The following is a 72,089-nucleotide window of genomic DNA, read 5'->3' as shown; positions in this document are numbered from 1 at the left end:
CGGCCGGTTTGGTGGCGCAGTGGTAAAGGGACGGTCCTCCTACTGATGCATTTTACCTCCATTCACCGAGCCACATCATTTACCCTAAATATTCATATACGTTTAAAATCTTAATCAATGATGTGTGTGCCGTTTTCATCGATGATATGTAGGCACTTTTCTGGGAAATCCATAATTCGAAATGTTTTTCACAAGCATGTTTTTGAGTCAGTTTTAGCCTCTTTTTAAGAGAGTTTTATAGAAACCGGAATAAGTACTGGTCGGACGGGCAATGTCCGTACATGTAGTGAATTCATCAAAACATCCTTTACTAATAAAACCAAAAGAATTGAACCAAGCGATTTTCGCAAATGATTTCAAAAATGGTTCGGCTAAGTTCGAGCTGCACATGATGAATATTTCCTTTCCAATCACATCAAACATTTAATATTACCTTGTTAGGCGTCAATTCATGTTGAATTCGAGTTTTGAGCTTTTGATATCTATTTTTATGTGAATGGTTTAAAAATATTCTAGGATCGATGTTTATTCCTGCGGCGATAACAAGAGATGTTGGTCTACTTGATATTATATAGGAAAATATTATCAAGGAAAAGGTTTGAAGAAAAATTATTATAAAAAATGAGGTGTACTTGAGGCATATTTTTGCTTGGTGCAGTATTCCAATAGGTACCAATTATAATTCAATATCCAGTTAAAATTCAAACCCACGATTCAAAACTACATAATGATTTTGCAGTATTATTTTACGCGTAGCATTGATGACAGCACTTATTGCAAATATATATAAAATAATTATCATATTATAAAAAATTAACGAAATTAATTTGATACTTTCCCACAAAAACCTATGAACCTGTAATCTTATCTTCAATCATACCTTTACTCATACACTTCGATGCACTTCACTCTGATGTTTTTAAACATGTAGAATGAAATGGCTACATTTCCAAAAATTGCTAGAGATTTTGTTTACGAAGAAGCAGCTTGCTGTGGATTTAGATCTCAGAACAATGTTCACATATTCAATTGAATTGATTAGGTTTTCCTATATGGATCTTCGTTGTTTTTATTTTTGTACTGTAAATAAATAACAAAAAAAAACATGTTATATATGTGTTTATATTTATACAAACGAAGCATTATCGTAGATTATTTTTGGTGCTCTTTTGGCTGTTACTTTCGTTGGTCCTCAACTAGAAGCAAAACCCAAAGCTGAAGCCTAGCCAAGTTTAGTAGCAGTAGCTTAATCCGCTCTACTAATAGTTGCCCCTGCAGCAATACTCAAGCTTACTGTGTCCTATTATTGCTAGTAGTAACTATCTATAAGCTCTAGTAGTTTATTCTGCTAGTTATACTGACACAAATTAACAAAGGCCTGTAAATTATCGAAGAATATGGGTAAAATTTATATACTGATAATCAAAAATTATAGCCATGGATAAGGTCGGTAAAGGTCTCGCTACCATTTTGATTTGACACTAAGGTGCGATAAAAGTCCCACTACCATTTTGATTCCGCGCCATCTTGTTTATGTGACATTTAGCTCAGTTTCGCTTTAACCATTGTGTTGTGTTTGATGTCCGAATTGTATTATGGATAAATATAAGCCACAAGAACGAGTAGAAATGACTGACAATATTTATTGAAAATAATCGTTCCATTATTGACACTAAGCGGAAATTGAGTCTATGGCAGCGGGACTTTTGCCCCATGATGTCTAACTAACACCACTACTTCTACTGTGTGATTCTGCCACACGCTTTTTTATTAATGTTTCTTCAGTTTTTCCAAAAACAGTACCCAATCACGATATATAATTTAAATTAATTCAAACCATGAGACCTAATGTCAAAGTAGAATGATAATAATTAATTAAATAAACCTTTAAGGATCAAGAAAATCAATATCGACTATCGATAGAGGAAGTCTTTGTAAAGGGGGCTCTAAATAAAAAAGCTATATGCTTTCCTAGTATTCCAGTTATTAGCTTCTTTGAATGCTAATTTTCTGGGGGAAAATGTCACAACTATAACTGCAATAAAAGAATACAAATAATGCAGAGAGGCCTACAGAGGGCATTAAATATATAAATAGATTCATTATACATTTGAACCCAGAAATATATTTAATGGTACAAAATGTTTAAAGCCAAAACGTATAATTTTATTTTAATAAAATTATAATTGTTCCGACGATGCATTAACATCATTTGAGTTTAATTGCATTACATGTATTATTACCGTACAAAACAATTATATTCATGAACGATTTCAACAATTAATTCGATTTGTTTTTCTCCATGGTATTCGCCATTTCCACTACTCCAGTAATTACGTTAAGTATGTATGATTTTATATCAAAACAGTAAACTAGTGTTAATTCTCCTGTCAATAAATGATATTTATTTCGATAATTAGATCGAGAACCTATTAAATATCATCAAACTGTGAAAAATCAGCTTTCTACTCATTTCGCAATATATGTTTCGATAGTTCTCTAATTTGTTCCCATTTAAATATATAGGAGACGAACACAATAATATAAACATCTGACATATACACAATATTTATTTATTAATAATGTGTTGAGCAACCATTTTCTTTAACATAGCTGGAATATTTCCCGAAATAGATTTGTAAAGTCTCTGAATAGGTTTCAATAGAATGTTATCCCATTCCTGTATCAGAAGATCTACCAATTGCCTCAAGGATGTTGGAGAAATCTACTTTAAAACTGTTCGAAAGCTCTTCATAATTCTTTAAATAGGTTGAGGTCTAGCGATTGTCCTGGTTAGGAAAGGTGTTTGATGATATTCTGACACTCCTTAAACCATGACTGAACCGTGTCGAGGTATTCATTGATAGGTACGATTTAATTGAAATCATTTATTGATCAAAAATAATCATAATGGGTTTCAAATAGTTTTGTATCTACATATTTTATCATTGATATTTTATGGAAGAAACAATTGAACAATTACGAAGATAGCAAAATTTTTCTGGCTCCATTAGCACTTGTGGATAAAGAACGAACTGTCAATTGAATATGAAACTACATTGAAAAACTTAAATAGGAAGTCCAATGTTATCCACCGTATTCACTAAATATTTACTGCTATTAGTATTTGACAAATAATATTAAGTACTTATTCTGTGTACTATTATCTTACTAATAATTACATCAAATCCATCATTATTTAAAACTGGAGAACCTCAATATTCAACATTAATGTATTAATCTTTGGATGCCTCGGTTGATTGTCTTTGAGTGCAGTCCTTGATAACGTTATCGACAGTTACCTACAGGTTCTTATGTCGATTGTCATTATGGCTGTTCCATGGATCATCAACAATACCTCGCAGTACCTTGTTTTGAAAACTTTGTATATTATTTTTATTGCTTTGGTTGGTATAACCTCAGATTTGAACACCATGAAACCATACAGAGTAAAAGTTTTTTATATAGTGACAGAGCTGACTAATAACCATATTTTTAGATTGAATTCTTAACCTGCGTTTAACATCAAGGGTCATGTCAAGATATTTGGTTAGATCTCTATAAAGGACTACTTGTTGATTTCTATATACTTGAATTTTGTTGGTCAAATCAATATGCAATAGTCGTTTGTAATTTTTCCGTTTATTCAAATACAGTACAGCAGATAAACGACTGGGTCCAATATACTGCTTGTGCCAAACCTGATAATATTTTTCTCAAGTGAGAATAGGCATCTTCTTGTTTGATTTTGAAGTATCGGTTACAATATTTGATTTTAAAATTTTTCGTCTAATCAGGGAGAAGCATTTTAATCTTATGCTATAAACCTTCATACCAAACATTATCGAAAGCTTGAGCAACATCTAAAAATCGTGAAATGTTATTTCTTGAAATCAAATTGGTGATTCGGAATAAGATGATTTTCCTCAATTTTTGCTTTAATCCTTTTCTATTGAAGTTTTTCCAATAATTTGGGCATTGTCAGAAATAGTGATATGATATATAATAGTGGTATAACGCTGTTTCTTAAGGCGGCTTTACTGGTTTAGGAATGATAATTACTACACCCACATTTCTGGTAGATATTGTGGTCCGAATAAAGTACGACGAATTTATAATTTGGAATACATTACTTCGATATGTGTGCACAGTCGATAGTATTTCGGAGCTTGATCTATGTAATAATATAGATATTTAAATAATTAGTACTATAAGGTTGATGTCCTCAATTAGCGCTTTTCTTGGAAGTTCCTTTAATATTTTCTTGGTAATAACACAACCATTTTTATACTAATATTTATTCTTTCAGCTTCAGTTAAAGTGACAAGTGGAATTTTTATCCCTTCTTGTCCAATGACGCAGGGTAATGATTTAACGTCATCCACTCTATGGGGATGAAACATCCTCTAGAGTTGGTCTGCAAATCTTGTAACCTTCTCCTGATTATCTCTGATCTAGCTCCTATTCGCAATTTTTATAGGAGCCGTTTCTATGTTATGTCCATTCAGATTTCTGGTAGTTACCCAGAGCGAATACTCCACAAAAGAAGAGAAGTCCACGCAAAAATTCTTTCATGATCATATTTTTGAAATGTTTAATTTCATATCTCAGTTAGGATGTAAGATTGTTCAACTTAGTGTAGCGACCTTGAGGCATGTCGAATTTTATATCGTGAAATAACGGTGTACAAAATACACAGAAATTTAATTTCAAAAGTTGAACACGCGCGGGGTCAATACGATAACGAATATCTGACGATCCCAACACGTTTATCTGGGTAGTTATTGAAGGGTACTTTCACTCATTCAGCGACTGACCGTCGTTCAATTCAGTCGTGCCACCATCGACTGTCCAAGCCTCGTATCCAGGTAACACCGCTGCCACCCGCTTTATCTTTCGTTATTTCTATATTTTTATAACTTCAAGAAAATTACTTATGATATCATATTTTTTCATATCATCTTATCTCCATTCACCGAGCCATATATACATTTCTAAAGTGGTGACACCGACGTGATCTATCGCTAAATTAGGTTTGGACTCGTGAATGGAGGGTACGTGCAACATGGTGTATTTTAAGTGATCGTTATGTTGTTCGAATACAATTTATTTTCCGAATTTCTATACATTGTTTTTCAAGTATTTTTGTTCCAATATATTAACCTTACATAAAATGGTTCGTCATTAAATTTAGTTTTAGTGCTGGAACTTTCATAAATTTCATTTTTAAATTTATTGTCCAAGTTTTATTTCTTTGACAATCTTTTGAACTCTTAGATCTATTTACATCATTATCTAATCATCAGAATTACGACTAGATATTTCTTTCGGCGCTATGTTTAAATCAGAATGTCTTCTTTCGTTCGTAGTCTCAGTCGTATACATTTTATTTTGAAAAGATTTGGGCAGCTTCGGTTGGATATTGTCGTTATTTGTTTTTCTTCGATTAACATAACATATCTGGTTACGGATCAGTTACAGAGCAGTCCCAGGAGCTAGGTACTGATAGCAGTCACTGTAGACTCTTCATATCTTCGCTGCGGTACCAGAATTGCCAATGTCTCTTCGTCAATGAAAATAAGCTACCACGTCGTCTCACCATCGAATCCCTCACAGCGTCGATAACGGGAGCCCTGTTCGAAAAATAGTTTGTTTTCAACGTCGTCCATAGACCACATTCAAGTGCCAAAACAACGATGAAGTAATTGTATCTGTAGGACCAAAAGATATCGATAGCCATACCAGCTTTTCAAATGTTCGCACGTCAGCATATTCCATTGGTTCAACCTTATAGTCAGTTTTGTTTTATCATATTCATATGTTTCAAAGTTCTTTGTTTGCAGCAAACTTTTTTGGCATATCTGTATTTTGTATTTAATATTTTTTCACACCTTTTTTGTATTTTTTTGTTTGTTTATAAATGTATGTAAAATTCTGGCAGGGGAGTATTTTAGCGACCTTGGCATGTCGAATTTCACATCGTGGAATAACGGTCTACAAAATACCCAGAAATATAATCCCAGATGATGAACACGGGCGGGGTCCAGCAGGGCTAACTAGTACACGATAACGAATATCTGGCAACCCCGAGACGTATATCTGGGGGATTATTGAAGGGTACTTTTCATCATTCAGTTTCTGACTGTCGTTCAGTTCAGACGTGCCACCATCGACTACCGCTTCTTTATATCTATTTGTATTTTCTACATTTTATTTTGGCAAAAAATAACGTCGAACGATCAGTGGTAGGTTCAATTCAAATACATCCGCATTATTAAAAAAAAAAGAAAAATTATAAATCAGATATATATAATTTTCGTTGATTGTGTATTGAAAAATTGACTTAAATTTCCTGAATAATACAATAATATCTTCCTTTAGAGGCGCTCCAGCTACTATTACTGCTTCGCCGAGGCTGGAAAGAGCAAAGGGCGATATAAAAAAATAATTACGCCCGAAGACCCGTAAACCCCGAGCTCTTCGTAACTCGAAAGGAACGAAATATCATGTTTCAGATTTTCGCCAAATTGCAGGATCCATTAAAGCGACGTTCCCCGTTGTTCCTTGAAATTGAGCGAACCCTCTTAGTTCATTATGGGCAGCGGATCGAACGGTAGCAAACCATCAGGTAATTTCAGAAATAGGCCTTTGATTATGACGAAAAAAAATATGTTATTGAAAAGGATGAGCCGTAATCAGGCAAGCATAAATGCATGTAAACAGCGGCTACTCTTTAATAAGGGTAATTTCCAATTTAATGGAATGTCGTTAGGAAATTCATATAACTGGTATATTAATGAAATAATTTTTCAGTCAGCAGCAGCAAGCATATCATCACATAATATTTACTGAATATAACCTTAATTGATTAATTAAATTCGAAATCTTGTTCCATTCCTTTCAAATGTTTTTCAAATCTTTCGAATGCATTATTTAGATATAGGAGTAATTATCTCTTGAAGCTTTCTCTACATAATAATATGAATATTGAAATAATTAGAAAAAAAAATCTAAAAAAAACCCTGAAATGTCTTTTTCCTTAACCAGTGGCAATTTTCCTTAATTCACGTAGTTGCTGTTGTACTGAGTTCACCATAGTACTAAGGATTTGGGCTAGGACAATTCCTTTATTAAATATTAATAAACTTCTAACCTACTAACTTAAGACTTAATAAAAATTAATGTTATTTATCTCTATGAATTATTAATATTTTCAATCAGTCCAATCATTGGCGGCGTATTTATGATAAGACTGAAGCTATGAGTGGCATGAGTGAGACGTTAAGATATAGGGCTTTGGTTTATGTTAAAAACTTTTTAACCCGTTGTGCGCTCGCCATTCTTTCCGCGCGTCTTTCGGTGAAATGAAATAGTTCTTAAGGTAAAATAATTAAAGTTTTTGTTATTTTAAACCTTTCACATTTTATGACTAACCCAGTCATAGGATTTTCGAGATATCTTAAGGCTTTAACTGGGGATATCATAAGGCTGTGGGTAAAGTAATTATCAAGAAAAGAAGACAGATTGGCGTTGATTTGGCAACCGTTTCGCAGTTATTTAAATCATTTCTTGGTGTAGTTAAGTAGAGTTCTGGTAAAAGCTTCGCATATAAAGTTGTAAAGTCACGAAATGTCGATAGAAGGTGCTAGATATAATATAAAATAAAGAATATAGAATAAAGACACTTAGATATAAACTATTTGATGTAGAAAATGCCCGTAATTTGAAAAATACCTATTTCGTGGATTCCCGCCACCAGCATGGAAGTTCAGGGTGTACGGTCAAAGAAGAACTGAAAATGTTCTTAATTAACATAGTCTATACGATATTAGACAGAAGCTTGTATATGTTTTATAAATAAGTTCTTATGTTTTATCAGTTTAAAGAGTAATATATTTGACAAAAAAGGTATGATATTAAATTTATTGGTTTTAGAAGTTGCTTATGTAATATTTTCCAATGATTTTTAATATATTATAAGGAAAGTGTTTAATAACAGACACTATATCCAGAACTATTACGACAAAAACGGCCTTAATGTTTACTTGGGATGATATCATACTTTCTGATATAGATGTTGGAGTTTCGAAAATTCCTCAAGACAGAATTCGCATAACTGAACTTATAAATAAGGTTTGAGGTTAAAAAAAGGAAAGATAAATACGGTCAAAACATACGAGTCGCTCGCAAATATAAATCTAAATGGCTTCTCGTTAGAGTAAATGCAGGTATTTCAAGTTCAACTTGTGAAGAAAGTAGTATCTATGGTTGAAGTTATAAGTAAAGTTATATGATCTTTCTAGTCTTTGATATGCGTCTGAATAAAGTGACACATTTCAAAGACAAATTATAATACATAGATGTACTAATGCTTTGAAGAATTTTGCAGACATTTGACAACATGGCCCATCAGTAATAAACTAAATGGACTTTTACAGGCGAACAATCTATATATTTTTAACTAGGATAAAAAAGAAGAAAAATCCGCTTCGAGTTTAAAATGATTTTTATATTTTTACAAAATGCAATTGGCAATATCTTCGACGTCATTTAGAATGTGTGTTAACTGTTTTATTTGACGGGATATATCTATCAAACTCTCCAAGAGTACTGTTAAAAAAATAGATGTAGGTTTCAGATGACCTGTTTGTCAAATGAGACATAAACGGATTGAATGACTTCTCCTCAAATTCTATGGAGAAGTATATGGACTTTGAGGCATGTCGAATTTCACATTTTACAATAGAGGGCTCAAAATACCTATTAGAATATTATTCCAGATGTTGAACAGATGCGGGGTGCAAGCTTCGAACCAAATGGAACCAAATACCTGGTATATCATTTGAGGATACTTCGCCCATTTAGTTACTGACCATCATTTCATACACTGCCGGGATGTGCCTTCATCGACTGCCCAAGCATCTTTTAGGTAATAATGTCCCTGTCCTTATTTCCGTTTATCTCTTTCTATTTTAATAACAAATGGCAGTAATTAACAATCACGTAATGTAATGATCATATAATCATCACTGTTTATTTCACTGTGCCTCCAATTAACCGTGCAATAACAGATAATTGAAAAGTCCCTGACCTGACACATAGATGGCGCTACTACAATTAAATCCATATGTTTTTTAGTTAACCCAGACCCTCGAAACATGCGTGTATAAATTTTAAGAGTTGCCGCATCATTAGTGTGTGAATTATAGCATTTTGAGTGAAGCAACTATTGTTATTGTGAAAAAATGGATAAAAAGGAATTTCGCGTGTTGATAAAATATTTGAAGCAAAAACTTGGCTTGATGCCGAGTTTCTGGACACTGCCCCAGGAAAATCAATCATCAAGTATTGGTATGTCAAGTTTAGACATGGTGAAATAAGCACCGAAGACGGTGAACACAATGGACGACCAAAAGAAGTTGTTACCGACGAAAATATTAAGAAACTCCACAAAAATCTAAAGACCTGTGTATGAGAAAGCTCTGTACAAAGTGAGTGCCGTGCGAGCTCACTTTTGACCAAAAACAACGACGAGTTGATGATCGGAGCATTTGAAGATGATCAAGCGTAATAAACCCGAGTATTTGAGTCGATATGTGACATTGGATGAAATATGGCTCCATCATATTACTTCGAAGTCCAATCGACAGTCATCCGAGTGGGCTGCACACGATGAAATCGCTCCAAAACGTGGAAAAACGCAACAGTCGGCTGGCAAGGTTATGGCGTCTGTATTTTGGGATGCGCGTGGAATAATTTTCATTAACTACCTTAAAAATAGAAGGATCATCAACAGCGACTACTATATAGCGTTATTGGACCGTTTGAAGGACGAAATCGCCTAAAAACTACCGCATTTGAAGAAAAAGAAAGAGCTGCTTCACCAAGACAATACACCGTGTAACAAGTCAGTGAAAACGATGACAAAAATCTATGAATTGGGCTTCGAATTGCTTTCTCATCCACCGTATTCTCCAGATATGGCCCCCAGCGACAATTTCTTGTTCTCAGATCGCGAAAGAATACTTGCTGGGAAGAAATTTTCGTCGAATGATGATCGCCGAAACTGAGGCCTATTTTGAAGCAAAGGACAAATCGTACTACAAAAATGGTATCGAAAAGTTGGAGGGTCGCTATAATCAGTGTATCACCCTTGAAGGCAATTATGTTGAATTAAAAAACTAATTTTGCTAAAAAAAAGTGTTTTACTATGGCAGGCCCGAGACTTTTCAATTGACCTGTTATTCTCCAAATATGGATACTTTTTGTCGGTGACTCGTAGAGTGGAAAATGTCTCGTATTAAAGCATAAGATATTCGGACTTATCGCTGAAGAAGGAGCTCGTCAAAACGGCTTAATCCCGGAACGATTCCGAGCTGACTAATTGTGGCAAGTTTTATTTGTTTTTGCCCGACGGAATAAGTTTTAATCTAAATTAGAATTCGGTAATGTCGTTCGCTTGCCACCTTTTATGTAAATTCGGGTTTTTATCTTGACAGAACAGCCCCGGGGCCACGCGAATAATAGCTTATAAACTTCCAAAGTGTAGGTAGCTGTCAAACAACACATAGGAAATAACTTTGGCCCTTAAAAAGTCCCGACGCGGCGTAATATGTCTGCTGTTTTTAGGTTCCCGGGGGACTTTCTACCGGGGCTATTTAGAATCATTGCAAACGTAATTCTTATATTTTACTCAACTACAATTTAAGAATAGTTACAGCTTCATTTTCATGAATGGAACAAGTCGAATCTTACAGGCCTATTTCGATACTACCTGCAATATCAAAGCTATTTGAGAAACTGATATTTAAATGTGTTAAACATTTGGTAACAACACCAGATTTCCAGTTTGGTTTTCGAAATCACCATTCAACAATCGATCAAGTGCACAGAGTAACTGCGGCTATTGAAAGAGCGTTTGAGGAAAAGAAATACTGCCCTGCAATATTCCTGGATGTCTCACAAGCTTTTGATCGGGTTTGGCATTTGGGATTAATCTGTAAGATGAGCAAGTTGTTACCGCGTAACTATTGTCAATTGCTGGAGTCATATTTATTCGGAAAAAAACTTAGAGTATCGCACGAAATTGCTTTAGGGTACAGGTGCGGTTAGATAAAGACAATATCTTCGATGATTTATTTCCGTACAAATGGAATATAATTATATGCAGAAGAAATATTAATTTTTGACGAGCAGATATTAAACAATAAACCAGATATTAAACACTAAACCAAATATTATACACTAAACAAGATCACACTATATAAATATAAAAATAAAGAAATGCACGTGGCAGGGTTACCTTCAGATGTTACGAACAGTGGCACGTCTGATCACTCTCAGAGTCGGGAACGGAAAGAACATCGAAGCGTCGCGTCATCCCCTAGCTTCACCACCCGAGGTTGCCACGTCGTACCACCTGTCAGTACCACTTGTTGCCACCTCACCGTGGGTGCTAACTTCAGGTATGTGCAACGCCTCGAGTAGATCTGTGGGCTGCTGAGAATTGCGGGAAAATTCGAAACATCTGACGGTCGCTACATTACGTTCTCGACATTTAAAAATATCTCGGCTGGAGTTCCTCAAGTTAGCGTCTTAGGACCTCTCCTGTATCTGCTTTACACTGCTGACATTCCAACAACAAAAGAAACACTTCTTGCAACCTTTGCTGACGATACAGTTATTATGGCAAAAGATATATCTCTGCCTAGGGCAATAGAAAAAGTGCAAGTGGCAGTCAACAAAATCTACAAATGGAAGAAAGATTGGAAAATTCAACTTAATAGCTCCAAATCTGTCCACGTTAATTTTGCATTAAGGCGAAATAATAAAAACTTAATTATATCACTCAGTGGATGCCCGATTCCTCAAGCAGAATCAGCAAAATACCTTGGAATCCATCTTGACGGTAGATTAAATTGGAAGCATCACGTTAGACAAAAAGCAAAACACATTAGAACCAAAATAAAACAACTATACTGGTTAGTCGGAAGATACTCTCAACTTGATCTAAAATCAAAGAGGTTGATCTATAATACAATTATAAAGCCAATTTGGACCTACGAGGTGCAAATATGGGGTTGAACTAAAAATTCAAATCAACTAGTCATACAACGCTGTTAAAACAAGGTTCTTCGATTGATTACCTGTCGCTATGTAACCAATGAAGAACTGCTCGATGACCTGAAAATTACATGGATTTGCGAAGTTATCCAAGATTTCACCTTGAAACACGAAAGAAGATTACTAAATCATACTAACGTGGAAGCAATACAACTGCTGGACACCGCGCAGGATGTCAGGAGAATGAAGCGAACAAAACCATACGAACTTATATAAAGTATATACATTTAGTGTAAACTATAGCTATAAGTTAATAATTAATACATAATTATAATTTTATAATTGAGGAATACATACTGATGTATTTTCTCGCACTCGTCTTGTTTGTTAATTAATCCAAGTATTTGGGCAAAGTAGTAATAAATTTATTGTAAATTAAGATTGTGCTAAGCGTATCTAATAAAGATGTTATAACAAACATTTCATGAAAAACCAAATATTTTTTCATCTAATAAATCATCAAGATTATTTAAATTGAATCCAAATAATAAAACATCGGAATAAATTAGACTCAAACATTTCAACAAACAAAAGATGGTTATTTGCAATAAGCCCGACAATAGAACAGAAATACATTTGAATGCGAATTTAAAAATGATGTTAGTTTTCTTGGTAACTGAAGAGGAAGCAAATAACAGAAACATAGTAATAGAAAGTATAACGCTTGAAGGCTTCTCCAATTAGTGAACCTATTACTGATTAACTGACACAATCAAAAATGTCGGATCTACTGGACTTTTTTTTATCACACAAAGCATCCCCTGAAAGTAAATGAATGCCCATGAAATATAATATATACCCTAAGAAGATCAATGACGAGAAAAAAGAAAAAAGGCTTAGAAGAACTATATATACTACTCGAGCTTAGAAGCAAAACTTCCGAGTCTGGAGATACACAGCGAAAATAAAAGACTAGCTTATATCATCTCTCTAAATGTGCCTCATACCGTTGAAAAGCGTACCCAAAAAGTTTTCGGAGAATGCCTTAAGCTCGAACATTTTCCAGGACAAAGGATTTTGTATAGGCCTTCTGCGACTAAGTGGAAAAACTAATGGAAAAATCCTTCTAAATAGAATGAAGGAGTATCTACACACCGAAACCCAAGATTACGAAACAATCGAACAAATGCATTGCACTGTAGATGTTATCAGTGGATACCTGGGAAATACACTATATCAATTGTTTATCAAAGTTTGTCATGTTAGACTGGCATATGGCAGTCGCTGTCGATTGGACTGCATACAATGAGCCCGCTCCAAAGCGCGGGAAAACGCAACAGTCGACTGGCAAGGTTACGGCGTCTGTATTTTGGGATGCGCATGGAATAATTTTCATTGACTACCTTGAAAAAGGTAGGACCATCAACAGCGACTATAACATAGCATTATTGGACCGTTTGAAGAACGAAGGCGCCGAAAACGGTCGCATTAAAAGAAAAAAAAGTGCTGCTTCACCAAGACAAAGCAACGTGTCACAAGTCAGTGAATACGATGGCAAAAATCCATGAATTGGCCTATTTTGAAGCAAAGGACAAATAGTACTACAAAAATGGCATCGAAAGGTTGGAGGGTCGCTATAATCAGTGTATCACCCTTGAAGGGAATTATGTTGAATAAAAAAAAATTGCCAAAAAAATATGTTTTACCATGGTAGGCCGGAGACTTTTCAATTGACCTGTTACTTTATGGTTTTCAACGCCGTCAGCTGGAAGTCGCTATAATATTATGGCACATCTTGACACACGGATTGAAGATGTGAGTTTTGTGAAGCAAATGCGATAAGAATTTTCATCTGTTGAGTTGAAAGGTTGACCCGAATTTGCAAACTTGTGTTAGTTGTAATATATGTAACTTGAGCTTTTTTAATGAAAAGGAAAATTATACAAAATTGAATTGAGTAACATAGTAATATTGCGCAATTTATAAAACTGTGTATCGTTGAACTAAATGAAATGAAATTTTATTTGTAATCTTTATGTGTTGTTTTTTTTTATAACGGAATGAAAGTGATTCTATTAGGTTCCTCGTTCGCCCTCGTTGATATTCCTCAAAACGTTCCATATCAAAATATTATTTACACCTTACTTGCCTCACTATTCGTTCGCGTCTCCCCCAATAAACATCCCCCTCGCATCCGATCCGGAGTGACAGGTTATGGGGCCACGTTTTTGAACTGATTGAAATGGCGCTTTGCAGGTCTTTCTCTTACGTTTTCTGCATCGACGGACCCGATAAAATTGAATGGATTTTTATTATTTCAAACGTGAGGCGTATTTGTTGGTTTTATGATGGCGGGGGAAAGGTTTTTCGGACCGGTTAACGCTCCGACGCCCGAACCCGACAAGAATTCGCCTTGATTTTTCATCGTTTGTTCTAGACGATGTGTTCGGGAATTGAAATTTCAACAGGTATCAATCAGCTATTACCAGGAACATTCCATATATTAAGTGTGAGTTTTTTTTTAATAGGTTTTCCAGCAAATTAAAAGTATAGACTATTCAAAACAGTTGTGACGCACGTCAGAGTACATTTTTGTTCTTATTTTATAATATTTAAAAAAAGATAGAATGTTGTTTGACAAGTTCGAACATGTAACCGAATGAGCCAGCAGAAGTCGTCCATTTGTCAAACGTTTACAAAATTCTTTAAAATATTATAATTATGGGTTATAAACCGGCAAGCCTTGTTTTAACACTTTGTTTTAGTAAATTTTAAGTTGCTATCTATTATTAACCTTGGATTGGGTTAAAATGCCGAAGACGTTATACAGTCAGAGTCAAAAACTGATTGCGTCTGTAATCAGTTATTTCGAACAGGAGAGATATAATGGAAGTACAAAGTGTTGTACCTCTATAAACTATAACAAACAAAGATATGCAGCTATAAGAGGGATGTAGAACATCCCTTCATACACTCTTGGGTAATATAGGATTTAAATCGTGTAAAGATATCCCACGAATGATTTTTAAAAACACATAACAAAATCAAGGAAGAATTATAAAATCAATTTGTATATTTAGATGAGACATGAATATTTCAGAACTGTACATTAGGTCACTTATAGCAAGATGATAATATACATAGGGTAAAAACAACAAAAGTTGATGAAAGAAGGTAAACGTTGGAATAACTATCGATTAGGTTTTGTTAGTTATAACATTTATTAATAATTCATTGCAGATATACAGTTCTTCATGCTGGAAACTGGAATAGTTTTATTCCTGGTACAGAATCAGTGTTTCCCTCTAAGTCCAAGTGATGCTAATATTAAAAATACAATAATTAAATCTAATTTTATCAAGAAAGATATATACAGGTAGTAATAGAATAAACTAAGAAGATATACAGTAAAATCAAAATGACTTTAAAGGGAACATTGCATCGAAGGAAACAAGAACTAAGTGTAAAAGGTAAATATGCTCTCTAATGAAAGTAAAATACATTAATCAGATATTCAATTGTTAATTAGACGCATTAGGCCTTCGGGGGATACCACTACATTGAAAGAACGCGCCTACCTATACTAGTATGGAAAAAAGTTTAACGCAAATATAATAAAACAACTCTGATCTATAAATTATTGGTTCTGTATAATTAACTGTAGTTTTTAGATATGCTACAAAGTTAAAATAAATTATATCCGATAACATTTTTGTTTAATTAGTTTATTTAGATTAGAATTTTCTTATATGTCAAAGTTAATATGTACTAAAATTCAGAGTTAATGCGGTAACATTCAGAGTCATCAATTCAGATCACGTGGATTCACTGCTGTTTTGAATAGACTATATTGTATATTATTTTTCTAATGGCACTGCTCCATTTTTCTTGTTATCAATGGTATTACGCATACAGTCCTTTAAGGCATGCTGCACTGTGCAAATAGTGGTCTGATGGCTCCAAATCTAGCGAACCTAGAAACTTGTGAATCCTAATTTATATTTGAATTGATCGTTGATATAATAAAACTAAATTAAGTAACTCAAGAGCTATGTAACATATCTGGCAATGCTGATAAGAAGCGTCTTTAAAAAGCTGAGATTTTCTCATTTCTTCATGTGTTTCTCAAACACCTCCAAGATCCCGAGGGAGAAACTTCAGCTATAAAACAAAATGCCTCTGTAGTAAACATGAATTTTTTCCAGAGCAGATAATGAGAAAAATATTTGCCCAGAAAAGAGAGTTTTTTTTAAATTATTTAATCATTACATTATTACTAGTCACTTCCGATTAACCTACAATTTATCTTTATGAAAACTTAAATCTAGGTATACAAATATAGGAGGAGGATCCGTCAGCCCTATCTCAGTCTCTGGTGAAATAATGTTTATACATGTCATTGCTGTATTATTTATTATATACACGACACTACACAAGATCAAATGGTTTTATTCTTTTGAGTCTGTGTCCTGTTCTGGTGGCATTCAAAAGCTGCAATATTTCAATATTCTCATGAGACTGGAGTCTTTCCTCATGCCCCCTTGCAATTATCTTGATTTCTTGACTGACTGTGGGTATCTGAAGGTCTCGATGTAGGTAATCAGTCCTATAGTATTTGGGTGCACCCACAATACCTCTCAGGACGTTGTCCTGAGAAAATTTTATTTTATTTATGTTACAATTTGCAAAACATTTCCGTAATTAAACTCCGTATGTCCATATAGGTTTCAGTATTTGCTTATATAATAGCAATTTATTAATACTGATAATTGTGATTTTCCTCCAATTAGCCAGTACATTTTCCTAAATTTCAATTCCAGTTCTTTTCATTTCTTCTTTATATGTTCCCTCCAGCGAAGTCTTGCATTAAGATTCATTCCGAGATATTAAGCTTTGTTGCTATATATAATGATAGTATTATTTAATGTTATTGGTGCTTGTACGGTCTGTTTATAGGTGAAGATGCACAGATTTACTTTCAAGCTTGTGTCCAATTATTTATATTGTCACTTGCTTGTTGTAATTTTCGTCATGATTCTTCACTATTGTCACCCACAGCTATAATCGCAATATCATCAGCAAATGTAGCCATCGTAATATTCTCCATTTGTGGTATATTACAAGTGTAGAGTTGATAAAGCATTGATCCCAGTACACTTCCTTGTGGTACACCTGTTTCTTTTATTGTAAGAAGAGGTAGTGAGAAGGAAATTCAAGAGAGTATGGAGCTGGCAGAGCGAAGTGTGAGAAACCGAATAAGGAAGAATCAAAAACGGTCAAAAATCATAAACAGGACGAAAGGAATCAAGAACAGACAAGTCGGGGGATTAAGATCCGATCAGAATAGCAGAATTCTTCTATGTCATGTATGTAACCAAGATTTAGGTCCGATGACGGAATCGATAATTTAGAAAGCAAATTCCATTCAATTCCGAATTCTTTTTACCATTACGTATCGATTTTATTTTATATTCTATTTTACTTCTTTCATTTATATATTTTTTACATTATTAATTTAAATAAACAAATCGTCTGTGGGCATTAATTTACTCAAACGAAAGAGAAAATAAATTTATATTATTTATAACATAGTTTTCTCTACTTATCAACCTAACCGGCCCTTTGGAGCAAGATTTAGAATAAGAGATGATCTTCTACATGCCATGCATATAAAAATTATCATAAAGAGCACTTATTTTCTAATAGGGAAATTCTTCAACTCGAACTTCACCAAACAATTCATTCGACTCTTTACGGTCAAAAACTAATGAAACTAACGTAGGGAACTGAATAATCATCTAGAATTTATATAGCAAAGGAATAATAATAGGAAAATAATAGGAAAGGCGTTGTCTTTCATCATGATAATACTAGACCTTTCGCATAATTGAAAGAGATTGAAAATTGAGATGAAAAGTTTTGTTGATGCACGATTGTCATTTGTTCTGGTGTCTCTAAACCACTTTTAATAATGCAATGCAGAAATGTCAGAAATTATACAGTGATAAAAATATAATTTTACCAAAAAATTGGCAAAACGTCATCCACCAAAACTGCACATAAACTATTTGTAATTTATTTGAAAATATTTGCTTCGAAAAAATTGGGAAATTACCTTTTCCCCCAAACATATTATTTTTATACTAGAATACCTAAACTAAATTCTTGTTAATCCGACATAAATATTGAAAATTTATCGTATAATAAAATATGAATGACTTATGGACGAATAAAAATAAAATAAAATCGCCAAATCTGGTTGATTTATCATTTACGGAATAAAATTAAAGATTTAAACTGTTGGTCGAGGTGGGTCTGTTTGCGTATCTGCCGCGAATGTACGCTCTGTTGCGCTGCCATTTCCAAATTCCGATATTGCTATTTGGAAGAGCGTAAAGATCAAATTTGCAACGCGCCCGCCAGGAATAAACGCAGCCACTATATGAAAGCAAAAACGAGGCCAATGGTGTAGTGGGAAGAATTAATACGTCGGGAGGTACGTTAACGATCAAATTAGAGCGATTTTCGACGATTGTGCATCGGTCGGTCTTCTGTAAATTAATTTTCCGCGGACCTGAACCGTACAACATTATACATTTGCCCTAATCGCAAAGCAAACGAACTTGTATATAACAGAAAATTTACATTATACTAAATTTAAATTATCGGTTGAGATTTAAATTGGCTACCACGCAAAACCAAATATGGTGATATACGAAATTCCTTTTAAGTGTAAATATGTTATTAACCAGAAACAGTAGAAAATTTTCGTAACAGTTTTTGCAAACCTTTTTTATTTTTAATATTAAGAAGATATTGGTTATTCCTTTAGGAATATTCAACGATCACGAGAGCGAACTTTCAGCAATAAGTGCAGCACGAACCTTATAATATCTGGTCAATTCTTATTGAATTAAGATTCCAAGAGGTTTTTTTCATATTTTAAAGTCTCCTTTTACCAACTATGGGTTTATCTAGACTGGACCTACTATTTAACGTGGGCTCCGAACCACGGTCCTCGACATTAAGCCTACCGACTGGAGAGTAACCAACTTAGAAATCATCCCAGAAGACATCCGGTCTTACCCAGCCTGGTTACTGGCGTGACTGGGATAATTTTCATTTATGATAATATAAATTTACGACCATGCTCCAGCAGGATTCGAACCCTCGGCTGTCGCAACAGTAGGAGGACCGTCCTGTTGTCTTTACCACTGCGCCACCAAGCCGACTCCAAGAGGTTCTGATCATATTCCATGAATAAACCATTATTGATTTAGTGTTGTTGCAAATACTGCATTCCCACCTTCAGTTCCCACATATCACATATGTTTATATATTTAATTTTTTATTAATAATTAAAAAACTATTTCGTATATAAAATCACAGAACAAAATAACTTTATAGCTTTGTAGATTTGTGGGTAATATGCTAAACATTGAAATTATCATTCCTTAAATTAGTATTTTAAATAATGGAAACAATATATGCACAATATCTGCATACAAAATGTAAAGTATTATATAATAATATTAATATTTGGAACGTGATTCGAACTGAATAAACAAATAAAAACCAGAAGAATATTAGAAATAATTTTGTTCTTTAGAAGAATTATAAAAACATATGATAATGTTCAATTTCACATTATACTATAGATATTGAAAGTATTGTGAATTGTTTTTTTTTTACTTTTTTTATATTCTAAAGTCTCCTTTTTACCAACGACGGCTTATCAGGGACGGACCTATAGTTTAACGTGGGTTCCGAACCACGGTCCTCGGCATTAAGCTTACCGACTGGCAAGTGACCAACTTAGAAATCATCCTTGAAGACATCCGGTCGTGCCCAGCCTGGCTACTGGCGTAACTGAGATAATTTTCCTTGTCGGATTTTACACTCTTACCTAGGACAATCACAAATATGAAATAATCATAAACAAAAATTCACGACCATGCCCCAGTAGGATTCGAATCCGCGACTATCGCAACAGTCCTCTATCGCCTTTACCACTGCGCCAACTAAGTCAGTACAGTATGTAATTATAAACAATTGATAAAATATTTGGATATTATTATTTATTGCTATATGGTTATATATTATATATTGTTATATTAACCAACCTAGAATTTGTAATATTTATGTGACTCAACAATTGCGTGTTGTGTTGTGAATTTGTAATTGTTATGATCTCACAGTATATGTTTTATTATAGAAACAGGCAGAGTAACACAAAATATAAAATATTAATATCAGGGCGTTGATAACTAATCTAACCGAATGATAATGTGATTATATTAAAGTATATGCCACACGCACTTTAGATGACACTATTGCATTAATTTAACATATGCTATTGTTTTTTTACCTTGATATATTGCAATTCACAATGGTTGATAATCGAATAAAATATATTGTTAATCCATTCAGTGATTTTAACTTAATATGTTTTTTTTTTATTTTGTATTGATTTTTAATATTTTTATTGTAGTTTTGGTTAATATTTGTTTAAGATTATAAATAATTTTTTAAATTCAATTGGAAAGCTAATAATTTATTTTTTACGAATGATTAGCAAACATGACTTAATTTTATCTACTTATATACTGTACTTAGTTTATAGTTACTTAAAAAACTGGTCCGAACTTGAAACAAACACTTTTAAATATTTAAAATTTGTATTAAAATTAATGTTGTATAACATCCAGAGGAAAAGTAAGAGGGAAATATACTAAATGTAACTTATTAGTTAATTATATTGTGAGAAAATTTCAAATAACTAATAGAATAATATTAATCATTATTATTATTTATTTTAATTTCCATTATGACAGCATATTTTGTTATTTTATATAGTGTCACAAACGATGTAATATAAAGTACTTCGATTGCTATATATAAGCATATTAAATAGAAAGGGAAAAGAACTGAATCTAAAATATAGATAAATGTATTGGTTATTAGAATGGGCAAGAATTATTCGTACATAATAAGTTGCTGAAAAAGAAATAAATAAGAAATAAATTCGGAAACCAATATGGACCTATGGAAAAACACACACTTTTTTAGAACAGACTTCTAAAAGATATCGCAGATTCACCCAAATTCTATGAGAATTATTACTTACATCGAGACCTTCACTATGACTATTACTATTTCTTGTTACTCAGCGAATAAAGAGAATCGCAAAGAGAGAGCAGGAGAGACTTCACTCTCGTGTTAATATCGAAGTGTTGTAACTCTTGGATAATTCTCGAGCAATTGGTCTTGTAGAGGAGTGAATGATAGGGAAAAAGAGCTGTTTTAATTGATACATGAACATTATTACTAAGTGAGGAGTAAGTGAAACAGCCTAAGTGAGGATCGGATTCTCCTAAATATATATCTAGTTTTTAGGTTATAATTTAAACAAATTCTAGGTTAGTTCACCAAGACTAGTAACAATGTATCAAGTAAAAAATGGTGCATAATATAAATGGTACTTACCAGATGTTCCGGAAAGTTATTACCGGTTTTTCTAACAGAAACAGTTTTTAAAACTCGGCTAAGATAGGCTTAAGTATGCTTCAAAGATTTATACCTCTTTGAAAATGTCAAGTTCGGTGCTTGAAAACGTGCATTTGCGGCGAGCATTATTTTTCTAATTTAATCAAAAGAAAAAAAGCCGCTAAAAGTCATCACTTGCCGGTAGAAACTTAACATATATTCGATGTTCAAGCCGAAAGATGCTCTGGTAGACTAAAAAAGTTTGAAGATGCGAATAAGCAAGAATTATTGGATGAAGGTCAAACTCAAAAACAATTGGCAGAACTGTTAAAGACAAGAAATTGTTAGTGAACGATTACAAACAATGGGGAATATCCAAAAGGTGGGAAGATGGATTCTAAATAAGTTCAATGCCAGGCAAATGGAAAATCGAAAAATTGTTTTAAATAATGTTGTTTCAAAGGTATGATCGGAATAATAATGGGTGATGAAAAGTGGATTTATTTTGAATACACTATAAATCAGCCAAAATCATGATTATCACCTGGCGACTGATCGACTCCAAGGCCAAATCGTATTAAACTGTTGAAACCTGATCACTATCGATAATAAATGATCAACTTGAACCATGCATTTATTGAAAATCGTCCAGAATGGGCCCGAAGACACGAACAAATGATTGCACTTGTTGAACATATTTGGATGAGACATACTATCCAGACCTTGCGTCGTCCTATTATCAACATTTCGCCTCATTGGGTTATGTGCTTGCAGAGTACCACAAAATAACTCGATGAATGTTTATGCTCAAAGGGCAAATAGTTTTTGGGATGGCATCGATAATTTACCTTAAAGATTTATTTTTATGAAGAAATATATTAATAAAAATGGCATATAATATAAATGATAATTACAAGGATAACATATTATAATATGGATTTATAAACATAATATCAAAGTTCATAAAATTAATTATTTAATGATAAATGAAAAATAATAAATGAAATTTAAATATTTTCGAGTCCGCCCCTGCGTCGAATCGGATCTACGGGCGAAAAGGCCGAATCCAAGTCTAATGTAGCGATAATCCCAATATGTTAATATTTGTTCAATTCGGCCATATGTCACAACAGTATGGCACGCTCTGCGCCGTGAGAAAAATATAGATTATGCCCACCCGAATGTTTGTTTAAAGGTTCGGGAATCGGTAAGCGGGTCCTAATTTATCGGGAAACGTCGCAAAATTGGCCAAAGATAAAAGATAAGTTGACGGCGGGACTTTTATGAGATCGTCTCGCAACCCGCTCCGTTTCTCCAACCCCCTCGCTCCCCGTTTCCGACCCGACCTCTTTATTTTTCTTCCATTTCCTACTATTATGAAAACCGACATCGGTTAGAATAAAACCAAAGCGCATGGCCATCGGATCGGATTAAAATTTTAAAGCTGCTACGTTCGGTATTTATCAGGTGCTTGTTTATATTTTGATCTGCTGTAACTATTAGGGAAAATGTGAAGCATCAATGTAAATAACTGTTAAGCATCCTCATCTAATTGTCAAATTAGGTACTCGAGACATTTCTCGACATTAAATAATATTACTATTAGTGAAAATTTGTAATCAATGTAAAAAACAATTTTTAAAGTATTTTAAAGTAAAAAAATTACACAATCTTACCTAAACGTTAAATTCATTTCTCGTTTCCATTCAATATTACTGAGTACTTCAATGTATATGCAGGGGATGAAATAGTTTTTTTATAAATAAAGTGTTGAGGCACTATTTGCTTTTAAAATAACGTAATGTTTTCCCATTATAGTACCAAAACATGGCACACATTGTCTGCTCTAAAAGTTCCCATAACGGTTTAATTTTGTTAAGGTCTGTCTATTGTGCTGGTCAAGGAAGTTTTCTGTCTGTGTATAGGCATATTATTATCTTGAAATATGACAGCAGAAATATGTTTAGCAGCAATATGCCAGTCATAGTAAGAACTTCATCACTAATGATCTCGTGTTATTCATACGCAGTAATCCGGCCAGTAATCATTCACATTACAGAATGAGATGGAGCGTAGGTCACTTTTGACGTTCACCATATATAACCCGAATTTTTGTAGGAAATAATGTAAATGATGATTCATCGGATATTTTAGCAAGTTCTATGATTGTTCTTCCACTTCTTTTGCAGTTTGTGTCCGGCTTTTACAATCACAGTCCCTCTATGAATGTTAGCCCTGTGGAGCTCCTTTCTGTTCTGCCGACACTTTTTTAAAAACATATTTTAAGATCTTCTGTTACCAACGACGGTTTATGTGGACTGGACCTACTGTTTAACGTCGGCTCTGTATCACGGTCGTCGGTATTAAGCCTATCGACTGGCGAGTGACCAACTTAGGAATCATCCCAGAAGACTTTCGGGCTTACCCAGCCTGGCTAATGGCACAAATTTTAAACAATTATAAACATAAATTTACGACCATGCCCCAGCAGGATGCAAACCCGAAACTATCGCAAGAGTAGGTGGACCGTCCTTTTTTTAAGTTGTCTGTCTATTGTTGAAATGTCGAAATTTTGTGTTTTCTGTCTACGATCCTATTTAATTTGGGTTTAGCACACTGTTCCCCTAAGCCAAGTGTGTTTTGATGATGATTGATGCATATAATACACTGAAATATAATTTACAAGACTTGGCATGTGAACTAAGCGTCGCACTATTAACACGAACGCAGTTTTATCGCCATTATTATAATATTGCATGGCATTCGTATCTTTTGTAGATATTCATGGGGCATAAAAATTGTAGAGCAATTTTTGAGATTCACCACTTTTAATGATTTATTTCAAGAAATTCGCTGTCAAAGCCCATCAAACATTTTTATAAACTTATGATGATTGTTTCATAATTTGAAAATCTGACTGTAAAGTTAGCGACAAGGAACAGCCGGGGGCCCAAAAATATTCAAAAACAATAGATAATCTACCTCAAACTATTTCCTGACGTTTACATGCTCTGGGAAATATCCAAAGGGAGCGAAATTGGCTACCACACGAATTGGCTGAATACCATGTTTTACTACTAGAGGATACGTTACTCCACAACTATCTCCGGATTTGGCGCATGTGCCCTCTCCTGTATAGAAAACTATATGGTCTTCCTTTTCCAATGGCGGTACATTCCTATCGAGTCGATCGGTACTGTCGATCAAGTCGAAACATTAATAATTCTATAGTAATAATAATTAAATTGTTCTGTTATTCCTATTTTATTATCTTATTTATATTTACCTCCTGAACCTATTTAGTTGGTTATATATATAAAAAATATCGATATAGTTTTCATATTATGCAAATAAGACGGTTTAGTTTAGTTGATAATATTTAAACGGTTAAGATTACTGGCGATGATACATCATATTTATCTTTTACAAATTTTGGTAGCAATATTTTTTGTGACTCATTTATCTATAGTGTCAAGAATTTTGCTTGAATATGACTATGAAAATATTAATCCATCAGTGAAGATAATGTGCAAATTATTTGCCTTTATTGCTTTAACTAGTTCTGTACCTTTTGGTGTTACCAATCTTGAGTTCCATATTTCGAAATTGAGATTGATATTTTAAAATTTTCATTATTTGTGCAAGTTTTATGTAGCTAGAGGTTTTATGTCTGTTAATAATTGTAATCTATAAACTTAAGATATTACTAACGTTTTATAATTAATTAATATCCATCCAATAATATGTTTCAATTTCCTTCAGTTACATCTAGTACAACCAATTTTCGAGTGCTTTTGAAATATTGTTTCCCAAGTAATTATTTATGTTAAACACGAAATAATTATTACCGAGAGATGTCATCAATAGTTATTAGAAAATCTCTTTAAAATACTTTTTATAAACCTACTATTTCTAATTTAATTATTTTATGTTCGGAAATCAAAATACTATATATCAAGACGTTTCAGCGGATGTGTCTAGCAATAAAATTGCAATTTGATAATGGAACGAAAATTCCCAGACTGAACAACATAGTTTTCCGGCGTGTATTCCTCGATTATCGGGTTTCCACAAAGACTGTTTTATTGAGTATTGACGTTCGAATAAGTAAAATGTTTTCTTAACATGACGAAATGTTTTTACTCAATATATAAATTTCTATTTCTTTTAACTTATATATAGCTACTTTAAAAAAATAGTTTAGTCTCCTTTTTACTAACGAGGGTTTATCTGGACTGGACCAACAGTTTAACGTCGGTTCCGAACCACGGTCATCTGCATTAAGCCTACCGACTGACCAGTGACCAACTTAAAGACCATCGCAGAAGATATCCTTGCCTAAATACATTTACAACTATAATCACAAACTTAAAGTACATTCGAACTCGCGACTATCAGAATAGTAGGAGGACCGTCCTGTCTCCTTGACCACTGCGCCAACTTTATGTTACATATTTATATATGTTTGTTTCTTATGTAAGTGTAAAATAATTTCACAGTATCTGTCTTATTCTACAGTTTGCTTTTTATTTGTATACTGCTTTTTAATCTTACCCTAACATTGTATCTTTGTGGTAGAGGGTTTATTTGTATACTGATAAAATAGTTCCAACTTGTCGATTGATCATTTAATTGGCTTTTTTATAGTGTAACAATACTGTTAACTAAACTAGTTCGAAATAATTTCTTATCAACATTTCTTATTCTTAGTTTTTAAGCAAAAGGTCAATTCATTTTTACCAATTATCATTTTAATTGTTGCTATATTTCTATAGACAATAGTCATACCAATCCATTTTTTGTACCTTTTTTGAAATTATGTTTAATTTCTTTAATTGATATATTATCAGATGTTGTTCGTTGAATTGTTTATTTTATTTTTCTCCAAAATTTAAATTTGGCCAAACTCTTAGTTCTTGGTCTTTTGGTGTATGGTTGAAAATCATTTTTGTTTTGATTATCCTGACTGGACCTACTGGTTATCAAGGGACTATGGAGCTATGGTCCTTGGTATTAAGTTTACCGATTAGCGAGTGATTAACTTGCAGATCATTCACAAATATATGGCTCGACTGGGATTTCTCGACTCTTGTCCGGTTTTGCACTCTTGCCTTGTAGACAAACACGATTATAAATAATCGGCGACATAAATTTACAACAGTACCAAGACAGAATTCGATTTCGTGACTATAGGAACCATAGTAGGATCGTTCACTCGCCTTAATGTTGATGACGATTTTTAGATTTATCGTGGTATATTAATTGTTATGGAGTTATGGAAAAATTAAATAACTTTGACATCGGGTTCTCTGATACAAATAGTATTAAATGCAGATAGTAAGGGTCAGAATTCGATATTAATTAACTGCAGTTTATTATGTTATGGCAACTCAGAATGATATTATTTGAATTTGAGGTTAAATTACTCATACCTTTTCTTCATGGCATTAATATGGTATTAATTATCCTTGGATATACTATATGGTTCTTCTGTAAGCATTCATCACTTATTTCACTGAATTACTCCTAAACCGATTTCGAATAAAATGTTTCACTGGGGCCCGAGATAGCTTAGATTTACAATTTGTCCCGGTATTTTTTATTATTTTTTGATGTATTAAAACATTTTTGAATACCTCTGAATCTCGTGCTTAGACTGGGGACTGGGATGTCACATCTCATGAGCCTCACGTGCTACTGTCGCCTTAGTCTACTAATGAAAAACCAATGTTCGGACAGGATAACGACTGTTGGGTTCGCTGACGAATAACTGACCGAGTTTAGTGATGAAAATATGTACGTATATACATCAATATGTGTATTTGATGGAGCTAGATGTGTGTGATTGAATGGAATTCTAACTGAGAATCGCTAAACAAAGAAAAACATTTATAGTTTAATATATTTTTCAACAAAAATAAGCCAAGAACTATTCGGAAATACTCACCTGCCAAATATTTCAGATGTTGCATCGAATCACTTTTCTAACAAATCCCTGTTATAGAAAAATAGGAGATACCAGTAGTTTCAACTGACATAATGTTATTTCAGTTGCAAGTAAGTATTATTCAAATAACACCAAATAAAAATTTAATGAAACTGCTACGTACTTCGTTACTATAATTTGGTATTTTGCCGATACTGTAAATCTCGGTGGTATATTTCAACGTACTACTATTTCAATAGTATGATTTTGGAGCGATAGAACATCGAAAATGCAATTACTCAATGTCGGAAAATAGATGGCGTAAAAAACGATCGAATCGATGGACATCGAGCCGAATGGCTCTCAACAAACGCCCTATGCTTTTCACTCCGGCGTGTGTACGGATATATATAAAAAAATGCTCTCGCTACAATCCTGTTCGATTGCACTTGATATCCCACAAATCGCGCTAATGGTAAAGTGGAACGGCAAACAAACAGAAAAAAAGATAAAGGTAGAAAGCTGGAGAGCTTATATAAAGGGCGTTTTAACTGGAAAAATGTTTTTATTAATCCGATGGAAAACGGTGACGACAACCCGACGACAGGGAAAAAAGAACTGCGCGGTAAAGTGTACAACAAAGTCAAGATGAGGCGATATAAGGCGAATGCGAGGGAGAGGAACAGGATGCATGGTTTAAATGCAGCACTGGACACGTTAAGAAGGTAAACAGTTTCTTATATAGGTATTCATTTCTTATTCCGGATTCAATTTTTTTTCTATACATTTCAAAAAAGTTTAGTTCCTTTTTTCATTTTCTTTTAGTTATATTTAATGTTATATATACGAGGGACACTATTTATATTTTGGTAATAGGACACAAATAGTTAATCTGCGAATAAAATTTTGTTGTTTTTCAAAGTACTCGCCACGATGATCGATACACTTTTGTATACGCTTAAACCAATTTTCAAAGCATTTATTCCATTCCGAATGATGTATCTTCAAAACATGATTTTTGAACGCTTCAATAGCTTCTTCGGCCGATGAAAATCGTTGACCATGCAGTTTATTCTTCACGGATGGGAACAAAAAGAAGTCATTGGGTGCCAAGTCAGGGCTGTACGGCAGATGACCCATCAATTCAATGTTTTGAGTACTCAAATAGTCTCTTGTTTGAGTCGATGTGTGAGAGCTCGCATTGTCATGATGAAGAACAATCCGGCGTCTCTTGTTTGTTTTCCTTATATCATAGAATACTTCTGACAAACAAATGGTTGTGTACCAATCAGAATTTACTGTTTTACGATCCTCTAAAGGCAATGTGACCAGTTTTCCCGAAAAAAACAGGCCACCATTTTCTTTGAAGTGCTTCGTGCGCGAACAACTTTTGTTGGATTTGATTCATCTTGGAACACCCATACAGTCTACTGCTGCTTACTTTCGGGCTCATAAGAATATATCCATCATTCGTCACCTGTCACGATTTTCTAAACGTCTTTCGAAGCACCGCGATTGAATTTCTTTGCACCAATCGATACGCGCCTTTTTTTGGGCGATTGTCAAATTGTATGGGATCTAACGCGAACATAACTTTTACACAGCTAAGTGTTCATGCAAAATCGCATATGTGCTGGTGGAACTAATGCTTAGGGATGCCTCAATCTCACAATAGGTGACATAACGATCTTGCTTAATCATTTTGTACACAGCATCGATTTTTTCTGGCACAACAGCCGATTTTGGACCACCTCCACGAAACCCGTCGGACAGCGAACTACGACCACGATTGAATTCACTAAACCAGCGATATACAGTGATGAGATTCTTGATGGAGCTTCATTGCCAAAAGCCAAATTAAGTTGACTGAAATCGTAAAAGATCATCGCACGAAAATGTTCAGTTTCATTATTTGCCGAGACAAAACTTTCAACTAAATATAAAATTAACAAATAGCGGCCGTGCGACAAAATGTTCTGAGTACGTATATCGTTAGAAATGTCACACTTTACGATGGAACCGTCAGATGGACTCACGTGATAACAGTGCTGCCAATTTCCAAAATATAGATAGTGACTCTCATATTATAATACACATATTGCTCTAAGTGTGTCATGTTTAATGCCTGTTATATCTTACATTCATGTATCAGTTTTCTTCCATCAATCCATTTTTGGTCCATCTTCTTTCGACCAAGGTTACTTTTCTCTTCTGAAGCATTTTTCTGACACATTCATCTTAGGTTCGCCCTTTAATGTTTCTCCTCTCCGTCCATACCGTTTTTATTCTCTTTATTTGTCTTGTGTCCTCCGTGCTCTGTAAGTGTCCCCAAAACTGAGGTTTTAAACATTTTCTATGTACTCTTCTACTAAATCAATATTGAGATCCTTAGTGTTAGTCTGTTCATTACTTTGTATTATTATTAATTATTTTATTATATATTAGTTTATCATTAATTCATTTATTATTTATAGCGAGTGAATTTGTATAATGATTACTTCTAGTACTCGTATCTGCACAACTTTTGTTTTGTTATTCATTACCATTCCTTATTCTTGTCTTTCTTCTTCCATTCTTCCATTCTTTCCATCTTTTCCATATGTTAAACATTTTATGTAGCTGGTCTGATGGATTGTTATTATTAACTTATCTGAAAAAACTTCTCCCGACATTATATGTTTCCATATTTTTATACCTTATAAATGCCTTCATGTCTATAATATTTCTTTATTATTTTATCCGATGCATATTAATAACAGAGTTGGGCTTCAAATTACAGCCTATCTTAGTTCCGCTTGGGTTTTGATTGTATGTATTTGATGACATGTCTACAATGACATAGGTGTATGCAATATTACTTAATTATTTTTATTCTAATGTAACTTAAATAGCATGTCCCTTCTTATTCTGCCAAATGTCCTTTCCAAATCAATTAATGTCATTGAATATTACATACTATTCCATTTAAATATATAAAACATAAAATTATTATGGTTTTATAGAACTATTTTGACGGCTGATCAATTTTTTCCCAAAAATATGTAATCTGTTATGTTTAATTAATAAAATTAAATATGGCGCAATTAATACAGCACTCCATTGTTCCTCCCAAAAATTTATTCTCCATAAAATAGCCTGTGTTATCGTCCATTTAATATAGTTCATTCGCTCAAAGCATAAGAAATATCAAATTATTCTATAAAATTTAATCATGTACAGGGTTTTTGTGATTAAATTTACAACACCATTTCAATTTATATACATGTTTGAAATAAGTTCAGACAAACTTCAGTGATGAATAATTCCAATTCCTTACAAGTACACTATATAGGGTTTAAAAAAATTAATAAAGAGATCGGTGGATATTGAACTTAATTAGAATTTTAATATAATATTAATAATTTGTAGAATTATTAAAAATTATAAAGGTATGATCTTGATAATTTTAATATTTGATAATCGTTATTTTTAATTTTCTCTTTCTGTTTACTATTACTAACATTACAAATATTTAATAAATTTTGAAGGTTTCTAAATTGTTCTAACTGTATTGTGTGTTTCATTCTCAAGTTTTTATGTTTTTGTCTTAATTTTAAACCATTATCAAATAATATCCTTTAGATCATTCTTATCTTTAAATTCTTATTATAATTTTTATTATAATTAATAGTATATTAATTAACTAGATTATGCAGAACGCAGTGAATGTCCAAGTGAGGTGGTAACAACAGAAAACATCAAAGAAATCCACAAAATCCTACTGAATGGTCGAAAAATGAAGTTGCGTGAGCTAGCTAATGCTGTAAAAATATCAAAAGAACGTGTTTTTTTAAATTTTGCTCAGTGTTGACAAAAAACAAGAACATGTTGATTCTGAGCAGTGTTTGGTCGTGTTTAAACGTAACAAACCTTAATTTTTGCGTCGATATGCGACAATGGATGAAACATGGATCCATAACTTTACTCCGGAATAAAAACGATCGTCATCTGAGTGGACAGCAATTTTTGACAGGTCTATTTTGAGGCAAAATATTGTTCTACAAAAGTGGTATTGAAATATTAGAGCGGCGCCCGAATGATTGTGTGGGTCTTGATGGAAATTAAAATAAAATAAATCTCGTTTTCTTTGTTACGCACGGGACTTCAGCTCATATATTATTATGAAGGAATAATAACCACTCTTGATTGTTTATTAATTATTTAATATTTAATATATCAAATAAAAAATAGCTCACACTATGAAAAACTTATTGTAAGTCTTTTTATTTATTGTAAACTTCGAGAAATTATTTAAATAGTTTCGATTTTTAATAAGGCACATATTTGTGATAATTAATAAATTATATATTAATTAAATTTATAATATTTTGTGTTTCAGTTGTATGCCCATTCAAGTTACTCATTTAGATGTAAATTCCACACCTCAGAAGTTGTCTAAAATAGAGACTCTTCGCTTAGCTAGGAATTACATATCGGCCATGTCCCAGACACTCCAAGAAGGACGTCCCATGGATATGGTTCGTTTCGTCCAAATTCTGAGCAGAGAACTAAGTCAAACTACAGCAAACTTACTCAGCGGGGCTCTGACGGGTACCATGAATGGAACTAGTGACTTTAACAATTCTTATAACTCGAGATACGACAATAATCATCATGGATATCACCGAAATCAACGGGACTCTTATGAGACTTTACAGTGTCCTCGATATTTTAGTTCCGGTTATAGGTACGACAGCAGAGACAGTCAAAGACATTACTGTTGTTCAGGTTATTTTAATGGTGGTTTTAATAACTACGCACATTTCTTGTATGAACAAAACAAACAGTGTTACAGTTCTAGTCAAAATACGTTTAATTACTGCGGAGTTAAGAGTAACTTGTTATCCAATAATTACCATATTTTGAAATAAAATTGTATTTACTTCTTTATTACAATTACATTTATTTAAAATATATTGTTATTATTTCAATTCTAAATTAACGGAACAAAAAACTCACTAATGCATTGAAACTCAAACAGAATTTTTAATCCTGCAGTGTGTATAAAGGAAACGCGGAAAATTTGCTTTAAGTTATTATAAATTTACTAAATGTTTGATTTTACATTTCAATTTAAGTATAATATTTATTAATATTTTAGGCTATATTAGTGATGAAAGGCATTTTACGATAATATTATATATAGGCTTATAGGAGGCATTCTAGTATAGAAACTTGTCATATTTATTAGTTATTATGTCATAAACAGATAAATCATTTGAGAATTTTTTAAGATGTTTTAAAATGTTAATAATGCACAGAGAGATATGAAGACACAAATTATAAGATAAGCTGATAGACGCTTTGGTTGGAGCAGTGGTAAATACCACAGGACTGTCCTCTTGCTGTTGCGATACTTGCGATAGTCCCGGGCATAACCGTAAATGTATGTTTATAATTGTTTAATATTTGTGATTGTCTTTAGGCAAGAGTGCAAAATGTCACTACAAGGAAAATGGGCCCAGTCAAGCCAGTAACCAGGCTGGTTAAAACCGGATGTTTTCTGGGATGATCTCCAAAATGCTCACTTGCCGGTAGGCTCAATGTCCACATTAAACAGTAGGTCCACAAATTGGCTTTATAATTGTCTAATAAATCAGTCTCTTTGATTTTAGGTCAAGTTTAGAGTATCTTTCGACTAACCAGTATAGTCGTTTTATTTTGGTTCTAATGTGTTTTGCTTTTTGTTTAACATGATATTTTCAATTTAATCTATAGTCAAGATGGATGCCGAGGTATTTAGCTGATTCTGCTTGAGGAATCGGTAACCCAATTCTGAAATAACTTTAAATTATTAGTAGACAAATGGCTGTTGCTGCAGAGCAGAGTGTTCTTTATGTTTCCTTGTAATTCATTAGAAATAATATTTGTCGATAATGATGTAATTTGAGATGATTGGGCTAAATTATGCTGAACGTACCTTTAGTTTTTATTTAAAAATATTGATATCGATATTTACAAAAATGTCGATACCTTTTAACATATTTAGCTGAAGACAAACAGATTCGATTTTTTAAATAAATTTGCTTAAATAGTTGTTTTTTTACCATGTAATTTGTTTATATTTGGAGTATTAAAAATACATTTATATAACACTATAATTTAGTATTTGTTGTACAATACAAATCCACATTGATTAATATTGACGATTTATGATGAAAGGCATTTTACGATAATATTTTATATAATAAGCTGATAGCCGTTTTGGTTGGAGCAGTGATAAATACCACAGGACGGTCCTCCTACTGTTGCAATAGTTGCGATAGTGCCGGGGCATAGAGATAAATGTATGTTTATAATTGTTTAATATTTGTGATTGTCCTTAGGCAAGAGTGCAAAATGATCCCTACAAGGGAAATGAGCCCAGTCAAGCCAGTAACCAGGCTGGCTAAAACCGGATGTTTTCTGGGATGATCTCCAAGTTGCTCACTTGCCAGTAGGTAGGCTCAATGTCCACATTAAACAGTAGATCCATTTGTTAACAACCATAGTTGGTAAAAAGGATATATATATATATATATATATATATATATATATATATATATATATATATATATATATATATATATATATATATAGATAAATCGTGGATATATCTTGCTCTACTCAACCAACATTGAAAGACACATAAGACTTTAAAAACATGTTATTCACAAAAAGTGGGTTAGTGGTGTTTTGAAAATACTGTCCTATTAAAATATCAGGAGATGTTGGATTCTTGGATTGACTGAATATGCGTTGAACATAAACCAATCAATATCCTTTCTTTTTGAAAATTATCTTTAATCAAGGCATCTTTTTTCCTATTTATTTAGTTCAAAACCCTTTTCTCCGATGTTAATCACAGATTATTCGATGTGTCGAAGTGTTGACGTATCTTGTTAGTAATGTTTTACTGTATGTTAATCTCGGTAGAGATGATGATGATGATGAAGTTAATGTAATAAACAGAAATTGAATAATTTGGTTAGCAAATCTTTTTAAATAGTAGTAAATTGTTCCAAAGTGACTACAGGGTTCCATTCAATATTTATATTTGTAATTCATCTGTAGGTATCACTGAGCAGTTCCTAAATCGCGACATCGAAATATTCATAGTCAAAAAAAATCCTACATTGTATCTAAACTATTTTGAACATTGTCTTGATACACCCGAATTCTTAATATTTATAATATTAATCTTATAGTGTAAAACAAATATAATTGCCAAAATAAGTTGTTTTATCCAAAATAAATGCTAATGTTCGGGCACAACGTCTATCGACCGCATTTAATTTATTATTTTTTAGAGTAATTATTTGGTACAATGTATATTAAAAATGAATTTCAAAGAACTCGGTTTTTATTACAATATACAGGTCATAAACACAAGATATAATTAGGCGTAAAAATGTTTTGTTTTTAGCATTTGTTTGTCCAATAAACCGATATCAGTATATAGTATGTTTGCGTAGCATTACCAATTAATTAGTTTAATGTTTTTGCGTATCTCATACTATCAATATTTGGCCGTGCACTGATCCTATTATATCTATTTGGATCAAAATAAACAAGCGGATTATCACATATTGGCACGGCTTATTTACTCAAGATAATATTAAAATATATCATTATATTGCTAATTTGAATATTAGTTCGAATCGAAAACTTTAAAACGCTAATAAACGGAATTTATATATAAAGCTATTATATGATTTGAAATAAAAGAGTTTATTATTATTAAAACAAAAGTTAAACTAAAAGTTTTTAGTTATAAATAAATATAATATTTATGCTCTGTAATATACAGAGCATAAAAATAACAAACATTGTGGTTATTCTGATCAACGTTATGGTTGTTTTCACCGTAATAAGCTTACATTTTTAGGACGACATCACGTTATTAAGAGCTGGATAGATTTGGACAAATGAAAACACACAATTAATCAACACAAGGATTGTTAAATATTTCTTGTCGATATTTCTATATTTGAGATTATAATTCTTTAATAAATAACATGTTTTTGTGATCTTATTATGTTAATTTCCTACTTTTCAATTTGGCAAATTTCGACATTTCCTTTTAGTTAATTCTGATTTTTTTTAACAACATCTTTATTAGATATGCTTAGTACAATCTTAATTATAAATTAATTTATTGCTATATTTGAATTTCAAGGCGAGTGCGAGATAAGTACATCAATATGTATTCCTTAATTATAACACAAAATCATAATAACTTAAGCTATAGTTTACACTAAATGGATACACTTTATTTAGTTTGCTTAAATCTTCTAATATCCTGCGCGTTGTCCAGTAGTTGTAATGCTTCCACGTTCGTATGATTTAATAATCTTCTTTCGTGTATTAAGGCGAAATCTTGGATAACTTCGGAAATCCATTTGATTTCCAGGTCATCGTGCAGTTCTTCGTTGGTTACGTAACGATAGGCATTGGTAAATAATCGAAGAATTTTGTTTTGACAGCGTTGACCCCATAGGTCCAAATTGTCTTTATAATTGTCTGATAAATCAATCTCTTTAATTTTAGATCAAGTTGAGTGTATCTTCCGACTAACCAGTATAGTTGTTTTATTATTGGTTCTAATGTGTTCTGATTTTTGTCTAACATTATGTTTCCAATTTAATCTATCCTCAAGATGGATGCTGTATATCTTCTTTCTGTGTTTAGCTGATTCTGCTTGAGGAACCGGTCACCCAATTCTGAAATAACTTTAAATTATTAGTAGACAATGATGTAATTTGAGATGATTGATAAATTGAGATTGATGATTGAGAAAATATTGATATCGATATTTACAAAAATATCGATACCTTTTAACATCTTTAGCTCAAGACAAACAGATTCGATTTTTTAAATAAATTTGCTTAAACAGTTGTTTTTTTAACAATGTAAATTGTTTATATTTGGAGTATTAAAAATACATTTAAATAATACTATAATTTACTATTTGTTGTACAATATAAATCAACATTGATTAATACCTAAATAAAACAAAATTTAAAAGATGCGAGATCATATGTAAGATAAAAGTTATTAAGATTTTTCTATAAATTTTAGTAATATTAACTTCTGATCCATTACATGTTTCTTTAGTAAATACATTTCTTAGCAAAGCACTAACCGAATGTTGTAAGTACTGTAGTATATAATACGTTAATTTGTGCATCAAGTGTTACAATGAATGTTTCAAAGGATGTTAACAATTATAATCTTAAACTATAGAACTTATTTTTTTTTATCTTTAATTATACAACTCGTAAATGAAGTAATGCAAATATGCAGCAGTTAAAATGAAACTAACCATATAATTCTTTTTATCAAACTGATATACTTTGAACCTTTTATCAGTCATTTTAGTTATTTACTTTATGGATCTAACTTTTGTAAAATCAACAGTTAATGTAATATTTGTAAATACATGCCTTTAATATATATTTTTAAAATGTAAAAAATAAATTACCTAATTTTGTTCGTCTCTTTTTAGTATACATGCTAAAGGCAAATATCAATTTCAAAATTTATTGATTTATTTATATATTCTCTATTTTAATATATAAGCATGTACTCCTTCATTTATTAATCCCTTTCTATGTTTATCTATTATGATATTTAATATTTAATACCTTTTTAATATTTTTTATTATGACATTTAAAAAACTATCGATATATTGGTTTAGATATTTTAAAAAATATATCGATACAACAATATATTGGAGAAACGAAATATCGATTTTTTTTTGCAATAAGTATCAAAAATATCGATATTTTACAAAAAAATATATCGATATTTTTAAGAAAAAATATATCAATATTTTCAGAAAAAATAAATATAATGAAATATATTAATAGCTTTAAAAAAATATATTTCTTCTAAATCTCTTAAAAGATGGTGATATTTTTGATGCACCGTTAAAATTAAGTACCAATATTAAAGGTTTATTAAAAATTGTATTTAATTTATTCCGAAGAAATATCGAAAAATATTGGCTAAAAATATATCGATATATCGATCTTTTTTCTGCATCCCTAATGTATACTCAAATTTAAGTCTCTGAACTTATAGTTACAGTTCTTATTACAGTTACAGTTACAATTATCTGTACTTTGTTAATTATTGAAACTTAATGGATTTTACATTTAATTAAATCCCATTAAGAAAAATTAAGTTAGTCAATATTAAATCTTGAAATAGTTTGAATATATTTTAATATGTTTGAGTATATATACCTGTATTATTCTAATTAAAATAGTTTTAGCATCAATACATAGTAAAATTATTTCCTATACTTTGTTTTGAGAGAAACATAGTTCAAATGACATTCTATTTTTATTCAATGTGTTGTGTGCTAATTACGCTATAAGTTTGAGAATAATTTATGTTAAATTCCGGCTTGGTTGGCGCTGTAGTACAGGCGACAGCAGATCCTCCTGCTGTTGCGATAGCCGCGGGTTTGAATACTGTTGGGGCATGGTCGTTATGTTTGTGATAGTTTAACATTTGTGATTGTCCATACGCAAGAGTGCAAAATTCGACAAGGGAGATGCTCTCAGTCACGCCAGTAACCACGCTGGTTAAGATCGCCAGTCGGTAGGCTTAAAATCGAGGACCGTGGTTCGGAGCCCACGTTAAACTGTAGGTCCAGTCCAGATAAACCCTAATTGGTAAAAAGGAGAATACAAAATATATTAAATATAAAAGTATATTTACAGCTGGCTTGGGTAAAGGCGACAGGACCACATGTCCACCTATTGTTGCGATAGCCGCTGGTTCATATCCTGCTGAGGCAGGCATTTGTGATTATCCTGGGCAAGAGTGTGAAATCTGAGAAGGAAAATGATCCCAGTCACACCACTAACCAGGCTGGGTAAGACCGGATGTCTTCTGGGATGCTTTCTAAGTTGGTCAGTCGCCAGTCGGTAGGCTTAATGCCGAAGACCGTCCTTCAGAGACCACGTTAAACTGTAGCTCTAGTCCAGATAAACTCCTAGTTGGTAAAACGAGACTTTAAAATATATTAAAAAAAGAATACATTATTTCTTTTTAGTATATTTAATTTTTGTTCAGGTGTTTTTCAATGGAGTAAAAATAAAAACAAATATACAACAACAAAATAATATATTCAATAACTTAATACAATATCATTATTACACGTTTTACATGCATAATAATACATACATATACATATATATATATATATATATATTTTTTTTTTTTATTATTTATTTATTATTATTTTTTGCAGCACATTTACAAGCCGTGTGATTCCAAGCCAGCAAATAGGTTTTCTTCACGTAATCTGGATCGGATAAATAAGCAATTTCTAGGAACAGTTCTTCATGTTCCGAATGTGTACACGTTTCACTTTTACTTTGACAGCATCTAGAACCACCACATTGGTGCAGTACGACACTTGGTGGATCGTACTAAAAATAAACATTTGGTTACCAAGAACAAAGTGACAAATAAATATATATGCTATACACGTTACTAGAAACGATATTCAGATATTGCAAAATGGTCTTTACACTCTTCAATTAATTGTAGAAACATGTCGTTCGATTGAGAACCATAAACAGGACCATAGAAGTCGAGAAGGAGGACTAAAATTATTTTTAAAATGTACGTCTACTTATTTTTAGTTTACAGGGCATTGTTTTTCCTGAAATGTTAGCAGTATAAAATAATTTGTTAATATTCATGGTAGTAAAAAATATATCGGTATTTTTATCAGCCGATATTTTTCCAAAAAAAAAATAGATGTTTCTTAAACATTAAGAACCTCTCAAATATTTTTTATAATATTTAAAAAATACCGATATTTTTTTAGGACGATATATCAATATTTTTATTTTTTATAATAAAATATCGATATTTTTTCCCTCCGATATATCAATATATCGATATTAAAAAAAATTTCGAAGATGTCAAAAGTCTAATTCACGGGCTTTACTCTGATATCATGAATATTTACCAGTAAAGCAAAACGTAAATCATCATTATTAGTTATTGCCAAAAGATCACTTATTGTGACAACGGTTGGCTTGGGCCTATGGCATGAGTGTTCATTAACTGTGTCCATAATTAGTTCATATGGTATGATTTTTATAACACTTCTACTATCAACCAAGTTTAACATAATCAACAGTATAATAATTTTCATGTATTCCATTTTCACGCCGATGTACATCAGTCAAGCGTCTGTTAAATACAAAACCCGTAACCTGTTTTACGCGGCTATTTATATAACGCTTATGACTAAGCCAGTGTTATAAACCAGTCCGAGCTTGTGAAGTGTGATTCGCAGGAAATTAGTCATATATGATTTAATTTATTATTTTAATAATCGTAAATATATATATTTTTTAATTTGTTATATTTTAAAATATCTCTATACCAGTTAGGGTTTATCTGGATCGGATCTACTGTTTAACGTGGTGTAAGAAAATATAGAACGACATTGTTGAAGAATTACGTAAAGGGTACCTGATTACTTATTCGCTAAAGGAGGCGGGTTTGGTATCGGGACCGGGCGATGGTAATGCTCAGATGTACACTTTTGGATATAAATGCCGGCGCCTTGACTAGAAAGGACATAGTTTCTAAGAGTCTCTCGAAGAGTATCTTGCTGACGTAGTTGATAGACGATTGTTATTGTAATCACCGTTATAAACAGCTGTCGGATCATTAATTTGTGAATTATAGCATTTTGAGTGAAGCAACTTTTGTTATTGTGAATAAAATGGATAAAAAGGAATTTCGCGTGTTGATAAAATATTGCTATTTGAATGAAAAAAAACACTTGAAGCAAAAACTTGGTTTGATTCTGGGTTTCTGGACACTGGCCCAGGAAAATCAATCATCAAGGATTTGTGCTAAGTTTAGACGTGGTGAAATGAGCGCCGAAGACGGTGAACGCAGTGGACACACAGAACAGGTTGTTACCGACGAAAATATTTAAAAAATCAATAATTGAATGAAATAACAGACACTCTAAACATATCAACTGAATTCACGAATATTTGGGTATGAGAAAGCTCTGTGCAAAGTGGGTGCCGCCCGAGCTCACTTTTGACCAAAACCAACGACAAGTTGAAGATTCTGAGCAGTGTTTGAAGATGATCAAGCGTAATAAACCCTAGTTTTTGCATCGATATGTGACAATGGATGAAACATGGCTCCACCATTTCACTACGAAGTCCAATCGATAGTCATCCGTGTGGTCTGCACACGACGAATAAGCTCCAAAACGTGGGAATACGCAACAGTCGGCTGGCAAGGTTATGGCGTTTGTATTTTGGGATGCGCATGGACGTTATTGGACCGTTTGAAGGACGAACTTGCCGAAAAACGGCCGTATTTGAAGAAAAAGAAAGTGTTGCTTCATCAAAATAATACACAGTGCTCAAAATCCATGAATTGGGCTTTGAATTTCTACCTCATCCACCGTATTCTCCAGATCTGACGCCCAGCGACTATTTTCTGTTCTCAGATCTCAAAAGAATGCTCGCAGGAGAGAAATTTTCGTCGAATGAACAGGTGATCGAAACTGAAGCCTATTTTGAGACAAAGGACAAATCGTACTAGAAAAATGCTATCGAAAAGTTGGAGAGTTGCTAGAATCAGTGTATCACCCATCATTTTGCCCAAAAAATGTGTTTTACTAGGGTTGGTCGGGGACTTTCAATTGACTTGTTATATTTTATATTTCAAATACACGCATTTTGTAATTTGTATTTTAATTAAAGCAAAACAAATTTATTTCTTAAATATTATAAATATTTTAAATCACAAATTAAACACCAGAACGCTGCGATCAGCTTATGCTGTCATCTTCAGTAACTACCTGATATATTGGTTTATCGCTTCCTAAGTATCTTTTGTTTAACAGAGTAAAAAGAGGAAAATTAATTTGTGCTTTACGACGACTTGCAACCACCGCTAACGGCAAATTCGCGAAATGCCTTTGGGATCAGACTGGCATATGGTTTTCGAAGTATTTAAAACCAGTACCCTTTAAAGGCCTTGGGCTCGATAAAAGATATCGGAATAATAACCGTCGGTTAAGTATGGAGTTTTATGTTTTTTTTTAAACAAACAAGAGACAGTGGCGTTATATATATATATATATATATATATATATATATATATATATATATATATATATATATATAACACAAATAAATACCACAAAATTATTTACTAACTATGAAAAGCTCCCACTATATGTCAATTATCTACATTTTTGAACCACTTCCTAGTAACAATCAACATCTCGACTATGACGTGAATAAATACGTCAGCTCTTTCAGTCAAGTATGCCTACCACTAAACATGTAACACTATATGAACTAATGCGGGAAATACTAAAATCTCGCTCGTTTGTGGATATGGCATTGTAGACTTACCCACGAACACTTGTTAAAAGGACGGGGTGTCTATCCACTCCTGTGTGACCAATGTCTGAAATATGTAGTTCTAAGGCAGCAACTGGAGATGCTGAAGTCATTGAAGCAACTGGTCCAACCTGAGCAATTAGAATTGCTAATAGACTTTTTGACAGCCACGAACCTGCTTCAGCACTTATACACTGAGATTCACTGAGAAATGAGATATCTATATCCTTTTATGCTTTAATTAATTTTTTTTTCTAAATTATTTGTCTAACTTATTTTACATCTTATTTATGCTCTACATTGTTAGCGTTATATTATATGTTGTGTATTTACTGTATCGTATATTATATTTAAATTAAGAACTACATTATAATCGATTCTAAATAGTCCAAGAGGCTGATGGGCTGTAAAAAAATTAAAAAAAAAAAAAAATATACTTTATATCACTAAAAGGATAAATAATAATGACACAATAATGAAATTAATAGATAGACTTCTTGCTGATACTAAACAAAGACCTATGGTTGAAATTGTAGACAAGGAGTGAAGAAAAGTGCTGAAGGAAATACAGATAGTTGAGAAATTATAGCGGTATTGGACTAATATGGTAAAAGGTGTCAGTGATGAGGAGTGTTTAATTGATATTAAGCAGATAACTTTGCCATAAGGCCATATATACTTCGACAGATCATAGAAAAATAAAAATATATTTCGGAATTTTATGGTCATAGTAAATTTATATTCTTGTAAATGATATCTATGAATACATAATGAATATATCATGAAAGAAATCAGTGATCAGGAAAATTATATTATTTGAAGGAAGCTCTATTTTTATAAATAATCTTAAAAGAAATCGGAATGTTACATAACAGCGATGTAATATGTCTGTACAGAATGTAAAGATAAAGAAAACTCGCGCGCTTATGGTATTTATACCGTATAATTATCGCAGTTCAGCGGAAGTAGCATTCTCTTACCATACGAGCAATTCAATTGGCCCAAGTGCATTTCATCCACTAAATATCTACCATTACGTCCCTGCATACCTTATAAACATGTCTTTTATTATCCCCGTTCAAACAATAACCATATTTTCGTAGATGTTTTCAAACATCAAAAGTATGAGCTAGAGGCTTTCTGTTGTAAAGCTTTGCATTAAGAGCCTTTATTCTTATTTTAGCTTATTATTCTTGGAATACATAAACGTCTCTTTTAATAAATATTTATTTCCCTTAATAATAGTTGGTATGTGAAGAGATCTGCCAAAACACGTCTAGAATGTATTTTATAATTTCTATTTATAATTATAATGCTGTAGCGTAAAATTATAATAGGTGTTAAGTTAATTTTTGATTAAAACATTTCCGTAAACCAATACACATATTAGAGATGAGTAAATATTAGTTGTTTTCAAAGTTTTAACTTAAACTTTTCCTTTTCTCTTTCTTTCATGTGTAACGTTAATGAGCAAGAATAAATACATGTAGTGATATATATGATACACTTTCGTACGTTTTACAGGTACTTGTCATATCAATTTGTACAATTTTAGACATTTCGTCTATCTTCTAATATAAAACTGTTTTTATATCTACTAGTATCTCTTAAAGGTTATCATTGATTTGTTTGTATATTCCTATTACTATTTGAGCATATGCATGTGATATATAGAAAAGTTTTGAAGCAGTATCTCGATCGATAAAAGAGATTATAAGGTCTTCATTAAATGAGAAGTAATAACCTTTCGATTTTCTGTGATTGACATATATTGGACGCAACGATAGTTTGGATTTGGACATGGAAATCTTAATTGGACATAAAATAATAAAGAAGGGTACTTTGCTTAATATAGTATATTCTAACACGTCTTCCATTGAGTGTAAAATTGTTTTCATTTTACCGAGTCATTTCTCTCCATCAGTCCATAATTGTTGTTGTTTCTCACTACATGTCCAACATTTTCTTTGAATTATTACTTTTCCCTATATTCGTCTAAAATATTCTAAACCTCCTCGTATATAACTAAATTTCAAAGACTTGAAGCATTTTAGTTCTTGTTGTTAATGTTCCAGTATTTACATCATATAAGAGCATAAGTAGCACTTAAATGTTTTTAATTTCAGCTTTCTGTTTCTCAAGTAATAATGGCTTTCATTTCACTCTCTTCCAGCTTGTTTGATAAGGCATGATATAGTTTGATAATGTTAGTTAGGATCTTATCAAAAATCATTTATGACTACATGTTAAATAGAATAGGCAATAATGGGACGGACTTGTTTCAGACTTCTTTGATTGGAAGTGGATGTCTTAGGTCCTTTTCGATATTGTAATTTGATTTCGGTAAAGAGATAGATATATTTTTTGCTAAGGCCGATTTTCTAAAGTTGTTCACTTAACTTAAGGTCTCACTGAATTAAAGATGTTTTGATAGTCGATAAAGTAGATATATACGTCATTTCCTTGAGTATCTTGTGTATGTTAAACTTATCATTTTCTTTAGTTAGCACTTCGATTTTTCCACTTTACTCTTCGAAAAATGTTTCTTCCTTGTTTGGAATTTCTTTTGCTCTAACGAACTTCTTTATTTTCACATTGTTTTTTTATGACTTGACCGCTATGCCACAAATGGTACGATATTCTTGACCATCCTGGGAAATAGAAATCTACGCATCACTGTCTGCTCTAAAATTCCCCATAACTGATCCATTTTGCTGAGGTCTGGCGATTGTGCTGGCCAGGAAAGCTGTTTGATGATATTCTGATTCTTTTATATATATATATATATATATATATATATATATATATATATTATATTATTATAGATATACTATTCTAGATATAGTAAGAAGTTCATCACTGATAATTAATGATGAATAAAGGAGAGGATATAATTATTAATAATTTGTAACAAGAAAATTATTAATTTACAAGTACATATTATTCTATTGTAGAAAAATAAAAAACTTGTCAGATTAAATTTTATTCAAAATTATTTATTATTATTCATTGAAAGAATTATTCGAAGATTAACAAGATTAACTTAATCAGATGACTCCCGCTGATAATGGCTTCCCATAATATGATATATAAGAAACATTGAAAGTTTGCCAATGATTAAGCGGGACAATAAAGTCTCAATTTCAAAAAAGTCACAGTAGAGAAAATGGTATAACATCTATCATTACTACTTAGTGAAAATAGCTCATTAAAAGACAGAATACTAGTGATGCTACCAGTACTTATTTGTTATGTTTCCAGAAGCTAAATCACCCTTTCAGATTAACCATAATTTTAAATATATTGTAAACTAAAATAAGGTCAGTTAATTATGGTTAGATTTTGTTTTAGAGTTTAAAAAATGTTTTACAGGGAAAGGATTATTTAAAAAAAATCTGCATCACATGGAAAGGATTATTAAAAGTTTTAATTTCTCAGTATTTCCAAAGAGTGTTGTTTGAAGCTCTTTAAATTTTGGATGGAGATAATGTGTGGAAAAAATATATATGAAATGATATATCACCCTAACTATTTTAAACTCTACATGTCTGCAATTCTTGTAGATATTTTCGATCGGAGCTCATATCGTGTATCGAACAAATCCGGACTTGCAACTGCAACGCTTTTTGCCTTCTGGCTATACCACGGAGATATCCATCACCAGATCTGAAAAGCGCCCTGGTTTCTGAACGGGATCGCGTCGAATTCCGCCACGTCGTACATCATTTCCCATTCGAACCGTCTACTTGACATTTGTACTAAATATGTCACCGAGAGACAATCTCTTGTCGACCTTTTCAGCGCCATGTATTTATTATCGGCTTTTGCCCCTTATACGGCGCTGCGACAAGCGGGCGTTCTTTGATTTATTTCAGGTAATAAACAGAATGCAGTTGCCTTGGGAGAATTATTTTCTCCATCGCGGCGGAGGATTTAACAGTCGAGAGAAGGGTATCTGGGAGTTCCGAACGACTTAAGGAGCTTCTAACGGGCTCATTATTTTACCGTTCCCATGTTAAAACTCCACGCCTTTTGTTGACTCTTATTAATAGATGTGATTTTTCTATTATTTGTAATAATTTATTTTAAATGTTAAGTCACCATTGTTTTATTATTATTGTAGGATCTGTATAAAGTTTTTGGAAATAAAATTGAATGTGCATCCGATATTATAGAAAATTATATATTATAAGTTCTATAATGGAAAATATACAACTCATCAAGTTTCCTCATCAGTTTTGCATCCAATTTTGAATTATATTGTTCAGTATTTATTGTTTTTTACCAGGTAATCCATAAAAATAATCCCGACTTCTATGTCTATTTTGCGTCACCGTCTAAATAATGCGTTCACACTACTTATTAGCTGTTGATTCCGATTCTGATTGTAGATCATCTACAGTGATGCCTTTTTGTTCGTTTTTGCTTTCTATTCTAATACTCGTGGCGTTTGTTTCGAGCATTTATTGATTTGACAGAGACTGAACATATTCACTTAAAATTTATTAAATTCAGGCCTAAATGCGAAATAATTTGTCAGATTTATTTGAAATCCCAGCCGGTGTTCTTCAAGGAGATGTCATCTTTCCAATGTTTTTCTACATAATAGATGCAATTATGCGATAACTTTTAAAAATTATACATCGTTAGGTATATTCCTTAAGAGGTGCTACAAACTCCTTCATCAATCTAATGTTCGCTGATGATCGTATGCTTGACTAAGTATGATCCAAGACCATAGTGATGTATCGCCTAGTTCAAGTATTTGGTATCAGTAATACAGGAGAAAAAATGGTATATTGCTGAACCAATAAGCAGAATCGGCCAAGCTGCAGGAAATTTTGGTGCTCTAAAATAGTTGCATGTGGAGGAGAGGAAATATTAAACTAGGGACTAAAATCCAGAATATGTGAAAGAAAGAAAAATAATAGTATTCCTTAATGTACAAACTGCCAACAGCTTGGACTATACAGCAATAAAAATTTAAGGGTAATTTATGGTTTTGTTTTTAATTTCCAGTATTTCTTTTTTCAGTCTTTGGGTTATATTGTTTAAACTATTTTTATTTTCAGGTGTTCTGTTTTGTTGCCATTTTTTTCATAATTTACGTTTTTCAGCTACCATTTCCTTCACTTCTTTTGGATAATTAATTCCTTTAGTTGTACTCTTAATTTCTGGAGTATTATTCCAAGCAGCTTTTTGAATATCTACTACGAATTTTTCTGCTTCAAAATTTAATTGTCCAGTTATCTTCAGTGGTACATTTAGTTGAATTCGTTTGTTCAGTTTTTCAGCAAATTCTTCCCAGTCTGTTCTCTTGTTTGTTAACGTTGGGTTTCTTTCTTTTCTTATTATATTTTTGCTCAACGTCAGAATTATGGCGTATGATCTGAACTTAGCTCAAAATTTTCTTCGACTTTTATATAGTTGGATGTTATGTTTCTAACTATGAAGAAATCTAACAGGTCCGGGGTTTTCTCTTGACGAGTCGGCCAATAAGTTGGTTTTCCAGTTGACATGTAACTGCATCTTAGTTCAGCAGCTGCTTGATGCAGTTCATTGCCTTTATTTGTTATCGTTATGGATTCTCATCTTGTATTTTTTGCATTGAAATCACGTCCAATTATAAATTTATCTCCCAGGTTGCTTAGGACATTCAAATAATTTTTCTTTTTTTGATTGTATCTTGGAGGACAATAAATTGCGGCTATTGTAACCTTGTATCTGCTTGATTTAATAGTTACTGCTGTTACCTGATTTTCAGTTGATGAGTTTGATGAGCCCTTATAATAAGAGAAAATATACAGCATTTCCTTCAAGACGAGATAAGGAAAGAATAAATACAAGCTACGATAGTTAGCATTGAATAGAACGGCGCTGAATTAAACATAAGAACTATAAACTGTCCAAAATGATACAAAATAAATTATTGGAGAGGACTTTAAAGTTAAACATACAGCCAGGGGTTCGCGATTAATAACACCTGAAAAAGGAAACGAATTACTCGCAACAATAAATATTACTTATTGTAACTATCATTCCGGGCGTAAACCCACTTACTGGCCCACCGAAACTAATAAAGTGCCACACCTACTGGACTTTTACATTTCGAAAGGCATTTCATCAAATCAAATACAAATTGAGAGTTTGTGCGAACTACCATCTGATCACACTTCAGTGTTGTTAACACTAAGCGCGACAATCTTAGTAACAAATTTACTAACTGGGACACGTTTAGATTTATAATGTAGGAACAAATCATTTTGAACGTAAGATTTAAAAGTACAGACGATCGTTAAATGCAAACCCGAAATATAATTGAACAAATTCGCTCTGCAGCAAAAGAAGCTACCCCGACACCAAGAGAGAAATCAGAATTTGAGGAATTGATGAAAGATAGGCGAAAAGCTAGAAAAGTATGGCACATAAATAGAAAAGCTGTAGATCAAACAATATTTAATAGAATTAGTAATCAGACGAATCAAAAGATTATAGAGTGTTATCAGAGTTGCTTTAAAACACTAAGGAAAGCAACTCGGAGATTTAAAAGGCCAATTAATAGAGTACCGCCTATTAAAAACGATGAAATTGATTGATAATAATCTATCTGGAAGATCATTATGTAGTGTACAATTAAAAGTTTTTAATTTATATTTTTTAAAGATACTTCGACGTAGCAATATCACGGGATAAATTGAAAAAGATAGCTCAAAGATCTACTGTCAGTATAATAAATAATAATTAATTAATTTGCCTCGTTGTATAAGAACATCAGTAATTGAAGGTATAGAGTCAAGTTGCAATTTCTCAACTCCTGGTAATACAACTCCCGTTAGTATTGAATATACCGATGATGAGCACTTTAAATGATTTCTCAAACATATTAGTTGAAGGATGCATACTGCTGAATCCAGGAGCTCTAATAGATCCAAAAAAAAATCGGATATTTACACATTTTTTTTTCTTGAATGCAATGAGGGGGTTCAGGATAGTTATTAAATTTTTAATTGATGGCACTTAACAAATGTGTTCTTACTTGGCCAATAAGTACTATTTAAATCCTGAATTACTCTTCTCGGCTCTTTCTTAGAAAGTTTGCGTTCAGTAGCTATTATTTCAGTGGTTGTTGAACTGTCATATACTTGAACCAAGTATAAAAGTGTATCGTCGTTATACGCATAGAAGCAATTTATTTTTCGGAAGAAGAATATTTACTAAAATTTAAAAAAAACATCATATTTTAAATGGTTCTTGACATGAATAAACTTACAACAAAATATACTGTAACGAACATAAATATCTTTGATACTTAATCTAGTCAGTGTGGGATTCTTAACATTATCAACCATTTGTTAAAGACTGCCAAATACTTCTTCGAACGAAAACGATCTGTATTTCTTTAGTATGTGTGTGTCCGGGTAAACAACACGGTTTAAAGCGACAATTTACTTTACCTATTGTACTAACGACTTATATATATTAATGAACTAATAACTTAATCTAGCATAGCGATCAAGGCAAGTAATAAGTTAAAAGTAGCGACATCTAGATGTTGGACGTCGCGAAACGTTTCCCCAAAATTTCCTATAAAGTTTAATCTCTCTTTCTCTGTGGTGCCATTATATTTCAAATTACCTCACATTAGAAGTACAGTCGAAACAGTCGATAGTCAACTAGCGACTGAAAATAGTAATTAATAATTACTATTTTCAGTCAAATGTGCAGTTCGACTGTTTTTTTCATTTCGTGATGTCAGACAAAGATGTACGAAGCCTTTCCTATATAAACTGTGAGAGAGGAAAGGACGGAGATATTTGGTTGGAGTAGTTAATTTTTTATGTGGTTTATATTTTCAAACGGTAGTATAAGCGAGACGGAGATGTAGATATTCCTTCACGTACCAACTTTAAAAAAGAAAAGGAAAGAAATAATTACTGAATGTTATTAACCTGCAATTTAAAAATTCATTTTAAATGAAGTAAAATTACTTTTATGTTTGAATGTTCTGTGGATCTGTTAAAAGGAATGGATTTTTTCTATGGAATGGAAAATACCCCACAAATGATTCATCGTATTCTAATATGTTAATTGCTATTTTTAAATAACATACTAAAATAAATATAGACAATACAATAGAATTTAAACAAAACCTAAAAACTAAAGATGTACAATAACCATAAATACTAAATAAGAATTAAACATATACCTAATCATGAAATAAAAATCTAATTCATGGCATTATTAAAAACGATCGCATATAACTACTAGATATTTTTTAAATAAAGTAAATGCTTTATTTGTTATTGAACGGAAATATTTTTTAACAAAAACCGAGAGAGTAATCGAAATATATCCCATTATTGCTATAAAAACAGTCAAAAGTATTTTACTATTTATCATTTGCAATTTTAATCTTTTTACCCCACTGCATTAACAATCTTGAAAAATATCGTTCCAAAATGTTGCTATATTGATATACAATATATAGTTATTTACAAGCGAACTACCGAAATAATCATAAAATTATATATATTACATATAAATCGATATAACCATATATATGTAAGCAGAGCCAGAATGTTAAAAATCAGTTCAATGAAATGAAAGAATGAATGAAATTGAAAGTAAATAGTAACCAAATCAGTCGGACCGAAAATAACGACTGAAAACAGTTGACTGAAACAGTCACTAGTAAAAAATAGTTAAAACAGTCGAACCAAAAATAGCGACTGAAACAGTCGATAGTAAAAAGTAGTCAATTAATGAACAGTCGATAGTCGTTTTCAGTCGATAGTTCCCAACTCTAATTAGAAGTATCTAATAACCGATCCCTGTTATATTTTAAGTATTAGCGACCCGGCCCGGCTTCGCACGGGTTCAATGCTGATACTAAATTAAATACATTACAGAAAAAATATGAACGTTGTATATAAAACCATAGCGGTCCGCTCCGATTTTGCACCGGCATAAAATATATATGCCTATGTCACTCAATGAAAACATGATTAAAATCGATCCAGTATTTTTGGTTCATTCATTACTGCCCTTGGCCTGCACGCATTAAATTTGGAGTAAAACAATTCCTCTTCCCCTATACTTACTATGAAGATTTCCTGCTATCTTTGAAATATCTAAATTCATACAATTTTTATTACATTACACATTTTTAAACGCAAATTTTAAATTTGTAATATCTCCGAAAATATTTGTTTAATTTACTTGCTGTAAGGAACCATATTGATCTATATTAATTGTACACTGTATTTAATGTACTTAATTCGATAAGGATTAATGCCGTATTGCTTAAAATAGCTTCGTAAATAAGCCATTTTCTCACGTAAAAAGTAAACAATAAAAATGGTTAATGTGGGTTATCCCTAAAAGATAAACATATACCATCGCGGACTTTTTTGTAGACCTTTTTATGGTGTACAATACTGTAGTACACTAATTTGATCTAACTCGTAGGGTTAGGCAGCGTTTTTGCTAATTGCTAAATAAGCCTAAAAAATAGGTTAATTTACGACATCACGTTAGAAACCTCTAAAATTAGCAATGTTGCCTTAGTATATTATGCATGTATTATACATATAAACCTTCCTCTTGAATCACTCTATCTATTGAAAAAAACCGCATCAAAATCCGTTGCGTAGTTTTAAAGATTTAAGCGCACATAGGGATATAGGGACAGAAAAGGCGACTTTGTTTTATACTATGTAGTGATATTTTTATACCTTGTATACCCTTGTCATTAAAAATTGGTTGCTCAGGTACGTTTTCATTATGTTTTTAGAACTATCATCTGATTACCTCGACATCAAGATCTCGCACTCTTATTTGGTTTATTTATTTAGCGATTTATTGTGCAAGTAGTTGTCATCATATATTTTTATTATACATTAGACGTTAGATTTATATTGCTTTATCAAATATAATTTTTATTTTACGCCTTTTGTTTAGAATTAACCCTACATAATAGTCTATTTCACGAATCAACTGTGCCTAGACAGACAAAAAGACAACAGAAAAGTTCAGGGCGTTCATGAAGGTCTCGGCAAGAACCCGGGTATTAGTATGCTAAGCGAGTTATAAAGTATCCGAAAATAAATCTGAAAATTACGGACTATATAAACAATATGAATATTAGCCCGATAAGTAGAAGAAAAGTGAATAGCATGACGGTTCGGGTTTCGGGTTATGCTCGTGAAATATCGCGTTTATTTATTCCGACCAAAACAAAAGACCGATTTGCATATCTGCTAGGAAAGGCGAACGAGGCACGGGGACGGAGTTCGCGCCAGACCAGACCGCAATTATTATAATTTCGTTTTTGGGACCGCTTTTATTCATTATCCTAGGTAATTATTTAAGGGCCCTTTTGCCGACTTTCACAAAAATAATGAAGAAAACCCTTCACGTGGATGTGCGCAATATTTCGTTTTAAATATTGCATTAATTATTTCGGGATAATTAATTTAATTTATTCTAGAATACGTGAACAAGATGTGACCTATTATTTTACCCTAAAGTTCTGAATATTTAACATGACCCACCACCCGTTACGAATTTCCACAGGGTCTCGACCGTAAATATTATCTGATCGAACTGGAATTTTCACCGTTTTAGGACCTCCACATAAATTTGCCTTAATCAATAGCGAGAAGAGATACTCTGAATCAACATTCATTTGTTTTCGCTTAGTAATATAGTCCTTTAACGCTATAATACTTTATAGTAAACAAATTGGATTTTGAAGAATAATAAAAAAATTTGTGGGTAAACATGTAACTACTACTTCTATACTACTGTGGTAGAAATTCTATATGTTCTACTATAGAAATACTATTGAAATAAAATGTAAATAAGATGTTAAAGGTATTTTGCAGAACTATTTCATTTCCATACAAGCATAGAGGAAATTTGGTCCCTTTTTATGACCTTTAGTGGTTTAATAACCTGTCCAATAGCCAATATGTGTTATTCATGATAATTAGTATAATATAGTCTATAGTCAATATGTTTAATGAATTGACTGCCAGACATATCAGACAATATTTTCGTTCTCATTTTATTCTAGTTAAAAGGAGACAAGTTGTTGTCTGATTAGTTAGAACACGTACACGAATGAGCCTGTCAAAGTCGTCCGATTGTCAGACGTACGCAAATTTATTCAAAATATTAGTTATAATTTCTACAGGTTATAAAGCGGCAAACGTGATTATTTCGATAAATTTTAAATCGTTCAATGATATTATAGAGATAATTATTGATGATATAAAATATTATAAGTTGCTGCAATTTTATTGAAAATGTTTTAGAGTGTTGCTACAGCGCTGAATATTAGTGTGGGTACTGTGAACAACATCACTTACAAAACGAAGAACAATACGTTAGATACAACTAAGACAACCCGTCTACATATGAAGTGGGTGATGAATCTTGATCATCCTGATATTGGCTCTATTCGAGATCAAATATACAAAATGTATATTTATAACAGTGACTACACAAACTGTTTTATCGATATAAATATAATTTAATAAAATAATTTTAGAGAAAATTTCTAGTCTTGAAAGTATTCATAAAATAGTTAGGGATATGCAGCTTTTTGAGGGATCTAAGACATCCCTTCATACACTCTTACTTGAAGGTTTAATAGAACTTCCAGATATTGCCTTAAAAATAATTCAATTTTTAAAGACATGCAATAAAATCAAGGCAGATTTACTTGAATTTGTATATCTTGATGAAACTTTGATATTTTAAAATGGTTCATTGGGGCAATCTTGGCAAGACAGTAAAAAAGTGTAAAGACAACAAAAATTGATGGAAAAAGGTAAAAGTTACAATAGCATTTGATTAGGTTTTGTTGATAATAATATTTATTAATAATTAATTGTAGATATATTCATGCAGAGAATAAGAAGGGTTTTATTCCTAGTGCAGAATTAAAACTTTCCTCCAAATTCAAGGGCGACTACCATGGAGCACTAGTTACTATTTTGGAAATTGCACCATATCATAGCACACTGGTGGAAAGATCTCAACAAAAGAATCAACAAAGGCTGTAATGAAGTAATGGTTATCAAAACATGAATTGAGTTTTGAAGACTATGCTAAAATCTGAACTATTTCACATTGTTACTAGGTAAATATAAATGAAATGTTTCATTTCGTTTTTGGCAATTTACTTATTATGTATATTGTCACATCGTATTATGACTTTGTACCTATCACTGTATATTCAATCCAATCGAGTTGATATGAGAGGTAACATAGGCTTATTATGATAGACATGCTGGTTGAGAAGGATATTCCATTAGAATTGTTTGGATATGTGGAAGGAAGCATTATTGACTATAACAGGTCGATTGAAAAGTCCCCGGCCTACCATAGTAAAACACATTTTTTTGGCAAAATTAGTTTTTTTTTATTCAACATATTTCTCTTCAATGGTGATACACTGATTATAGCGACCGTCCAATTTTTCGATACTATTTTTGTAGCACGATTTGTCGTTTGCTTCAAAATAGGCCTCAGTTTCGGCGATCACCTCTTCATTCGACGAAAATTTCTTCCCAGCGAGCATTCTTTTAAGATCTGTATACGGTAGATGAGGAAGCAATTCGAAACCCGAAACCCAATTCATGAAGTTTTGCCATCGTTTTTACTGACTTGTGACACGGTGCATTGTCTTGGTGAAGCAGAACTTTCTTTTTCTTCAAATGCGGCCGTTTCTCGGGGATTTCGTCCTTCAAACGGTCCAATAAAGCTGCGTAATAGTCGCTGTTGATAGTCCTTCCTTTTTCACGGTAGTTAATGAAAATTATTCAATGCGCATCCCAAAATACAGACGCCATAACCTTGCCAGCCGACTGTTGCGTTTGCCCGCGCTTTGGAGCGGGTTCATCGTATACAGTCCACTTGGATGACTGTCGATTGGACTTCGGAATGAAGTGATGGAGCCATGTTTCATCCATTATCACATATCGACGCAAAAGCTCGGGTTTATTACGCTTGATTATCTTCAAACATTGCTCCGAATTATCAACTCGTCGTTGTTTTTAGTCAAAAGTGAACTCGCGCGCACCAGCTTTGCACAGAGGTTTCCCATGCCCAAATATTCGTGAAACATATGATTTACACGTTCAGTTGATATCTTTAGAGTGTTTGTTATTTCATTAAATTTCAATTTATGGTCATTCAAAATCATTTTGTTGAATTTTTTAATATTTTCGTCGGTAATAAACTCTTTTGGGCGTCCACTGCGTTCACCTTCTTGCGTGCTCATTTCACCACATCTAAACTTAGCATACCAATCCTTGATGGTTGATTTTTCTGGAGCAGTGTCTGGAATCTCGGCATCAAGCCAAGTTTTTGCTTCAACTGTATTTTTCACTTTAAAAAGCAATATTTTATTAACACGCGAAATTCCTTTTTATCCATTTTTTTCACAGTATCAAAAGTTACTTCACTCAAAATGCTATAATTCACAAAATAATGATCCGACAGCTGTCAAATTTATACATGCATCTTTTGAGGGTTAGCGCTAACTAAAAACATATGGATTTAATTATATTAGTGCCATCTCTGCGTCAGGCCGGAGACTCCTTCGGTTTGTATGAACTCGATAAGACATACAGAGGAAGTAATTGATAAATGATGGATTGTGAACATGTTCTAGATAGATTAGAAATTAATAGTTTAGTGAATGACTTAGACAGTGATTCAGAAAGTGAAAGTGGCTAAAGGAAACCTTCAGGATATGTGATAATGATGTGCAATGCTGGAAATTCCTGAAACAGTGTGATGAGAATAGAAACAACTAAATGTATGCACATAATTAATAGAATATGGTATTGAAAGAAATAGAAATATAAAAGAAAATGATATTGTAGAGCGTGAAAGATGTGTGTGCAGATATGATTGTAATTGTTCAAAATTAAACATGAGCATTAGGTTAGAATGTATGAGGAGAGAATGAATACTAACTGTTTTGTAGATATGGTAAAGGCAATAAGCATAATTCAGTGATTAATTTAATTAAGAATGGTGTACACAGGTAGTAACAGAAGAAATAGAAAATACGTTAATATCAAGATGACTTGACAAAATGCATTACTTTGATATATAATTGTTAATTAGATGGATTAGGCCTGCAAGGGGATACCACTTACCACTCTATCCAAGGAGATACCAACTCTACCTCATGGGTGATGTTTAAAAGAGTTCAATGTAAATATAACAAAACATCTTTAACCTGCAAATTGTTATACCTGTTATACCGATAACAGTATTTTTGTTTAGTTATTTTATTTTGATTAGAATTTTGTTCTATGTCAAAGCCAATCTGAACCAAAACTCAGAGTCCATGCGCCAACATTGCGACGTTATGACGTCACAAATTTCGATGACGCATATACAAATAAACTTTGAATAGACTATATACAAGTAGCAGTGAACTCAGGTCATCTCAATTTATGACGTCAAATCTCACAAGTCATAGTATATTTCATAACAGAGCTCTGATCACATCAATTACCCAAATCATTAGGAAATAAGCTTCTGACTATATCGTTTTCATTATAAAGTTGATGATTGACGTTTTCATTTTGTTTTATAAGAGATTATGCTATAATAGATTCGGTTCTTATGCCTAGTTCTAATACGACATAGAAAACCTTTTTGTGTTGTTAAAAGACAAATATGAATATGAAAAATATGAACATTAAGCAATTTTCCATAATGTTTATAGTCTACTGATATTTTTCAAATTTTAAATCTGATTCCTTGAATTCTGACTGAGCTGGACATTCTCTATCATTAATATGAGAATCAACAACTCACAATAGAATCAACAATCAACAAATTAGCTCTATTATACTAAATGGCTAGAATATTATAGATATGACAGCAATATCACCATAAGCTTTGTTACAAGTGCTTCTTCTGATTAATTAGAAAAAATAATTAATGTCGAATATTGGAGGGGTCTATTTTTAGGCTCTGTATTGACTTTAATTGAAGACTATTTAATACTAGTGGTAGTCGCGATTAAAAGTATAAAATACTTATCAAATCTAACTTGACAGACAATGTCTGAATCTCATAACGTTAATGTTACAATAAATAGTGCATTTTTTTCTTATCATCAATTATACTACAATATTTTCCATATTTTCCTTTAGGTTCTTCAGTATTGTTACCTGTGGTAGAACATCCTGTTTTCGGTCTAATGCGACAAAACAAAATGTTAATTTAAGCTTTCTGATTAAACACAATTTATTCTCTATTAATTTCAAAACGCCACAGCGAATGTGACAGTTTCGCTTTCTCGCTCTGTGCTGTCTATAAATTCTCAACGAGATTATACACTTAAACGGAGATGGCTGCATTTACTGAATTCATTATCAAGATAAATGTGCAGCCCTAAATAATGGCTATGGCATTCTTAGACTTACACGTTGGCTTAGTTACGTTTTGAATAAAACTTTATGCATTTCTCAAAGTTTCGAGGATAAAACTAATACACCGGAAAGGTTTTTAGCGTGATAAAATATTATTTTGTCAAGACGTATATATTTGTGAGGTATGTAACGTGTTTAGTTAATATTAATATTTTTTTTAATATATAAGGATTAGTAGCTTATTTTAATAGATCATATTATAAAATATTGTTATATGGAAATAACTTCTATACCATTTATATAATATTTTGTTAAATTAGTTGTCATTAATTAATTGAATATTGTGGCCAGTAGTTATCCAGTATTCAGCTTAAAATATCTTGACTGTTAATTAATTCGTACTTAATATCCATGCTCATTTAGAAGATCTTTTTTCCCTGGCTCTATCATGACAGTCTTAATGTGTTTAGGTTCACTCTTTAAGGAATCTAGTATGGATACGATGAACATATTTAAATAATTCTGGAAGTATAATTTTTGAGATGGGTACTGATGTGACTTAGCCTAAATGTATAAATATTTAAATACAGGAAATAAAAGAAAATAATATGAATACCATGCTAATATAATACCCCTTTTTGAATGTTTTCATATATATAATACTAATAATGGTTTATGATACAGTGTAAATGATATGAAGCGTATATATTGCTCAGTTTACATACCAAGTCTTGTAGTATGGTTGGTATAATATGGTAAGATGGTTAAAACAAGTGATTAGTGTGATCTGTTTCAAACAACATAAAACTACAGCAGCAAAAATGACAGCAGAAGTCACTTGAGCAATACTGCTTCGACAAGAATCCGGAAGCCAACGTTCATCTGCGATAGAAATACTGCAAAGAACATAAAACCTAGACACTTGATGATGTGGAATGCTCTGATAAATCATCATTTATATTGCTTCATATAAATGGATCGTTTTATGTATGGAGAATCCCAAAAGAAGTCTACGATCGGGATTGCGTAACCGAATTACTATGTATGTATATCTAGGCATTCTCATTAATCAATTTGTTATTGCTGCCAAACACTGTTATATTCCAAGATGATAATTGTTTAATTGTTTGATGATAAAGTTCTGGTTTGAGCAACATCAGAATCAAACATCTTCGCTGTCCAGTACAATCGCCAGACTTTAACATAGTTTAATTGTTATGGCCATTTTATAACTGAAAGGGTGGAGTAAATCTTTATCTCTAACATCATTGAGATAATTGGTGTATGATTTGGTACAAAAATAGGACAACATGTCAGAAACTATTCTGACACTCCACTAATTTATTCCATAAATAATTTCAGCTGTCTTGAAAAAATTGTGGTCCAACACTTTTTTTAACAAATAAATATTGTGGATAGATGTTCAGTTTATATTATATATTTAACCCCTTCAACTAGAAGATTAATTTTTTTTCATTTTAGTGAGTTCCTGATTTATTCTTTGAAGAGAAATATTTTATTTTTCTCTTTTTATTGTTAGATATTTACTCAAGTTAGGCAGTTATTCTGTTAAGTATTACAATAGCTAGCTCAAGTAAAGGTACAGCCCGTATAAGGAAAAATAAGAATAAAGAAACAATGTTCGAAAATAAGGAATGTTTAGGGAACTGGGGCCCGCTAACTAGCCTAGGTGATTTGACAAATGTTCTAATCAAACTAGAAAAAAGAAAGTTGCTGCTGGTGGGAATCGAACCCGCGACCTTCACGTGTGAGCTTAGCGTCCTAACTATTACACCATAGAAACAGTTGCATACCGTGTTTCTACGATGTTCTATACGCTATGGTTAGTGCTTAAAAAGCAAACTGAATGGCTTTTACACTGAACTACTTCCAATTTTTCTTCACATCAGTTCAGCAATAAACTTGTTATCTGATTATCTTATTATATCTGATTATTTTAGATAAAAAATTTGTGAAAACATTGTAGATGCCTTTAACATTGATCCTAATTTGGTTCAAATGAGACCACCCCGGAAGGTCACTCTCCAGAATTTTGAAAATTGGTCCATAATTGATGGAGAAATCGGCGAACATACATTAAAAAAATATACAGCCGAATATAGAATCTCCTGCTTTTTTGAAGTCGGTTAAAAATGAATATCGACAATGAATATAGAACAAAGGTTATGAAGAATAACTAGATACAAATCCTTTGATGTGTAGTATGATTAAACAGTATAATATAAATTAGTCATGGAAATGTTAAATAATCATTACTGGGCATAAAAACACGTAAAAACTTTATTTTTGAACCCGGAAATTTATTATTATCTTGCGAATCCCATATCGCCAAACACGCGTCAAAAAAGAACAGAAATAAAATCCATTAAGCGAGAGCAAGTTGTTCCGAATAATGACGCCGAAAGTTTTTAGTTCGTAAATATTAAGAAACAAACAAAATTACCATGAACTCATTTCGCAGTCTGTCAATAAAATAAAATTATTCTCCCGTAAAGGTAAAGGGAAAAGTTGAGCAATTTTCTCGGATATCATGTTTAGAACGAAGTTTTCGGGTCGGGCGAAAGCTTGAATTGTTGTTGATAGTCGGGGAAAATTGCGAAGACGTCCCGAAGCAAAAATTAAGGCCGAAGAATAAACAAGGTATAGTTTTAATTTTAAAATACCTTTAAATAGATATCGTTATTCAGCCGTTATTAATTGCTCTAAAGAGAAAATTGCTTGATGGTTAGTCTTTATAGGATGGAACTAAGAAATTAAGAATAAAATGGACATGAACTGACGTTAAATAGGAGAAATTATGGACTTTTTGATGGTTTAGGAAAAAGCGATACGTTTTTCAGAGCGAATTTATTCAAATAAATTTTAAATAACAATGAGTTATATATGAGCCGTTTTGAGTGATGAATTTTTATCACTTTTCAGGTAAAATTTTTCACATAATTTTGTCAGTATGGAACTTTTTAGATTTCTGGACGAAAAACCGAACCAAATGATTTTGATTGCTTTAATACTTTAAGATAAATGATATGGCCCGGGGAATGGTGGTAAAACGAAATGAAATAGTGGTCTTTACATTATGTGACCGTTATTTATTGGCAATATAAAAAATATACAGAAAATACAAAAATGGATAAAACGGATGGCAGCGGTGTTACCTGGAGACACGTCTAAACCAAACGATGGTCAGTTACACAAATGATTGGAAATATTCTTCAATAACATCCCAGATAAACGTCTCAGGGTTGCCAGCTATTCGTTATCGTGTTCTAGTTGGCGCTGCTGGCACCCCGTCCGTGTTCAACATCTGGGATTATATTTCTGGGTACTTTGATGACAATTATTCCACGATGCAAAATTCGATATGCCTCAAGGTTGCTACAATACTAATGGGAAAGATTTCTAGCGACCGATGGAAATAGCTCATAAATATAATATATCAGATGATCCAACATTATTTAATACTTCTCTTTACTGTTGGACTGAGAGCACAAGGTTCATCAATTTTAGTATCTGTATAGCCCATAAAACTTAAAAAATTGCAAGAATTGATGATATTAAATTGATAGTAATAATAGTCCTAGTAAGTAATAATTTTTCCTTGTATCTGCAATTGTTCAAGATTTTGTTGAGTTATTACTAATACAAATAGGAATGTTGACAAAAAACCTATATTGTATAATACCGTGAAAGTGAGCAGTAAATTGTTCTATGGAATATGCGTTGCGCCAAATCTGCAAATATTAGGCAAGGACCATTTCCCATTCCAGAAACTAATGAGTGTAATGTATCTGGTGCTGGGACCAATTGTGGCAATTTTATCTTTCTACCGGTATAACATAACCCAGTAGATTCACCGCTGTATTTTAATGCCTTACAATGTTGACAAACGATTTGTGTTCGATTTTGGATCACAGGATCAGAGTTTTATCGTGATAAAGTATTAAACGGCTAGTGTCGAGAAATTACATATAACAGTGGTCTGTAGTTAAACCAGTATCACGTTTTTATTCAGAATAAAAATGTCAACCTTTTGTTGTAACAGTTTCCACTATAACTATCGCGCTAGCTCATTTGTTTTGCATATATTTGAGATTAGTTTTTAGTTTTTCAGTGAACAATATTGCCCAATTCATATGTACTCACTTTTATCTTAAATTATTTATTATCATTGTTCTATTGTACTTGAAGCAATACCCGAGCAAGACAACTGTTGGATATTTATATGTACGAGTATATATAGTCTATTCAAAATTTGTTTTGTAATACGGCATGGATATTTGTGACGTCGAAACATTGCAATGTTGCCGCATCAACTCTGAGTTTTAGTTCAGTTTGGCTTTGACATACAAGAAAATTCTGTTCTAAATAAAATAATTGAACTAAAATTTTATCAAGTATAATTTATTTTAACATTATAGTATGTCTGAAAAGTACAGTTAATTATAGAGCCACAATAATTTACAGGTAAAAGTTACAACCTCTTAACACTATTGCATTAAATAATTTTGCATACGTCTGACAAACGGACAGTGGCCGGTTGTTAGTGAGTATAAGAACAGTAAGTACACAAAATTACAGGTATCCTTCCATGGTATAGGGTTTAAATAGTGTAAAGATAACCCTAGGAGAGGTTTAATGGAACTTCGAGATATTGCCTTAAAAATAATTAAATTTTTATAGGCATAAAATAAGACCAAGGAAGATAAACTATTTGAATTTGTGTCTTGAAGAAACTTAAATATTTCAAAATGGTTCATTGTGGTAACCTTGACAAGACAGTAAAAAAAGTGTAAAGGCAAACAGTAAATTAACGGAAAAGGTAAAAGTTACAATAGCATTCGATTAGGTTTTGTTGGTCGTTATATTTATTAATAATTAATTGCAGATATATTACTGATCGAGGAGTATATTCCATCAAAAACTGTTTGGACATGTGGAAGGTAAGCATTGTTAACTATAACATCTTCGGTTTGGATGCACTGGTTAAGACATACAGAGGAAGTAATTGATAAATGGTGGAATCGTGAACATGTTTTAGACAGATTAGAAATTAACAGTTTAGTGATTGAATTGGACAATGAGTCGGAAAGTGAAAGGGATTGAAGGAAACTTTCGGGATATGTGATATGCTGTGCAATGTTAGAAATTCCTAAGACAGAGTGATGAGAGTGGAAACAACTAAAGGTATGCACATAATTAATTGAATATAATTGTAGAAAATGGTATTGTAGGGCGTGAAAGATTTGTGTGTACATATATGATAATTAAACATGAGCATTAGGTTAGAACATATGAAAAGAGAATGAATACTAACTATTTTGTAGATATGGTAAATGCATTAGACATAATTCAGTGATTAATTTTATGAACAATGGTGTACACAGAGAGTAGCAGAAGAAATAAAATATACAGTGAGTGATACCAAGATGACTTGACAAGTAAACACACTATCGAAGGAAACAAGAACTAAACGGTAAACGCCAAATATGCTATATAAAAAAACGCGCCTAGAAGTTTTACCTCATGGGTGGTGTGGAAAAGACTTCAATGTACACAAAAAAATCTAACCAACAAACTATTATACCTGTGTTCTTTATTGTAGTTTTAAGTCCTTCGATAATATATGTATTAGATGTACTATAATGTTATAGTAAATTATATCTGATAAGATATTTGTTCAATTTTTTTATTTAGGTTATAATATTCTTGTATGTCAAAACCAAACTGAACTAAAACTCCAAACTCCAAACACTAAAACTCCAAACTGAGTTGTTGCGGCAACATTGCAATGTTTTGACGTCACAAGTATCCTGACGCATTACTAAAAAACGTTGAATAGACTATATATGTATTGTCCAAATTAAAGTTAAATCAAACCACTAAGTTTGTTTTAGTCTTCTGATTCCCTGTCCGTTTTCCGTAGCTGGATTGCTTGCACATTGCAGTGATTTAGCAACCTTATTTCATATTTTAAGATATAATCTTGGATAACTTCTTAGATCCCTTTAATTTCAAGGTCATCGAGCAGTTCTTCTTTGGTTACGTAGCGATCAGCAATGGTAATTAATTGAATAGCTCTATTTGGGTAGTTTTATATTATCTGTTAGTTTGATGTTTAATAGTCTACAAGTTCAAATAGACTAATTAATTTAATAATAAGATTTTCTGATTATACGAATATATTCTGTAGTTATAAAAAGATTTATGATGAGTCTGACATACAATAAGTATCCATAAAGGCATACCTGAAGCATTGTATATGCCAGTTTATTTATTCGTGCAGGGTTGTTTACATTTCAAATAACGTACATAAATTAATACAAATTCTCCTCCCGATTTCACCTACCTGATTGGTATTCTGTCCGTTTTCTCGTATACCGGACAAATGTAGCCACAAAAGATTATATTGAATACGGCACGTTTATTGGCAAAGCGTATCTCTGTCCAATCAAAAGAACGACCAGAAAAAAGAGAACAACAATAACAACGCTAAAAAAACACCCACAACAGCGCCATACTTATTATTCCGTTAGTCAGTTTCGGACCTGCCGTATGAAACATTTTTCGAAAACAAATGCACGACGAATCGGGAACGGTATCTATGAATCTAGTTGGTCGTCAACTGGGCGACAAGAGATGAATATTCCCGGTGTACATCAATGCGAATTAATTTGAGATTGTTCCCGTTGCACCAAAATTGCATTTTTATTTTTTGTTTGGTGTTTTTGTCTTGTTACCTGATTATAACATTTAATAAAACATTTAATGGGAATGTCAACGTCAATCATGTCAATCATAATAGTCTAGTATATTACTATAAGTACAATGTATACCATTTAAAAGGATGAGATAATATACGATTGAATGATATTTAATTCAAATGTTTTATGAGAATGCCTGTCTATAGATAATATTACTTAGACTAAAATTCTGTAGAACATTTTGGCTAAATTTGTTTTTTTCCTATTTTTTATGCTTACTTTTACTAAATTTGTTTGTATTACGTAATAATGTCATTATTATCGCATTTATGATAAAAATTAATTGTTTAGATATAAAAACGTCACTAAAAGATTATGATTCGGCATGCGAAGGTTCAAATGGTGTGTATTTTTACCAAAAAGACCCTACTGTAACCCATGCTATACTTACTGGAAATTCGTTACCGGATTTTCAAACAGATGTCGCCGGGCTTTGGTATGCAATCTTGCGATTTGACAGATATGTCACTTTATTCTTTTGGTATCGACTTGATCTGATTGGCTCACTTCGTTTCTATGGTACGTTTGTAGATTATTTATTTTGAACGCCATTTTCAGCATAGAATAAAGAAACTTAGAAGCGCATGCCCTATATTAAAATTGGTTCTAAGTTACGCTCGCAATCCCCGTGTGAGGGCGCTTACGCATGACAATTAGTTACGGTGGGAAATTTAAAAATGTTTAGCGGGAATTTTAAAAATTTATAGTAAAACATTTTAGCGGGAAATTTAAAAAATTCTTTTAATTATACTGAGAAAATAAAAAATAAATACATTTAAATATATTTTATTGATATATTACAATTATATTAATTTTCCTTGACCATAAACACATATAGACATTGATATAATCACAGAGATATCTCCACTACCTAAAACACGTAATCTACTGATATTATCTTCTCTCTAATATTTAAAATAAACCTAAAACAAGCATAAAAATAAGATAATATAACTGTTAAAGGTTTTGTTGTATTATTTTTTATAATCAACTAAATTAACAACCTACCTAAACTGAGGTACATTTTATCAAATATGACAACTGCAGTTAGGTCTATACAGTCAAGTTTCTGAACTAACGACCAATATTAGAGATTACTACTCCAGCAGCAAAAAGGAACCTTATTCACTATCTGCATTAATGTTCTTCTAGAAGGCAAGCAGAATACCTTCGATAACAGGTTGTATCATCTGCCACTGCATTTCAATAAGGATAAAGCCATTAGTTTTTCATCCAACCTGAAACGAAGCTGATGGGACAGGCTGTGTTATCTGTACATGAACATATACATTTCAAGTTAGAACCCCCATTCTCTAATAATAAACATAAGTTTCTTATTATATACTTACCTCTGGGTCTTGTTGGGGTAGAAGAATCTCCTATATATCTAGCAGCATCAAAAAGATTATGTGATTGTAATATTGCCATTGTAGGCATATATTCCTTGTCTTGTAGTAAAGGTAAAGAATCCCAATAAATATTGCTTAATTATTTCAATGCAATGAATCATTACATTTTAACAAAATACTTACTATTTAAATTACTAGTAGGAATTAGATCTTGTTTCAGCCATGGCTTTTCACATTTTGGTATATAGTCTTCATCTTTAAAATGATTGAAACTTTCCTGGACCTTGATAGGAGATCATAAAAGATTCCCTTAAGGTTTTCTTTTTAACACTAATAAATTAAAATACACAGACTAATCTAAAGTAATTACAAAAAGTACCAAAAAACTTGACGTAAATAAACAACACAAATTATATCACTTAAAAATGGCCGTTAACTGCTTAGGTTAGAATTATTAATACCGAGGCCGAACGAGATAGAAACATACATATAGCTGTTACATTTTTCATTTACATTTGGCCGCGTAACGGATATTCCGAAAAGCTTAAACGTAGGACCCGATTTTTCCATATAACTTTCACTTCTAAATTTCTTTATTCTATGATTTTTGAATGGTGCGTTTATAAATTAAAGTATTAGTTCATTAGTATATATAAGTAGGTAGTACAAATAGTAATGTAAATTATTGGTGTAGGAAGTGTTGTGTACCCGGATGCAGATTTGTTAAAGTGTCATAAATTTAATAACTACCTTGAGGGGTTCATTTCATTAAAGAAAAAAAAAGTGTAATTATCCAAATAAATATATTGGCTTAAGGCTACTTAACCAAGATGGTTTGTTTTGAATATAGCTCATGGATTCAGGAATATACATCCTCGGCTAGTATGTTTTAGAAATCATTTCGGGCACTCAACATAAGTTAATTTTTTTCATTTCATTGGCCTTTAGGAAATTGTGAGGAGGATGAACATGAGGGCTCTAAATATTTATATTCTATACTAACCGGGGTATATATTTATTTTCTATACTATTATACCTGTGTTTTTAATTGTAGTTTTAAGTTCTTCATAATATATGTATTAGATATACTATAATGTTAAAATAAATTTTATTTGATAACATTTTTGTTCAATAATTTAAGACATAAAAAATGTTTCGACGTCACAAATAATCACGACGCATTACTAAAAAACTTTGAATAGACTATATTGATAATAAAAGATATTTTGATTAAAGGCATGTATTCAAACCTAATATTCGTTTTAATATAATCTCCGTTAAGGGAGAACGCGCTTAAAAAAAGATCGATGCAAATTTTGGAATTTCCACGCGTCTAACGAAAGAAAGAGAAACCGCTTTTTTTCCCTTTGGGTCCGTTACATCGTTACGAAGATTGATTCATCTTTTCTGGGCCGATAAGTCGTCGCGGCCGTATCAAAGCCCCGACCGAAATTAAAATTGATAATACGCACTCGTTCCGAAAACATTTTAACTGGAGTAACTGAATATTTTATGAAATAATCTTTTAAACTAACAAAACCCCGTTTTGCGAAAATTAAATTTCGGGGATTATAAACTCCCAACAAATTTAATTAACTTTCAATTACGGCCCAAAACAAAATTCCTAAAATGCCTTCGGAAAATATGTTGTCTGTCTGGAAGAAAAATTAACTTTGCAATGCCGATATCCCGAAAGATTTCGTTAGTGTCGGGTAATTCCTTCGACGTTTCGGATATCCCGAATCGGCTGGGCGTAAACTATATTCTTCTTCGGATATTCCTAATTAAAATTTAAATATCTGATAATATTGAGATATATACAGAAATATTTAATTTCGGTTGATTTTTATTCAGATATTTTGATTCATGTCCACATCATTTTAAATTTATTTAAATCCATTACGAGTATTTAATTTTATTATTAGGGATGTTAGAAAAAATCTAAGCAGACCATATTTAATCCTCAGACCGACTAACAATGTTTATAGTTACGTAACCAATGAAGAACTGTAAGGAAGGTATGTTTTATATTTGAAAGTCTATACGAGTAAGGTACTATTAAACTCTAGCTTAAGTTAGTTTAATTTAATGTTGATGTGAGAGATACATACAAATTACGTATTCATATGCGAATTGATCCAAATGTAAAGTTTCAATAAATTAATTTACAATTAAGTTTATGCTAAACGTATCTAATAAAAATGTATCATTAGTGTTGTAGTATTCCACAATCTCCATAAAATTACCGAGCAGCACTAATTTAAGACATATAGGGCAGATTATATATTTTAAATTATAAATTTCCTACAATATAGTTGACAGAAATGAAGGAAGGGGATATTATAACTCGCTGGCTCAACGTATATCTCGCACCTCATTTTCAGTTCTATTGCCTGAATGGCTGATATGAAAATGATAGCTGAAATGAGAAAAAATCAATGGCTTTTGCAGTTCTTATAATTTGAAGTGAATTTTATTTTATATTGATTTCGATTACCACTTAGAAAAGGAGCAGTGAAATACCGGAATGGTCTATCTATTATTTGACCTACTCCTCATTCATTGTTTACCAATTCCTACCAAACCCCAAATTTATGATCTGAAAATGAAGACAGTGTGGAAAAAGAAAAACAAGTCCTCAACTCGTTTGTCAAGGATTAAGGCGGTACCTCTAGGATCAAGATTACAGCAATGCAATCTTCTGAAAAATTATGTCAAGCTTACTCACTTAATGTAATGAGATATTTGCTGATTCTATGTTGATCCAATCACCTGGTAGCTTTTTTTGACCAATTTGTGTTTGACCAACAAAATGTGTCTTTGTTATATTCGTTTTTAAATACAACCACAACCAATAGGAAGTGATTGAGGTAGAGTGGATGAAATATTTTTATTGGGTAGTGAAACAGACAGTTACATACTCGTCACGTTTTGCTTACGATCTAATGTTATCTATAATGATTCCAAGCAGGAAAATTGTTTTTCTGTACTCTTGGATTCATTAAAAGAATTAGTAGATGTTAAGTTTTGAAAAATATAGATACTATTTAGGTAATTATTAAAAACTAGCCCATAGTTGGTTTACTTTCATATCTTTCAGGAAACTTTATAGGGATTTTAGAAGATGTCAGATTAGTCGAAAATATCGTTATTAATAGATATATATATATATATATATATATATATATATATATATATATATATATATATATATATATATATATATATAATTCAAATGCTAAGTTTATTTATTTGAAATTACTGTAGCCATAATGTATATTTTAGACTATAATTGATATGCTGCAGATATACTTTAGTAAATTTGCAATTAATTATTTTATACTTTTTATATAATCTTCATGAATAAGTTATTGAGAATTAAATAGAAACTTCATCTTTTTTGACAGGATTAATTATATTATTATATCACTTCTTCCTTGAGTACTAACATACTTTTCAAAAGAAAACCGCGAAATTATAATCTAAAACGGTATAAAATACGCAGGTGTAGCGTCAGAGGACTGACTTTCTATTTTTTATGTTGCTTGCACAATTGCAGTATAAAAAATTGACGTAAAACCATATCACCTTCACGTTCCTTTCTCTTCCTTAAAATGTTCTTCATTTGCGTCATTTATTATGCATTTCCTATTATAATTATAAAAATACAACATATGATCAGCATTATTGCAACCACAAAATCACCTTTTATAAAATTACAGTACAAATATCGAAATAATCGTAATCTCTATATCTGAATGTCCGAAATACTTAAAACATATTCAAGAGTTTAATATAGTTCGATTTTTCGTGTTATTCAAAAAATTTAATATTGTATTGGAATATGGTATTCGTCGCCAATATATGAATATTCTCCCACTGCAGTAGACCCTCAACTTTTGTATTGGTAGAAATAATTCTCCTGCAAAGTTAATATGATCGGAAATATTTCTCAATTTAATATCGTTTCTATTTGATATTAGGTTCGATATTTTGGATATAATTGAATAAAATATTATATCAGATAATAGAAATATATAATGATTTTATAATGTTAATATTTTAAATTAATATACAACGGATGAACAAAATTAAATGAACACCTGACATGCACAACATATCTTTATTTAGAAGGTGTTCAGCCATCATTTCGTTTTAAAATGGCTGCAATTCCTCGAGGAAAGATTCGTTGATTGTTTGAATAGTTTCCTACGGAGAGTTGTCTTCTTGTACCAAAACATCCGCCAACTGTTTCAATAATATTTACCCGGCCTACCATAGTAAAACACATTTTTTTGGCAAAATTAGTTTTTCTTATTCAACATAATTCCCTTCAAGGGTGATACACTGATTATAGCGACCCTCCAACTTTTCAATACTATTCTTGTAGTACTATTTGTCCTTTGCTTCAAATTAGGCCGCAGTTTCGACGATTACCTCTTCATTCGACTAAAATTTCTTCCCAGCGAGCATTCTTTTGAGATCTGAGAACAGGAAATAGTTAGGGGTCAGATCTGGAGAATACGGTGGATGAGGAAGCAATTCGAAGCCCAATTCATGGATTTTTGCCATCGTTTTCACTGACTTGAGACACGGTGTATTGTAAACTAATGAACCGATAGTTCTCAAATTTATACACGCATCTTTTGAGGGTTAGGGCTAACTGAAAAATATATGGATTTAATTCTAGTAGCACCATCTATGAGTCAGGCCAGGAACTTTTCAATTAACCTGTTATACTCTTAGTTCTTAGTCTTTATGTTGTTATATTCCCCGATTCTTATCAGCATGAAGTTAAAGGCATAGGTTAGTCTTCTTCAAAAGGATTTGCGGAGAAGAACGTGTTAATTTTCGATTTTAAAACTTCTTATTCCTATCTTATTCTAATTTCTTTCCCTTATTTCTAAGTGGTTTTGAAAATTTCAATGTGGTCTGGGAAAAAATTTAGGGAAGATAACGCTTTCAGACAATTCCAAAACGACCCCTAAATGTTTGTACACCTAATAATCAAAATGGTACTCTTCTGAATAAAAAATAATGAGTTAAAAGTAAGTGCTGCTGTACTTCCATCCCCATTGTCTCCAAGAAACCAACCGTAAAAGAAAATTATATATATGGCTGCCGATAAAATTGGCAAGAATCAGCGACAATGCGCTGTCGAAATGGGAACACGGAAGCATAAATAAATTATGTCGCAGCAGTCCCGATTTCCTTAATTTTCCGACGAATTTATCCTGTTTTCGGTGGCTCTACTTTATCTTGACGTTGGCGCTGACGAGAACATTTCAATTTTCTTAAGTAGTTTTTCTAATTTCCTAAAAATAACCGAATGGGTAAATGGAAAGGAAGAGTTCCTTATCGTCGTTTCTTTCCTTGCCGAATATTGTTTCGTTTTCGTTCACGATATACTTCGATACGAGTTTGCTCGAAATTATCAGAAAAATGGAGTTCGAGCTTGAGGAGAGTTATTTATATATTCTGTTAAAAAATATTAAAAGTTTTCATTTATATATCAATATTTATTGAAAGCGAACGATAACGTTTTCAAGATACACCGTCGAAACACCAATTATAGGTCTTTTCTGAACAATCTTCAGTATTTATATGATTGTTATTTATTTGTTTAAAATGCTGAAGCTGGTCCTCATGGTGTGGGACTTTTAATTTTCTAGTATCTAGTAATTATGGTGTATATAAACCATAGAAAAATCATGGTGTATTTAGACTCATTGGATATGTAGACAAAATATGATTGACATGCGGGTATATTTGTTTAGAAACTAAGAAGAATTGAATATGGAAAGGTAATTTGTAGTAACAAATATCATTATTATGTTATATTTTTAATTTAGATTAAAGAAACATTTTATAACTAAATAAAGTTATCATAAAGCCTATTTTTATGGATAAAAGAACTTCATCAGTTTATAGCCCTCAAATTAAAATTAATTTAGAATATTTGAACTAAAGTTAAGCAAATTAAGTTATAAAAATTCATACGTTTTAGTTAGCTTCAATCTACTGATTTTCTTCGTATTGTCCAGTAGTTGTTTTGCCTTCATGATTTAAAGTGAAATCTCCGATTCTTAAAAGCAATGCCTATATGTTCTATTAAATCTCCTCGTGGGTTAAGTTTATACTTTTTAAATCCTATATTACCAACTGCACACGAAGGGGCATAACTCTAAGATTTCTATGGATACTTTCCAGACTAACAGTTTACTCTGAAATGATTATGTTAAATTATGTTTATATTGAAAAAAAAACTCACATTTCATATATTTTATCTCCGATAGATATATCATTAAGCTGATTTTGATTCGTTATCTGCTTCGTGTGAGATCGGTTTTTTTTCGGTGAATCCAAGATTATATTTTTCATTTTTTGAGCTATTTTAGCGACCATGGCCATGCTAATATTCAGTGCAGCTGCATTATGTTAAAAATATATGAATAAGACTAAAAAATCGCAGCAATTTAATATTTTATTTATTAACACTAAAGATGCTTACCTCTTTAACGAATTTTATTGGCAAGAGTGGCCATTATTCCGTTCCTATTCAAAGTAACTGATTGGAGACGCTGTGTTCTGTCTGGCTTCGATATTTTCAATCAGAATAATAATAAGTAGTGTTGGGAAC

General features: G+C 32.1%; 2 protein-coding genes across 2 annotated transcripts; one reads left to right on the top strand and one right to left on the bottom strand.

Moving 5' to 3' along the window:
* The first annotated feature begins 28,018 nt into the window (after positions 1–28,018).
* Positions 28,019–32,430, top strand: LOC143198252 (uncharacterized). The gene is made up of 2 exons (XM_076407381.1): positions 28,019–28,200; positions 31,854–32,430. Exons 1-2 carry the CDS (start codon positions 28,052–28,054, stop codon positions 32,383–32,385), a joined length of 681 nt encoding a protein of 226 aa, XP_076263496.1. The 5' UTR covers positions 28,019–28,051; the 3' UTR covers positions 32,386–32,430.
* Positions 32,431–38,737: 6,307 nt separating this feature from the next.
* Positions 38,738–39,805, bottom strand: LOC143198698 (uncharacterized). Its single transcript, XM_076408058.1, has 2 exons — positions 39,490–39,805; positions 38,738–38,941 (listed from the first exon to the last, which is right to left on the bottom strand). Exons 1-2 carry the CDS (start codon positions 39,703–39,705, stop codon positions 38,738–38,740), a joined length of 420 nt encoding a protein of 139 aa, XP_076264173.1. The 5' UTR covers positions 39,706–39,805.
* Positions 39,806–72,089: the final 32,284 nt, after the last annotated feature.

This window comes from Rhynchophorus ferrugineus, unplaced genomic scaffold, assembly GCF_030347505.1.
Source record: "Rhynchophorus ferrugineus isolate W39M unplaced genomic scaffold, kcgeb_rfMv2 rfM6, whole genome shotgun sequence".
Lineage (NCBI taxonomy): Eukaryota > Metazoa > Arthropoda > Insecta > Coleoptera > Curculionidae > Rhynchophorus > Rhynchophorus ferrugineus.
Note: the sequence above shows the minus strand (reverse complement) of the source record. Positions and strands in the feature narration are given on the sequence as shown.

Bases quoted from the DNA above. Each gene is read 5' to 3' on its own strand.
- LOC143198252 (XM_076407381.1), top strand. From the start codon at position 28,052: ATGGAAAACGGTGACGACAACCCGACGACAGGGAAAAAAGAACTGCGC. The intron at 28,201-31,853 runs GTAAACAGTTTC...TTTGTGTTTCAG, and splicing joins GCACTGGACACGTTAAGAAG to TTGTATGCCCATTCAAGTTA.
- LOC143198698 (XM_076408058.1), bottom strand. From the start codon at position 39,705: ATGTACATCGGCGTGAAAATGGAATACATGAAAATTATTATACTGTTG. The intron at 38,942-39,489 runs GTAAATATTCAT...GTTTATTTTTAG, and splicing joins ATTTACGTTTTGCTTTACTG to TACGATCCACCAAGTGTCGT.